General features: G+C 52.5%; 3 protein-coding genes across 8 annotated transcripts; 2 read left to right on the plus strand and 1 right to left on the minus strand.

The window, feature by feature from the left end:
- Window positions 1-4,614: 4,614 nt before the first annotated feature.
- FOXF1 (forkhead box F1) lies at window positions 4,615-8,702 on the plus strand. The gene is made up of 2 exons (XM_025860340.2): window positions 4,615-6,503; window positions 7,948-8,702. Exons 1-2 carry the CDS (start codon window positions 5,372-5,374, stop codon window positions 8,106-8,108), a joined length of 1,293 nt encoding a protein of 430 aa, XP_025716125.2. The 5' UTR covers window positions 4,615-5,371; the 3' UTR covers window positions 8,109-8,702.
- Window positions 8,703-20,314: 11,612 nt separating this feature from the next.
- Window positions 20,315-46,499, minus strand: MTHFSD (methenyltetrahydrofolate synthetase domain containing). 6 transcript variants are annotated; one of them, XR_012375214.1, is made up of 9 exons: window positions 46,435-46,499; window positions 42,787-42,890; window positions 41,302-41,415; window positions 37,896-38,009; window positions 35,081-35,171; window positions 31,987-32,099; window positions 31,605-31,730; window positions 21,036-22,367; window positions 20,315-20,453 (listed from the first exon to the last, which is right to left on the minus strand). XR_012375214.1 is itself a non-coding variant. In XM_025860335.2 (8 exons), the coding sequence occupies exons 1-8, from the start codon at window positions 46,448-46,450 to the stop codon at window positions 21,858-21,860; spliced, it is 1,188 nt and encodes a 395-aa protein (XP_025716120.1). In that variant the 5' UTR covers window positions 46,451-46,499; the 3' UTR covers window positions 20,881-21,857. The 6 variants fall into 6 exon arrangements, 5 of the variants coding, with proteins under 5 accessions (XP_025716120.1, XP_025716121.1, XP_025716122.1 ...); XM_025860335.2 differs by lacking the exon at window positions 20,315-20,453 and having other exon boundaries at window positions 20,881-22,367; XM_025860336.2 differs by lacking the exons at window positions 20,315-20,453; window positions 41,302-41,415 and adding an exon at window positions 41,448-41,561 and having other exon boundaries at window positions 20,881-22,367.
- An 11,841-nt stretch (window positions 46,500-58,340) lies between these two features.
- Window positions 58,341-61,144, plus strand: FOXC2 (forkhead box C2). Its single transcript, XM_025860348.2, has one exon. The coding sequence runs from the start codon at window positions 58,789-58,791 to the stop codon at window positions 60,295-60,297; it is 1,509 nt and encodes a 502-aa protein (XP_025716133.1). The 5' UTR covers window positions 58,341-58,788; the 3' UTR covers window positions 60,298-61,144.
- The last annotated feature ends 8,417 nt before the right edge of the window (window positions 61,145-69,561 follow it).

Consider the following 69,561-nt stretch of genomic DNA (forward strand, 5'->3'; position numbering starts at 1 on the left):
CCAGGCGCCCCCATGTCCTGCAGTGTCTGCCTCCCTGGGCCGATATTCTACTCATCGGCGTGCATATGTGCACACATCTGGCACCCGCAGAGAAACGTTCCACGTATTTTGTGCACAAATCATCCTATAACCCAGGGAAGGGGGGCTGCCCTGTCTCCTGACCCTGACTTCTCCACACAGTCTCCTGTCCCCAGGGCCACATTTTCACCCACAGATACCCCCCCACCACCCCACCACCCCGGGCCTCCCTACTGACCCTGCCAGGCCAGGCGGCTTCCCTAACTGCCCAGCGCCCACCTCAGGTCTGGGGCCCCGCCTGCCCTACCTTGTGACGCCTTGGGACATCGCTGGAAAGGGGTTGGAGGGAGCAGGGACAAGGGACGCTCAGGCCCCCGCGTTAATGCAGAGCAGGGATAGTGGGGGACAAGGCGTCTGCCCTCTCGGTGGGTGGTCGGCTGCTGCCTTCACCCCCGCCCCCTCCTGCTGGGCCGGCCGGCCGGGCACAATCCAAGCTGGATCTGGTTCCCTGCTCGGGTTACGGCGCACTCTCCGCCGGGGCGGCTTCACTTAAGTAATTAGCCAGTAAAAATACCTTGGGCTCGGGGAGTAGGAGACATGGCAGGCGTGTCTGTTTTTACACCCCCCCACCCCAATTTAGGATTCCTGGGGCTAAAGCTGGGGCGCAGATTTGATTTGGGATGGGAGGGGTGTCTTTATGGATCTCTTTAAGCTAGGAAGAAAAAGCTGCCCACATCCCTGTCTGTATTTTCTCCGCCTGCTCCATGAGCTGGGCCCCGGGGGGTTTTGTTTGTTTCTGTCTCTAGGATAGCCTAAGTCTTTCTCTGCACTCGCTTGCTCAATGCTCACAACGGCCCTGAGAATAAGTGCCGTTATCTGTCCCCTTTTTAGATGAAAAACCTAAGGTACACAGCATGATGACTACAGTTAATAATACCGTACCATACGCTTGAATGTTGCTAAGAAAGTAGATCTTAAATGCTCTCACACACAAAAGAAATGGTAACCGCGCGTCGTCGGGATAGAGGTGGCATGGAGGAGTGAGGAATGCGTGGTGGCGATCGTTTTGCAAAACATAAATGTATTCAATCAACACACTGTACATTTTAAATTTACACAATGTTATGTATCCATTATATCACAATAAAGCTGTTAAAAAAATCAACCAACAACCATCTCCCCTCACCAAAATAAACTAAGGCACTAATAGCTTATGTAACATCCCTACATGGTGAATGCTGGATTCAAATCTGGACCACGACAATTCCCAGCATGCAGGCAGAGGGTCTCTGCCTTTTCCACTGCAGACCCTCACTCCCCTGTGGCTTAACTCCTGGTTCTGTGGTCAGATCCGGATTTGCATCCTGGCTCTGCAGGAAGCCCCAGGGTACGAGAACTAGGGCTGGGGACCATCTGTAAAGGGAAGGATAATATCGACCTCCTCAAGGCTTCTGTGAAGATTAAACAAGTATCTTTGGGGCATTTAACCTGGGTCCTGGGTACATAGATGGGAGGTATGGGTTCATGGACAGGCTCCAGGTGTTTGGTGAGACCTTGAAAACCACTCTATGAATGTCGCGCGTATGCGCCTTCTGGGGGTGGGAGGGCGGAGAGGATCTAGTTTTCAGTGGTCTGTCAAAGGGATTCACACCCCATGGAAAGGTTAAGAACATCCAAGGGGTGTTGATAAGGCTGCGATCAGCACCTGGCGCAGCCAGCGGTTGAGCTTGAGAAGTCCTATTACTGGCACTGTGTCTGTGACAGCTATTACTATTTTATCACCTGCTCTCCCAAAGGTCTCTCTGCGCCTGTGTACCCGGGAAGCCAGGGGCTTGCAGGGAGGGCCGCAGAAGCTTCTCTAAACTCACTCTCTCCACCCTCCACCTGCACTGAAGCTTCTGGGGGAGGGTCTGTCCTTGGGGGTAGAGAAAAAAGATGGAGAGGTGTTCGCTGGGCAGCGCTGGCTGACCCAGGCCAGGTCCTGGGTGGGCCTCAGTTTCCCCACTTCAAAATGTAAGATCAAGTGAGACTTCTCTGGGCAACTTAAGAGCTGAGAGCCTCCTTTCGGGGCATACAGAAAAGCCCTCCTTGCTATGGATGTGGTTTTCCCTACAATTGGGGTGGGTGCCCTCCAAATTACAGAGCTGGGAGCTCGTCTCCCTTCCCCATCTTCTCACACTCCCACCTTTGCCTCCCTCCTGGGTGGACACAGGGCTTGGAAAGAGCTTCCATCTGCTTCATCGCTGAGAATCTGCGCCACTCGGCCCCCTGTCCCTGGGCAAGGTAACTGCTGCCCCTTCCCTGCAAAGTCTGGTTTGCTGTCAGAGCCTGAGGGGTAAGTGGAGGCCAGGTGGGGCCCCAACTCCACACTTCCTCCCCAGGAAGGCAGAAGCCCCCCCACCCCAAAACACACAGGAGCCCCCAGGGGAGCCAGTGAAAGACCACCATGTGCTGGAGGGAGGGAATGCTCTGGGGGTTTAGCCAAAGATGGCATCTGCAGCCCCCTCCCAAATGGAGAGGGCCCAAGAGGGAAAGGGCTATACTGGAAAAAAGGCCCCCCAATGCAAGTCCTATAGAGCCCCCTCACTCTGAAGGCACCCGGTCAGAGAAATGGAGGCATTTGTCCTCCCGATCTCTGGGAGCCGCAGGGCAGGGCTGCACCCTTAGCAGGCTGGGGAGTGGGGCAGCCTCCCCCACGGGCCTCTCTACGAAACACCAGATGTGCTCCCAGCAGTTGGCAGGAGCGACCCCTTCTCGGGAACTTCCCTCCCGGCACCGCCAGGGCCTCCTAGCCTGCAGCTGCCGTTTGGCCAAAAAAAAAAAAAAAAAAAAAAGTGATGGAGAGAATGTAAGAATGCGTGCGAGCATGGACATGTGTACGCGCGAATGGAGGGGCTGTGCGTGGGCGAACGCACAGTGCAGGAGTGTGTGCACTTCACCGAAAGCGCGTCCTCTGTGGCGGGCAGGCCTGTGCTTTGGAGCAAGGCTCCTAAGCTGTGTGAGGGGTGTTCACTGAGAAGATGTACTGGAGGCTGTGCGCGGTGCTCAGGGTCTCAGTGGTCGGTGGATGCGGCTGGGCTGTGTGAAATGGGGATGGGTCTGCGGGCGTGCGCCCACCTGTGCGAAGATACAGCCACACACAAACGTTCCACAAACCCTTCCCCTAGGCAGGGGAGCCCAGTGGAAGCGCAGGGCGGAGAAGGAGACTCTCTCGGCTCCCGCGAGCGCCACTCGGCCCGGGAAGGCAGCGACCGCTGGGCACCTTACGCCTTCAAGCCCCCCAGCTCCTAGCACAGACGTGCCAGGCGCCCCAAAGGCGACGAGGCGTCTACCGCCGTGGCTGAAGGCGTCTGAGCGAGGAGGGGCGACAGCAGGGGACAAGGAAGCCAGAAGAACCCGAGAGGACGGTGGGCTTTGAAAAGCGCGGCAGGACCGGCGCACTCCGAACCTCCCGGCACTCCTGGCATCTGTGTGTTGTCCAGGCTCCCGCCAGGGCAAGCCATCTAGGCTCCTCCCGACGGCCCTTGAAAACTTCCCTCTCCTCCCTACACTCGACCCAGGGCCGGGGCCAGAGAGGCTGGGCTCGGTGTCCTGCAGTCAGCGCGCGAACAGCACTCACCTGGGTCCCTGCTTGCTGTGTCGCGCCCAGCTCCTGCGCGGTCCCGCGCTCGGCGCCGCTGTCCTCCCACCCAGCCCTAGCCCGCACCCCGGTACTGCGAGGGAAGGCGTGCGTGCGAGCCCCCTGCTGCGGACAGCCTGGCGCGAGAGGGCCGCCGGGGCCTGTGCTCCCCGCCCGCGCAGACGGCTTTCCGGAACCTGGCCTGGCGCGCAGTGTCAGAGGCCCCGCGGCAGCGGCAGGCCGAGCCCACAGGGGCATTAGGCCAACTCCCCCCGCGCACGCGGAATTCTCTATTATTATTATTAAAGAATCCCCCAGAACGTGTTTACGTTGAGCCGTATAAACTTCCTGCCAGGGCCTTTACCATCTATGAGAAATCGGAACCTGTTCTTGGAAAGTGGGGACACCGGAGCTTCGGGGCCAAATGGGCGGATTTTCATTGTGTGCGTGTGTGTTGGGGGGGGGGGACCCTGGGCAGCATGTGGGTTCAGATCCGAACGTGGCTAGTGTACACGTGAATGAGAGTAGGTGAGGATGGAAGCTCCCGTGGGCCTATTGTGTGCAAGTGAGTGAGCGCATTACTTGGGGCATACGTGCCTGAGCGAGGTGTGTGCCTGAGTGGGAAGGCTCGCATGAGTGTGAGTCTGCACTTCTGACTCTTCGTAATTTACCGGGTTTGCACGTGCACCAATGCATGCATGCGTGTGCGTGAATGAGCGAATGAGCGGGGCCGCTTGTTCCAGGAGACTTGCATGATTTTGGGCCCCACAGGGCCAGCGGTTCTCACTTGCTCCCGGCCGGCCCGCGGAGCCCGAGACAAAGCGGCAGCGACCCGCCCTGAGCTTTCGTTTTCCGCCCGGGCTCGGCACCCGCGGCTACCCGCCTGTTCGCGCGCTTCTGGGCGAGTCCAAAAAGTCCCGGGCGCAGCGCAGTCCTTCCCGGGGCGGGGAGAGTGGGTAGGCGGTCCCTCACGGGAACGTACGCCCGCTGGCCGCGGGGACCCGTGGCCGAACCGGCTGTGCCCGCGGTGGCCACAGCCCGGTGTCCGCTGCCGCCGCTGCAGTTGCGATCCGCCACCGGGCTGTGCGCGTCGGAAAAGGCCCCGGGTGCCCGCGGCTCCGGGCGGGGAAGGAGGGGGGCCTGCGCAGAGCGGGGCTGAACCGCGGGCGGAGGGCGCATTAACACTTGCTCGCCAGGTTGGTGGAGGCGGGGCGGTTTTGCAGGCGGCCGCCGGGCGGCGAGGGTGGGGGCCCTTTAAAGCGCCCACCAACGCGGGGCCGGAGGGGGGCAGGGAGGGGAGGGAACTCCTGGAGGGTCTTAGGCCGGCCCGCGAGACTCCGCAGAGAGAAGATGCAGTGAGGACGGCCTGGCTGGAGTCGTGGAGCCGAACGCCACGGGTGGCGGGGGCCAAGTGCTGCTCCCCGCGGGGGCGCACGGCCGCAGGCCCCGGAGGTGGTGCCTTCCCCAAAAAACCGGCGAGGGGGGGGCTTCCTCGCGGCCTCTGCCGGGGCTGCAAAGAGGCTGCCCTCAGCCTCCGCTCGGCTCCTTCCCTAGTGGGAGGGCGAGGGGGAAAGAGGGAGGAGAGAGAGGTGGGGGAGGAGGGAGCTGGGGAGAGGGGGGCTCCGCGCCAACCGCCGGCGGATCCAGCAGCTCCTCGGGGAGGACAGGCGGGCGGGCGGGCGGGGGCGGGCGGGGGCGGGCGCGCCGAGGCCCGCTCCGGAGAAGTGGCCGCGGATGACGGCAGAGGTGCAGCCAGCCCCGCGCGCGCAGCCCCCTCCCCCTCGCCCTCCTGCCCCCCCTCCTCTTCCTCCTCCTCCTCCTCCTCCCGGCTCGTCGGCGGCGCAGAGCAGCGGCGGCAGCGGCGGCGGCAGCAGCCACCCGATGTCTTCGGCGCCCGAGAAGCAGCAGCCACCGCACGGCGGCGGCGGCGGCGGCGGCGGCGGCGGGGGAGGCGGCGCGGCCATGGACCCCGCGTCGTCCGGCCCGTCCAAGGCCAAGAAGACCAACGCCGGCATCCGGCGCCCCGAGAAGCCGCCCTACTCGTACATCGCGCTCATCGTCATGGCCATCCAGAGCTCGCCCACCAAGCGCCTGACGCTCAGCGAGATCTACCAGTTCCTGCAGAGCCGCTTCCCTTTCTTCCGCGGCTCCTACCAGGGCTGGAAGAACTCCGTGCGCCACAACCTCTCACTCAACGAGTGCTTCATCAAGCTGCCCAAGGGCCTCGGGCGGCCTGGCAAGGGCCACTACTGGACCATCGACCCGGCCAGCGAGTTCATGTTCGAGGAGGGCTCCTTTCGGCGGCGGCCGCGCGGCTTCCGAAGGAAATGCCAGGCGCTCAAGCCCATGTACAGCATGATGAACGGGCTCGGCTTCAACCACCTCCCGGACACCTACGGCTTCCAGAGCTCCGCCGGCGGCCTCTCGTGCCCGCCCAACAGCCTGGCGCTGGAGGGTGGCCTGGGCATGATGAACGGCCACTTGCCGGGCAACGTGGACGGCATGGCTTTGCCCAGTCACTCGGTGCCACACCTGCCCACCAACGGTGGCCACTCGTACATGGGCAGCTGTGGCGGTGCAGCGGCCGGTGAGTACCCGCACCACGACAGCTCGGTGCCTGCCTCCCCGCTGCTGCCTGCGGCCGCCAGTGGAGTCATGGAGCCGCACGCAGTCTACTCGGGCTCCACGGCCGCCTGGCCGCCCTCGGCCTCCGCAGCCCTCAACAGCGGCGCCTCCTACATCAAGCAGCAGCCCCTGTCCCCCTGCAACCCCGCGGCCAACCCCCTGTCTGGCAGTCTCTCCACACACTCCCTGGACCAGCCGTATCTACACCAGAACAGTCACAACGCCCCCGCTGAGTTGCAAGGTGAGTGGGGAGACCAGGGCTGCCCTGGTCCTGGGGGACTCCGACATCTGTCAGTGCGCTGAACCCAGCCCCCAAACCGCTGACCGCCCTGGGCGAGAGCTCGATGCCACTTCCGTGGGGTGCGAACCCCACTGCTGGGGGAGGCATCAGCTCTCCAGAGTCTCTCTCAGCCTTGTATGCCGCCCTTTGAAGGGTGAGTGCAGCTGTGGGGGGGGGGGCAATTTAGGCCAAGATAATTGTTGTTTCTCCTTTTTGGTTCCAACTCCCAGCTGCTGGTAGTCCCTAGCCTGGCCAAGTAGGCCCCTTCCTCACCAAAAAGACTCAAGAGCCCAATATTCTACATCTCTTGGGAGTCCTCAGCCCCCTCACACCTCACAGCAAGTTCCCAGGATGGAGCCCAAGCCCAGTCTTGGCCAGCTGGCTGGGCCTCCTCCGTAATGGGCACCGGAAAGCTGCCCGGGCAGAAAGGGAGAGTTAGGCCCAAAGCTGCCTGGGCTGGGGGCTCAGAGGCCCAGCACCCACACCTCCCAGGGAACCAGGCCTGGCTGTTGGGAAGGTCGAGTTGGGGGACATTTTGTGATGACAGAGGCAGAGAGGGGCTGTGGCCAGGCCCAGAGCAAGAGTTAGAGGTGCAGGCTCCACAGACTCTTTTGTTTCTGAGGATCCAGGCTTTCGGTTCCTCTCAGGTATACTCCCCCCTACCCCTCTGAGAAGGAGACGCAGAAGAGTCTCCCCTCCGGCACTCTCCTTTCCGCCCCCACCAGCCTCTCTGGGCCTGGTTCTGGAAAGGGCACGGAGGAGCTAAGCAGGGCCTATCAGGGCTCAGCTGTCAGCCACCCGAGGGAGGCAGGAGCCGGCCTGGAGTTTAGAGGGCCGCCTCTTCACGGGGATCTCCCTGCTTGGGCTGCTTCAAACTCCCAGCCTTTGCTGCCTCTCCACCCCTTGGGGGAGGGGGCTGTTCTCCAAGGGGCCCTTCCCCTGGAGAAGCCTCCAGCCACACCAGGGCCTCTGCAGGCTTTGGGGTTGGGAAGTGGGTGCCCCAGCACCAGGCACAGGCCTTGGGCTGGCCGTGGAGGTGGAGGCCAGACTCCCCTTGAGGTCTGCTGGTCCATGGCAGCCCCCTCACCCCTTCCCCTTCGGCCTCAGGAAGCCCCAGCCCAGAGCTCTGGTGTCCGAGGCGGGAGAGGCCCACACAGCGGGCATCCAGGGAGCAGGGGTCATTGCTGGGGTCCTGGGATCTTCTGCTGGAGCACAGAGCCTAGGGCCTGAAACCCGGGGCTGCCTGGACCCGCCTGAGGCCGGACCTCTGGGAGTCTGGCACCTCGGTGGGGCGTAGGGAGGCAGCAGGGCTGTGCGCTAGAGCCGGGTGGCGCGGCTTCTCCGCCTGGAGCCCTGGGCCCCGACCCTAACTGTGCTCCCTGCCCTCCTGTTGCCTCCTCTGCAGGCATCCCGAGGTATCACTCCCAGTCCCCCGGCATGTGTGACCGCAAGGAGTTCGTCTTCTCCTTCAACACCATGGCGTCCTCGTCCATGCACTCGGCCGGCAGTGGCTCCTACTACCACCAGCAGGTCACCTACCAAGATATCAAGCCCTGCGTGATGTGAGGCCGCCGCTGGCGGGACCCTCCAGGCACGGGCGGCCTGGCGCAGGGACCCGGAACCCATCGCAAGAAACTGCTTTATTCTTGAGGTATAACCGTAGGCAGAAGACAAGGGTTTGACCCCTACCCACCCGGATTATTTGGAAAGGAATCCCCAAGGCAAAGACCCAGCATGGTGGTCAGAATCTCCTCCCCCACTCCTTCAAAAAATTAACAAATGGTGGCTGTGGGGCCTGGTCTGACTGCAGCTGTTGGTAAATAAAGTATCTATTTTTGATCCAGTTGAAGCCCGCTGAGAAGGTGCTGTATTGGCGGAAACCTCAACATCTAAACAAGAATTCTGCTGAGGCCTCTCCCCACCTTCCCTCCAATGGCAAAAGTGGGGGAAGGTTTTCAGAAGAAAGGCAAACATGTGAGACCATCATTATCAAATACTTTTATTTTTTGGTTGAGTATTTATCTTTTAATTTTTAATTTTTTTTTTTTTTTGGAAAGAATGTCTTGGAATGCGCAAGTCTCCTCTTAGAGCCGTGTTTTGCAGGGAAGGGGGGGGCAAGAAATCACGTCTCCCTCCCCATCTCAGAAGCCCTCCAGCAACCACAGGTGGATCTTTGTGCGGACTTGCGTTTCTGAAGCCACTGTTCGTCTTACAAAAGGAAACCAGAAGGAGCCCAGAAGCAGGGGCTCCCGGGGCCTCTGCCCTCCCCTCAGCCCTCCTCTGCCTTCTCTACAGTCCTTTTGGTTTGTTTCCAGTTGCATTTTGACTTTTTTGGCGGGTGTTTTTCTCACAAGACCCGACTGTCTCCCGATCTCTACTGTAAAAAACGTGCTGGTGTGAGAGCAAGGGGGTCACAGCGCGGCGCGGGGACAGGGAAGGCCGGTGAGCGCGCGAATTCAGGATTGCGGCGACGCAGAAAGGTTAAGGCACTTTTTTAAACTATAGCAAGGCTCATCCTGTTATTTATTCTACTTTCTTTCCCTAATAATCGAAACACCGCATAGGCTCCTCCGTTTATCAGTATTAATGGTGTAACTTTGTTGGCAATATTTGCCGCGTAGAATTTTTTTTTAGAGATCCATTGTAAATTTGAAACAAAGTCCGATCTGTGTAAAAACAAATTTCCATATGTTTATATAAATATATATATAAAATGAAGGACTACCCCCTTTTTTTAGTATTTGGCTGCTGGGGTGCAGCGTTTGTGACACGTATTTTAAATTTCCTTCTGCACTGTATAAAATGACAATTTGAGGATGTTTTGCCTTTTGTGTATTTTTTCCTAAAAAAAGAACAAAAATAAAAATGTATAACATTTGTACATTGCCGTTAACATTGTATCAACTAGAAATAAAATCACATGAGTATTTTATTGGGATTGGGATTGCAGAATATCTTCCAAACCCCAAAATATACACAGAAGCCAGTTTGGGATCTCTCTAGATTTGTTTGTTATATATGTAAAATATGGGTGATTCTGAATACTTTCTTCTTTTTCTCTTCTCTCCCCTCCTCCTCCTTCACTTCCCACCGAAGTGAAATCTGGACATGAGTAACTATTTTTCTTGGCTTCTGTTTTTTAAGAAGAGCCCTCTGCCCCCCTAAGTGTCATTTCTTGTTTTAAAGATATAATCAGATGTTGAAAGAAAAACCGTGCTCCTCCTCTCCCCAGGGAAAACCATATAGATAGAAGTATATATGTGATTTTTTTTTAACTTTTAACTTTTTTTTTTTTTTTGCCACCAATCAGTTTTACTTGGAGTTTCACGCTTACTGTTACCATATCCTAGCTGTTATAAATTATGAAACAACTTAAATTTTTTTGTACAGTTTTGGTCTTTTTGTTTTTGGAGGGTTTTTTGTTTTTGGTGCTCTACACTTGGTTTTCCCCAACTGAGAAGTGAGTGAAATTTAAGCAAGAAAAGGACCATTGGTGGGAGAGCAAGGTGACAAAAACATTTCCATTCAGTAACATCTTCCCCAAAGTCATTGTGGGGGGAAAACACTGTTTAAAACCTGTGTCTCCAGCCCACCACCCTCTTTCTATTCCAATTCCCGCTTACCTAAGAAAACAAACAGATCACATTGTCCGTGCGGCCATTCAGGACCCACCGCAGTTTCTGCCCGTCGTGGGGTCGCAAGCCTCTGAACCTGGTTCTTCTCAAATTTGACATTTTGGACTTGAGAGTAATTTCTCCAGTGCTCTGTTACATCAAAATTATCAAACTCGCCCAAGCAATTAATGTCCCAAACTAACCGCTGTCTATAAAACTGAGATAAAGGGTACAGGAAAAGTCCGGGGACTCCATCCCCGGGGTCTCTGGTGGGCCGAAGCGGCGGGGCCGCGGTCTCCCGGCGCAGTCCGCTGTTGCCCGCATGCGCCTGGCCCTGCACTCCGGGAGCACGTCTGCAGCGAGCAGAGAAGGCACTGTCCTCCTGGGGTGGAGGCCACCACAGCATCCCATCGGTGCCCAGGAAAACAAGGCCAGAGAAAATTCCCCGGGGCCTCCAGAGCAGAAACTTAGCGCTGCGCTTGCATCCAGGCAAGGACTGCAGGCGAGAGTGGGCTTCGTCCTCCCTCCTGCACCACGGAGACTGAGCCCCAGTTAGGACCTAGGCTCCGGGAAGCGGGGTTGATTAGGAGAAACCCAATGCCAGCCCAACCAGCAAGCTCCCCAGTCTCCAGCAACCTCTCCAGCCTCTGCACCCACTCTTTTGCGCCACCCCCCCCCCCGCCCCCGCCAACCCCGTCCACCAGAGATCTAGTGCCTTCTGACTGTGCTTGGCTTCAGTGCTGCTGGACCAGAGTCTGGGGCGGAGGTGAGCCCCGGCTTCCTGCTCAATCTCCCCAGCGGCACCCTGCGTCTCAGCGGGCTCTCCCACTGCTCCCACATCCCGGCCAGCCTGCGTGGGAGGCACGCAGAGGGGCCTGTGCAGGAAAACTGGCCAGGGAGCTCCAGGCTGGGCCTGGCCTCTGTCTCCCGGTCTGACCCAGGGCCTGGGGATGAGAGAAAAGCCTTCCCTGCGAGGAAAGCTTGGCTCGGAAAGGGGCTGAATCCGGACCCATGTTTGAGATTGCAGGACGCTGCTGCAGCGGCTGCTGGCACCTCTCGGAAACCCGCTCGCTTGGGCTGTATCTTCCCCGGGGCCCGTTTCATCCCTAATGTGCACAGGGGCCACGACACTGCTAACAAGAGCTGGAATTTGGACTCAGACCCAAAGCCCATGTCCCTAAAGCACTGTGCTCCATGGCTCCTGGTCACCCACGGGCAAGCTCCGACCCCGGTGCGCTGCGACTACCGGCGCAGCCCCACAAAAGCGTGCTGTGCATATATACAAGTTGCAATCTTTGAAATGTAAAGGCATTTCTGAGTTTGGTGCAAAACCATGCGTGCTGTGTGCATAAATGGGTATCATTCTAGCACAGGGGCATCCTAGGTAGAATTAATTCAAAAACCTGTGAGCATACCTCAGTGGGGGGCTGTCTTAGAACAATGCAGTCAAGCTGCTCTAAGTGTATGAATCCCTCCAGTAATAAAACGCCTGGAAGGGGGAAGTGGCTAGGGCTATGCCATACAATTTGTGGATTACACATCCCAGGGACTCCAGGGTTCTAGTCAGGGGAGGGGGCTGACGTCCTGGGCGCACCCTAGCCTCTGACCCATCGCAGACCCAGCAGCAGAAGTGCCCTGGCATTCTCCTGGCTGCCTAGTCCCAGGCGGGAAGGAACTGAAGGCCCAGCCAGCCCTCACACCATGGAGCTCCCTCCCTCCCTCGCGCCCACCTCTCGTCCACATCTGGCTGGAAGGTACTCAGGGTATGTGTTTCTGATGGGAAGATGCCTGGCCCATCAAAGCCCATCTGTCCCAGTTTTCTTCTCCCTTTGGGGCTGGAGAGCTGGGGACAAGGAGAGGCATAGGGGTGCATGAAGGCCTGGCTCCCTGCCTTCCAAGCCCCCACTAGCCGGCAGCCATTCCAGAGGAAGTAGAGAGATGAAGCTACAGTCCCTGCTCTGTCACCACGAAGCCTGGGCAAGCCCTATCACCTGTGAGCCTCAGTTTCCTTATCCCTAACAATACTGTCCTCACAACCTATGAAGGGCAGTGGCTAATATCCTTAGGAGCTCTGTGGCACCCAGACAGGGGTGGCCACAAGACCCACGCATGTCTCGCCCTGCTTCCCTAGAGATCTGCCAGTCTGTCCGAGGGTGTGTGTGGTAGGAGGGTGGGTGCCATACAAGATGCAAGATTCTGTACTTTACAAGGTCCTAGACTCAGGGGTTTCCAATGAGCACTCAGTTTGGGAGCCACTGAGCTCCCCATCTTCTGGCATGCTGCACCTGAGCAGACTCTGCTCCCTTCCCAGGGAGGACCTCCTAACCTCCAGGCCAGAAGACCTCTGAGCCCAATGACTTCATTTCTGATGGTGATCCTCAGTGTCGAACTGCCCTCATCTGAAACAGTTGGGGTGTCTGTTGAAACTGCAGATTGGGGGAGGGTGGCCCTGAGAGCTACGTGATTCAACTCTCTGGAGGTGGGACCCAGGATTCCAGTCTTCACAGATTTCCAGGGGTCCTGGTGACTGCTTGAGTTTGAAGTCTCTCCCCCCAGAGTTCTCTGGGCTCCTGGGAAAAGCCCTGGTGAAGGAGGCTCAGCCTCTGCTGCCCCCTCCCGCCCCGCTGCTGCAACGGCTCCGAGTCCAGGCAAGCAGACACGCAGCGGACGTTCATGTTCACAAGGCATTGCTGCGCGCTGGCCATGGCAAGTCCTCTTCCCACACACCCCTTGGCCCTTCTTGGGATTCTCTTAGGGAGGTCCTAGGACTACCCCTGCCTTCCAGAGGCAGAAACCGAGCATGGACAGTCAGGGGGCTTGCTCCAGACACTGCTAATAAGAGCTGGAATTTGGACTCAGACCCAAAGCCCACGTCCCTAAAGCACTGTGCTCCATGGCTCCTGGTCACCCACTTTCCTCCAGCCACCAGGCCTAGTGAAAAGGGGCAACTGAAGTGTGGCCCACGAGACCACTTCTGCTGGGGTCTCTCAACACAGGGCCTCTCTCAGCACGTCTGCCTGGGAGCTGGCGGTGTGGTCACGCTGATGGCGTGGGGAGACTGGCCCAGCAGCCCGAGCTCACACCCCTGACATCCACGTCCTCTGGCACAATGGACTTAAGACTTCATGGGCTTCCACCCTGGCCCCCCGTGAAAGCCCCCTTCGCTTCCTTTGGCCCCCTTAGTCCAGAGGAGGGAAGCTCAAATGAAAGTTGAAACTCAAGGCAACAGAGGCCAACTAGGGTAGCACATGGGGCTGTGCTTCCCTGTTCTGCTTCTGGAATCTTCTGGGCATCATGTCAGAACCCTGGGCTGTTTCAAGAAGAGAGGCCTTTGCTGGGCATCTCCAGCAGACAAGCCATATCCACTCATGAGGGTACACAGATGGATTTTAGGACCGAGACAAATCACAGGCCTTTCTCAGTGTTGACGCATGTGCTCTGGGGATGGGCAGGGGACGTCTCTGAGTGAGAGAGAGGAATAATGGCCCATGGACACTGAGCACCTCCATGTGTCTGCCACTGCAAGGGGCTGGATTCAGTGGCACATATACCCTGGTGATCATGGGTTGACAGACCAGGGTACTATTTCCAGCACCAGGACCCCTGGGGTCGTGTTGACACGCTAAAGAGACATCACCAAGGCCAGGGCAACTCCGGGCCCCGAGCAGAGGCAGGAAGCCCCCAGCGTGAGCATGATCAGCGAGAGGCTCCCTCCAACTCTTACAGGGTAGGTTTTCCGAGGGTGGGGTGGGGCGGGAGATGCAGAAAAGGTGCAGGCCATACCCTGTGGCTTTGGAACAGTGGTCTGGGGAGAAGAAACGGTGACAAGCCTCTCCAAGCATCTTAACTCCCACACCATGGAGGGAGCACGGGCCATGCGTCCCACTGTGTCTAGGGTTAATGGCCCCAGGGAAGTGCACCAGGTCCTCAGACGTCCCCTGAAAAAGGGTAAACTGTTTCTGTATTTGGGAAATGCCCCCAGAGCCAGCCACAGATCGGCACACGTGTTTCTGGGTTCTACACCTTGGCGTGGCCACGGCTCACGTGACACAGGGAGCACTGCGCTGTCTGTGCAAATGGTCCGAGGCCTGGGCATGGTCAGCAGGCATGGGCAGTGGGTGCTAATCAACTCTCCAGGGGTCTGCACCAAGATGCCTTCCCTGGGGAGAGGGGCCTCCCACTGGCCCACATCTGGCTGGAAGGCACTCAGGATATGTGAGTGGAGAGAGAAGAGGAGAGGCAGCCCACGCATCTGACCCACCCCAGAAAGAGCACCCCTGTGGCTTCTCCATGAGGCGGCAGCGCCACCTGCTGTCCACCGCGCAGTTTCTGTTGGGACAACAGCCGACTTCCCAGGAAACCCAAGGAAAACAGGTTTCACCAGAACGTGGACAGATGTGCACGGATGAACCTAATTTTGATGATCCAGGCCTTCTGATCTTTGTTAAGGGGCACCTGGCTTTGGGGGGGCAGGGTAAAGACTAAATCAATTTGGTCTTTCCCTAATTACACAAGCGATACTGCTTATTTAAAATAAACCTTGGAAAAGTGAAAAGAGGAAAGCAAACATCACTTCAAACCCTGTCTCGATACAGCTGTGCTGGTCCCAAAAGATGTCCCTGTACACACAGACCCCAGGGCTCCTGAGAGGCAGAGAGCAAAGGTTCTAGTTGACAGAGCAGGAGTCAGAGGGCCTAATTTCCTTTGTAGGCTCACGCAGGTACTTCTCCTCCCTGTGCCTCGGCTTCCCCATCTGTGAAGTGGAGGTGATGGTAGGAGTCCATCTCTCAAAGCACTCTTGTGCAGCTTAAGTGAACCTGAAGCCTACAAAGGGCTTACCGGTGAAGAAACCAAGGCACAGAGAGGGAAAGCATTTTACTTGAGAACACACAGCGAGGACACACCAGAGCCGGATTCACGGCAAATCCTGGTGAGCACAGCTTCACCACCACATTCCTCAACCATTATGTCATCTCTTTGGTGTCCCCCACAAGCCACTGTGGCTTCCAGTTACCCCTGAGGCCCTGCCGGTTGCCAACAGACAGTCCACCAGCATTTCTCCAGTGGACAGGCTTCTCCCCTGTTCCATCTTCCTCACCTGGGGAAGAGGAGTGTAGTACATTCTTCTGAGGGGTGAATGAATTAATCCGCCCTCTGAGGTGGGGAGGGATGTTTGGTTTGCTCATAACTCAGCACTTCAGGGCCCCAGTTTATTGCTTCCAAACCAGCCAAAGTGCAAAACGTCCACTTTACATGGTCACATGTCAGCTCCCATTTTCATCTTCGTGATTTATGGATGTTGAAAATAAAGGGTTCCATTCACAGGACGGAATCCTGCCCTGTCAGAGGAACAGGAGTGTGAGCCTGCTTGAAAGATCGCCCAGGCAGTCTCTGGTGAGAACCCGGGATGATGACAAGGCCTGGCAAAGTGGTCGGGGCCCACTGGGGACGGGGGCGGGCGTCCAGAGGGCTGCGCCGCACACCGGGAGTAAGCCACCACGCCTCGCTGCCTCCGGTTCCTCACCTACGAATGCCGTGGGACACGGGCTACATCCAGCAACAGAGGCCACGCTGGCTCAGCACCCATCACACCACGGGCAGCTACTTAGTGACGCACACGTCAGAAGCGAGGGCATCAGGAAGAGACGGCACAGAGTGGGCAGCACCCAGGGGCCCGCAGCCAAGGTCCGTCCGCAGACTTCTGAAGTGAGCAGGCCTGAGCCCAAGCGCCACTGTGCCTCTGGTGTGCCGTGGGCCTTGGGAAAACCACACCTCCCCCATTTCTCTTCTAGAAAATGCCCCTGGTGTTGCCTGCCTCCCTCCACTTCAGGTGACAAGGTGAAGACAATCCACAGGCACAGAAGGCACACAGACGGCTCTGGCCTAGTCTGTGATCTGCGACAATCTGACTCAGCCTCAGTCCGCTGGGGGCTAAGGGCAAGTGGATTCCTCTCTCTGTACCTTGCTATCAGTTCTGTGAATACGGATGTCCCCCAAAAGGGATTGAGGATTAGGTGAAATTACGCATTTGCTTATCTATGTATATAATTTGTGTTTCTAGATTTTATCTTCATTAATACGTATAAATACACATCATTTATCTATATTACGATATAAACACAATTAGGCATCTGATTAATGAAAAACAACCGTCCAAATTTAAAGCAGCAAAAATCATCCATTTCACTCCTGACAACAGTCTGGGCAGGGCTCTGTGGAAAGAGCCCCTCTCTGCCCCAGGGGGCATCCTCTGAGATGGCCCAAGTGGGGCTAGAGGACCCACTTCCAAGGCGGCACAGCCACAAGGCTGGTGAGGCGCTGATGTCAGTCCCTCTCCGCCTGGGCCTGGGCAGCATGGGCTTCCTCATGCTGTGCTTGGCTGGGCTCCTCAAACCAGTGTCCTAAGAAGAGGCCGCAGTGGCCAGTGTCTTAGCTTCTTCCTATAAGCCACCAGTGCCACTTAACCCTAACCAGGCTGTCCCAGAGCCCAGAGTTGAGGGGGTGGGCACAGACTCCTCTCCACAGAAGGTGTGTCAAAAAAAACTTTCAGGCCACGTTTTCCAACTTCCACAGCATTTAAAACAGCTCAGTAGGGGGCACTGGACTCTCAACCTCAGGGTTGTGAATTCACGCCCCAAATTGGGGGCAGATTGCTTTTAAAAAATAAAAAAAAAAAACAACTCAATAAATCTGAGCTGTCATCAGGAGGAAAGTGTCAGCAGACAACACAAGCCAGTGTAGCTGAGGATGCTATCCCCTCCCTCAGCAGCTGGGGAGGGGTGGTCAGGCGGGCTGCACCCAGTAAAGAACAACGCTGGGAAGTGATTGTGAGTTCACCTACACAACAGCCTCTCCCTCCTGCTTTTATGCGTTAGGTTCTGCTTAAGATTTATTTTGAAGGCTCCCCTGGGACACACCCCCCCCCGCCCCACTTCAAAATTTGTTTCTGAGAATGACTAGAGTCCATGGTCCTTAAGTTTCAGGAACATTTGTCCTATTTGGAACACTGGTTGGATTCAACCTGGATAAAGGGGAAGTTTAGCAACCCCCATGTATTTCTGCAGGTGGCAGGATAGGGGATGTAGACCCAGAACTGCCATTTTGGAAACACAGACCTCTGCAAGCCAGGTGTTTCCGGGGGGCTATGGGGTAGGGCAGATGAGAATATGGGGCAATGCTCCCCAGGAAGATTAGAGGTGGTGAAGGGAATTATTTGCCCCTTCAGCAACAAGGCAGAAAGTTCCATCATCTCATGCACCGTAAGACCATCTGACCCTGGTTCCGCAAGTGCAATGGGAAAGCCTCCTGATGGCCGAGGTCCGCTGCGGGGCAGGAGCAGAGGGGGTGGCATGCAAGCCTCAGGTTTACAGCCCCAAGACCTGGTTGCTGCTTCTCTCTGCTACTCCGCCGACGCCTCGCCCTCTCCAGCATCCTATTGCCCAACACCAGCTTCTGCAGCTTCCACTGTGCTGGCTGTTCTCCGCATTCTTACCTGCGGTCCTGCGTTGGCACGAGTTTCCTTCCCCTTACGTGGTGTCGGGGGTGAAGCACAGGACCACTGAAAGAGAACTACTGAGAGGCTCGAGCGGGAGGGCCGACCCATGGTCCGGGGCAGCTGGGCCGGATTTTCATATAACCTAACGTTTAACAGGCTACTTGTTACATTTGGCAGCATTAAAAAAAATACTAATTACATAACTGCATAAAACGCACTGGTTACTCTTGCTAATCGGAATATTCTTCAGAGAGCTCCCTGTGGAGGTTCCTCGGGATTCCGTCCCAACCCAAATCTGACATTCCAAGGGGAAGCAAAGGAATAAATTCCTCCTTAAATTCAGGGTTGGTTTTTTTTTGTTTGTTTGTTTTTTATGATGCTATTCCCTATCCCGACACTATAGATGGGATAATACATTCTCTGGTATTATCCCCAAATTCTTTCATATTTCATGTTTACATATCCAACTGGCCTGAAATTTACTTTTATGTGCAATAGGATTTAGAAATCTGAGTTGCTGTAGGCACCTTTTGAAAGAGTAGACAGTAGGTCTCATTCCATCTTCCACAAATCCTTGCTTCCTCTGCAATTCCTCTTTTGTTCCAGATTTCCACCTGCTTCAGAACTTTCTGTTCTGCCTCACTGCTTCAAGGACTCACGGATACCAGGCTGCTTTAGATTCTGGCGTCCAAGGACAAAGCCCCTTCCCTCGCTCCTGACCATTTATCACTGCCCACCCACACGAGCCCCACGGAAGTACCTCTGTCAGGGATACAATGTCTAACTACAGGGAGAACTACTAGAATATTGAACTCCTCCAGCTAGAACACAACATGTCCTTTTATTCAGCTCTTTCCCCCATTTTTTTCAGCAAAGTTTTATAATTTTATCCATTCGAGTCCTGGACAGCTCATTCGGTGTATTCCCAAATACTTAATAGTTTTTGTTGCTACTGTGTTAAAAAGTTTTATAAGTCACTGACACTGTTGGGGAATGCCACGGATTTATATGCTTCCATTGGTTTGGACTTTTGAAGACTTTTTCATCACAAAGTCAAATTTTTTCTTTAGCTAAACAAAGTTTTAATTTGATTATTTCCTCTACGGTTTCATACCTCTCTTTCCCCTTTGCACTGATGTCAGGCAGAATCATGTACCTTCGCCTTCCAGCTCACTGTATGTGCATCTATTTTGTCTTCAGCTGGACTAAGTTTATGATGTGTTTCATTTCTAAAAACTGAGTGTTTTCCTTACCAGTTTATTCTCTTTTTAACAGATGAGATGGCCTTTGAATCACCTTCTGATTCCCATACTGGTATTTCAACAAGGGGTGGATACTGTTTCGAGATGCTGCCTGTCCTCAGATGACTGGGGACTCTGGCACGTGCTCCCGTCTGCAGAGGCGCCCCTCCTTGAGAGGGCACAACGCAGCTTACCGCAGACTGGGCTCCGAGCGGCCTCCTGCAGCAGGGACTCCTCGCGCGGTTGGCCAGGGCCTCACTTCTCGTTCTCTCGTCTTCTTGCTGGAGGACTTCCTTCTCTCTTCTCTACGTCATATCTTCTAGTACGAATTTCAATGTTATACCATGTATTTGTACATTTAAAAAATATCTTAACCTATCCCATTTGAGATCCGAGCAGAAAAGGACAAAAATTTACTCAACCTTTTCATAGAAACATGGAAACTGATTTCTGAAATTTTTCAGGAGTACAGAGCAGATGCAGCCTGGAACTTGCTTGTTTCACGAAATCTTTTTCATACATGCGTTTTCTTCACACCTCACGTATCAGGTCTCTCTATACTGAGACAGTCTTTCACAGGACCTATGTTGTTCTGCTTTCTGTTTACTCACCAGTATGTGGATTGTTTTCCAGAAACTGGCCGAATGGTTTCTCCTCAGGTTCTGCTTTCTCACTGTGTGGTCATAGACTTTCCGATCTCAAACAGGACAGACTGCTCCCAGCTCAACAATCTAGTCATCTGGGGACTGGGGAGGGGCCCAACCATGGGTTCTCAGGCCGGGGAACATAGGTTGTGCGTGCTTCCTCTGTCCCGGGAGAAGCCCATATGCCAGGGCCAGACCACACCACACCAGGGCTGCCCCGAGGCAGAAATGGTTCTTCTTCGGGCCTTTCTAGATGGTGTGCCCAACAGAAACCCCTCACAAACATGCTCTTCAGCAGGCTCAGTGCTGCTACCTCCCCTGCCCACTTCCACTGATCTCAGCATCTGTGACAATCCGTCACCTGGGAAGTGGCTCCAGGGCCATTGCCACCAACACTGATACCCAAAGTCTTGGGAACAAAAAGCTAGATCACCGAGCACCTGCCTTATACTGTGAGCACTCGTCCTGTGAGGCCCGGAGAGACTGTCACTCCCAGGCTGTCCGCGACAGGAGAAGGAGAAAAGGCGTGTAGGCTGGTACGTTTGGGATACTTACATTTCAGGCACTTGGATCTTGGGTTTTGCTTATACTAAACTATTTCCCACAAATATAAAAATGATGAATTCATTCAGATGATCTGTTTATCAACATATCTGGAAGGACAGCAAAGCCAAGCAAGCTGGCCCAACTGGGAGGGGATGACTCAATAGCCCCAGGCAGGCTGGTGTCGGGCACAGGACACGCTCCCAGTGCTGTGATCAGGCGCGCTCCTCCCTCTCTTGGCTCTGATGCATCCATCCACGTCTCCCGTTTTTCCTGGGCTGCTGTGTATCTGCCAGGTGCCCTTGCAGCTGGGGCGCAGGGCAGGGTGAACAAGACAGCCACAGACTCATTTCCTGATCTCCTGGAGTACTACTCTAATGATGAAAGATCAATGATAAAAAAGTCAACAACGACTAAACAAGAATATGTCAAATACAGGAAAATATTATGGAGAAAAAAAAGAAAACAACAAGTAAACAAGGCACTGTCCCCCCCCCCCCCCCGCCCCCGGAAAAAACCCCTAAAAATGTAAGGAGTTAGATGACCAGATTCGGCGCCAGGTGACAAAATGTAACCAGCCACGTGGATGGGGTAGATGGTTCAGGGGGAGAAGAGTGGGCCCAGAAGCCCAAAGGAGAGGAGCTGGACTGTTTTTCAGATATTTTTGCCCTTCGTTTTACTCATGACGCCTGGGGAAAGGAGCCTGCACTTAATGAGCAACCTAAGGGCAGACTGACTTTTTGACATACCCACAGTATTTTCATTATAAAACCAAGGATAAAATGCTTTTGCAAAGGGAGATAGTGCCTCAAGGTTTTATTCAAAGTACCTGCAAGGCGTACCCTCTTGAAGTACGATCGTGTGCTTAAAACATGCTCAGTAAGACCCTCTGGTGAAAAAATTAAAATTTTGAACACATATACGTTAAAAAAAATAGAATCTCCACTTGTGCTTACTTTGACTTTTTGCCCAGGATCAACTGCAAAAGCACTTCTGTTTAGAAAGCATAGTTCAGCCAAAATCCAGTTTTGTTTTTTAGGAACAGAGAAATGGAGGAAAAACCCAAGAAACATCAGGCATTGGGCAAATCCGTGTGAGCATCTCTGTCACTGTCTGATGTAGGCTGGGACCGCCTTCTCCACGACCAGTACCTCCTACAAGACAGCGAGGAGTGCAGGGTGTTCAGCCAGAGATGGGGAGAGGCTGGAAAGGCAAGGCAGGCACAGAAGTGAGACGCACACCGCCCGCACATCAGATTGGCCCTCCATCGCTGACACGAGCACGGAGCTGTGACAAGCAGTCTGCAGCCAGGGGACTTGGCTTCTGCGATGTGAACACAGCTCTCCCCCTGCAGTCACACCAGACCAAGGATCCAAGGACAGCAGGGTGTGCTTGGCATCTGACCCCTGCTAGGGCCTCCCCCCACTAATCTGCCCTCCTCCCAGTTCCAGAGCACAGGCGCGCTCCTAACCGCTGTCACCATTTACTCCCACTTGTTCATCACCCGCTCGGTTCCCCACAGCCTCTGGACTACCACAGAGAAACCAGCAGGGCTGTAGCGCCCAGCAGGCAGGCCGACGGACCCAGACAGAGCAGGGCCTGGATGTGCCAGCAGTGCACTAATGGCTAGCTTCCTACTCATCAGGAGGTCCCAGGCAGTGACAGAGGCTGGGACATCCTGGAAAGGACTGGACCCAAAGCAGCTCATGCAGCAACACTCCGCTGAGTCCCGAGTACAGGCCCCTTAAGTTCCACAGGGACCAGAGCAGCACACATCATCACAGGTCTGAGACAGCCGAGTGACAGTCAGGGTACGGCTCGTCTGCACGGCTGCCTGTCTCGTCGCCGGCCTTCTGCTGCCTGGCCAGTGCCACCTTCAAGGTGGCAGCACCCAGGCGCAAGCCCTGCAAGCAGGAGACAGCCTGCTGGGCTGAGGTGGGGGCCTTGTAGTGAAGGAAGGCCCTGCGCTTTGGCCCCTGCCACGTGAGCCTCTGAGGGACTGCACCCAGTTCTCGGAGGGCTTTCTTCAGCTCACTCACTCGGGCGTCCCGGGGAAGGTTGCCAATGTAAACAGTGTTAGAAGGCCCATCCTCCCCCTGCCCCGAACAGGATTCGGGCTGGTGTGGGTCTTGGGGTCTTCTGACAGTGCTCAGGGGAGGTGGCTGCTGGCTGCCGGTTCCCAGAAGGTGCCGGGGCTCATCCTGAAGGGAGACATCTTTCCCAGCCTGCCTCTCTCGGTAACGAAGACTTCTGAGTATTGGGATTTTCCCCATCACCTCACAGCTGATCTGAAAAAGCAAAGCAGTTCCAGCTATTCTCCAGGTGTCCAAACTTGGTCAGAAGGGAAGAGAAATCAGAGTCGCACAGGGGCCTCTGCCTCTACTCAGGTAAGTAGTCTCTCTGCCGAGCTGCACCAGTGGTCCAACCTAAGCCCTTTGAGAAGGAGGACCCCTCTGCCTTAATCAGTTACTCTGACCCAGCCCCCATGCTGCCCCAGCTTAAATGAATATGGGATCCCCAGAGCCACTCTGGACTGTCACCTCTGGACTGTGCCTGACATGCCATGGCAGCGGGCAGGAAGGGAACGGTTTTCTCTACGCTCCTAGAGGCCCAGGAAGCAGAAAACCAAAGGCCTCCTATGCAGAAAGGACAGTAGTAAGTACGGTTACTGGAAGGAGGGTTACATGGTCACAAGTGGCAATGCCCCTGGTGACCTCCAGAATAATTGGGTTTTCTGCCTCTATGCCTGCCCCCGTCTCCCGACTTATGCCTTTGGGTGGGATGGGATCTTTAACAGGGCCACCTGGGCCGCCTCCTTCTCCCCATCTTCACTGGAGGTGCATTTCTCAGGGACCAAATCTTTCAAGGTGTCACTGAAAATGCAGAAACAAGGCAAATCTGAAAGAGCACTACTTTTGAAAAACAATTTCTAGCAACAGGTCACCAAGCTACAAGGTAACACTATTTATAACGTTAAGTCTCAATGAACAGGATTCCTATACAAAGGACATGTTTGGCTTTTTGGGAACCGGCACAACAAAGGAGGCGGTAGAAGAACCCCAATACATGACGTGGTTTCTGGTCCTCAAGAACTGGGACTGACAAGCGGGGCCTGCATGCATGCACAGGAGCTGCCTCGATCCAGCTTGCAGCGTGTGGAGGCTGATGGTCCCGGCCCGGTGTGGCCGCTGCACACGGTGCAGCCCTGTGGGTTAGGCTGGACCTGGACAGCGCAGCCCAGGGCAGAACCGGTCTTCTGTCACTTGAGGAATCACACGGCAGAAAAGATACAGAAACACACTGTTTAAGTCCTTCTTAGCGATCCTCATTCTTTAGAGATGCTTTCCGTCCTTCTTTAGGGCACAAAGCCTGAAACTGGTCAATTACCAAAAGGCAGGCAATGGTCCAAACATGGGACTTCCCACAAACATGGGTAAATCAGAATAAAGATCAGCATAGGAGTTAGGTAAAACTTCCCTATAAAAATAAATAGCTCAACTAGTAACAATGTTCTCGTTGTATTCAGAATCCTATGTAACTAAAGTAATGGTTCTTATCCTTGCCAGGGTGTCAGAGACCTTTGAGAAAAGCTGGGTTTCCTTCCCAAGACGAGTCCCCAGCAATTTTGTGTGCAATTTCCCAAACTCTATTCACAGATCTCCAAACCACGAGAGGTACACAGGCCCCAGGTTACGGATCAGTGATTCAGAGGAAGATTCAAAGAAACTCAAACACCTAAGAACGGTCGATTTGAGTACCTTCTCACAAACTTTAAGGCTCCTGATTCTCATTAATTTGAAGATTTTTTTTTTTTTTTTTTTGACAGAGAGAGAGACATAGCGAGAGAGGGAACACAAGCAGGGGCAGAGGGAGAAGCAGGCTTCCCGCCGAGCAAGGAGCCCGATGCGGGGCTCGATCCCAGGACCCTAGGATCATGACCTGAGTGGAAGGCAGATGCTTAATAACTGAGCCACCCAGGCACTCCCCCCTCATTAATTTAGTAGCTGGTTCTCTCTCCTAGCACTAAGTGGACAATACTCTCCACCTTGGCACAGCCTTTCCACTGGGTCAGAGCCCTCTCCAAATGGACAGTACCCTTGCTCCCAGGCACAGCCACATCAGAAGCCTCTGCAGGTGGCACTTGTCTACTGGGGTCTTCAGAGTAGCACACAAATGCCTGGCTGCCATAGACTTCTTAAAGAAAGACCTGCTCCTTCTAATGTTTCCCATTATTGAGACGCAGAGAAACAAACAAAAACCATGTCTGTGCCCTGGAGATATGTAGGAGATGTAGCTACTCTTCTAATCAAAAGGAAGTTTTCTTCCACTTGACCCTCTGCAGTTCTTCCGAACTGATTCATCCAAAGATGACTAAGCTCATGGGCCAGTACCCTAAGAGGCTCTGGTCCCAAAGAATCCTGAAGATGATCTAAGAAGCCAACCAACTCCTTCCCACACCCCCATTCCACCTTCTCAAAGAGTTCAGATTCTTGTGTCCTTCCAGAGTATTTCAAAACAGATTTAAACTGGTCATAATTAGATTATTTTTGTTTTAAGTAGGCTCCATGCCCAGCGTGGAGCCCAACTCGGGGCTCAAACTCACAACCCTGAGATCACAACCTGCACGGAGACCAAGAGTGGGATGCTTAACTAAGCCACCCAGGTGCCCCTAAAACGGTCATAATTAGACTCTTAAGGATATCTTAAATTACTACATCTAGTACTTAGAAAGGACGATCAGATTTAAAATTGTAATTACAATCAGAGGAACCATGTGACTACATTCTTTTATCGAAGAACTGAATGTCATCCCCTTGTGACACCAGTAGACAGGAGCAGTGAGGACAAACTCCCTGGTAAACACATCACACTTTCTCCAGCTCCCGCTCGGAGCTGTCCTGGCTGAGGGACCACCCCAAGTACTAAAACTCCCATGTGCTTCCGCCTGGTAGAACCACAGGGTGTCCTCAGGCCAAAGCAAGTGTTCTCAGGAAACCCAGTCCACAGGGCAAGGCTCCACACTTTAAAATCCATTTAAAACATGTCATGTGAAGCAAAAATACATCCTTCTCTGCACATCACAGGGAGCTACTTTATCCGGAGCTGGCACATGGACAAACTATAATCAGTTGAATAACAAGAATGTTTTAACCATGTACAGATTATGAACCAAGTCTACAGCACCATCACACTGACTGACACACACATATACACACACACACGGATCTTTAGAAATGGAAATGGCCAAATGCGTCACTTTTACATAAAATTGCTCATCTCAAGAGCAGGATGTTTTTTTGGGTAAGGAAAGACAAAGCTTAATGTCATCTCATGCTTCTGCACCCTCAAGTTCTGAATGGAAAAACCTCCCTGTCTACACTTTCTCAGCTGTTTGCCATTTCTGTGCTCCTTGCGGAGTGGCTTGGGCTGATGGCGGTCCCACAGCCACACAGAGGCCTCTGTGCACCAGCTGGACGGGCTGGCTTCACACTCAGGACAGTTCGCGGCAGGGCTATGCTGTTTTTCCTGGCTAGCAATTAGGAACATTTGTTATGTCTGTAAGAGTGCCATGTGAAATGAAAGATTTTGCCCGTTAATCAAACATAAAAAAATATTTCTGCTTTTCTCTAGCCATTCCATTAAATAGTATAGAGCAAATTTGATTTTCTTTTATGCGCTACAACCACTCTTCTCTGATGTTTACAGATGTCACTTATAAATATACATTCTCTGTAAAGATTAAATGAAAAATCCTATCCCCTAGAAATACATGCTAAACCCAATACAGATCAGAAATCTCACTCTCAAGGCACCTGTGGCCAACCCAGGAAGAGACCCCAGTTCTAATCTTGCCTCCACTACGCACCGGCTTCGTTGCTTTTCCTGGCTCTCACTTTACCTGCCCGGAAGAAACAGAGACTGGGAGGGATGGTCTTTAGAATCCCCCTCATTCTACAATGCCAGGACACGTTTGGGCAGCCGCTGACAATCAAACAGGAACACCGTCAGTATTTCTAACGTGAAACACCACTTCCACAGAAATTACCAGTTGTCTTGCATGAGACGAATGTATATCATTCACTGATCGAAAATACTTTTAGATACGGCACTTTCCAATGACCAAGGCGAAATCATTCGATCGAGTAAGCATGCAAGGATACAGGAGAGTCAGTGAATGCACGGTCTTCCAGATGTCATTCATGTATTGCAGGATTTGTTTGCTTTCCAATTAGTGTCTCTTAAGGATAAGAGGGCTCATTTAAGACATCTTCTTGCACAGAGCTGATCAAAAGTGTCACTTACTAATACAAAAGCCCCCATAGCGTTAGTCCTTTACAATTATGCTTTTACTGTGGGTGCTGAAGGACCAGCAGGGCAACGACCACACACCATCACTGCTTCAGACCACGCCAACAGTCAAGCAGATGGTGCTATTTGGGAGTGGCCATGTAAGTCACTAAGAAAAACTATTTATTTTCTGGTATACATGATCATCTTAAAACCTTTGCCACAACAAGATGCCAGCTTCCATCTGCAAACCACAGCTCCTGCCTATCCTATGCTCTTCAGGGGGAGGGGGGGGGGCAGCGTAACAGACAGGCCCACAAGAGCAGTGAGGTCCCCTCCTGCTGGGCCAGTTCAGAGCTGAGTGTGGGACGAGTTCATGCCCGGCAGCTCTAGGCTCAGTTCCACACCCAAGTGTCTGCCACATGGGGACGAGTGGCCCATGCGGCCCGCCTCACATACAGACATATGCTTTGCACAAGCAACTTGGACAGTCCAGTGTCACTGCCATGCACAAGCACATGACTTCTAAGAACTGGCACACATTTAACTATCTTGCATCTTGGATTCTCGTTTTTACCACTTAGGAGTGTGCAGAGAATGGAGGCTCCTTGTGGAACTGGAGACAAACACACCTGGGCAGAAGGCTGCCCTTGGAAAATGGTTTCAAATGTCCTGTTTTCTCTACTGAAGAGTGTTGACTATAAAAGTGTATATTTTCTGTGGGAAATTTAGAAAACAATGAAAAGAAATCTGAATTCCCAGCTTGCAGAGATAACGAATGTTATACCTACGGGTCCGCTCCCCCGTTTTTTTTGGGGGGGGGGAGGGGGTAGAAAGAGAAGGAGACAGAGAATCCCAAGCAGGCTCCACCCCCAGCATAGAGCCCAAAGGGAGGGTCGATCCCACGACCCTGCAGTCATGACCTGAGCCCAAAGAAGGAGGCGATGCTTAACCGACTGAGCCACCCAGGCACCCCTCCATCTTTTTTCTATGCACGTTTCAGCATAATGAATACAAAATGATATACCAAACATGTATAAATTTATACTGTTTTTTTCCACTTAATATTGATTACACCATAAACATTTTCTCATGCCATTAAATACTCTTTAAAAAGGCTGTATGCACTTAAATTACAGGGTTGCAACACTTTAAGGCACTACATTATACTGGATACACATGCATCTCTATCTAAATTTGTAAGTATTTTTCTAGGACAGATTCCTAGAAGTTCAAGTATTGGGTCAAATATAGTGAATCTCTATGGAAGTTATCAGCCTTTCTAACTTGCTGGCCCAGTTGTGGGTAGGTGTCAGATCACATTTGGCTGTCACTTCCAGACAACGCTGATATATGGGGTTGGAAAGCGAGTGTCAACGTCCCAGAATGGCTGTTTCTCACAGAAGTCCTTTTCCCAAACCCTTTTTCTCAGGGCATCTGTCATTCTCAGCAAGTAAATCAACAGGGCATGGTGACCATCTGGGGACAACCTTCCCAAACAGCTGTGGACGCTACAAACTTGCTTCTTTGAGTCTATATACAAAGAATAACCCGGGCAGGATCCCATCCCTTAGCAAGGAGAAGATAATTCAGACAGGCAGACATCCAGATTTGGGTCAATGGTGTCACACTGCTCTCCTCTGTAATCAGTGATGGCACCTTTCCCACAGTTACTATGGGGAGCAAGGGGGTCAGGAAGCAGACCTTTGATGTGTGGCTCTGGTGGCAAGGAGCAGTCTCATGGGTGCCCTGGGTCTCTCTGGGGCTGCAGCCACACCCCGCTGCCTGACCATGTCTCCAGGGCATTCTTAAAATAAGTATTTCATCTTCCCTCGGCCTCATTCTAGCTCAGCAGAAAGTAATAAAAGAGGTATGGGTCTCGGCTGTCCAGAGGCTCAGCCCAGTGGGGCTGTGTGTGTTTGGCAAAGCCCGGCACCTTCGCCTTCCCCGAGCAGAGGGCTCCATTCTGCTGCTGCTTTCCAGGCGCTCACGTGGGTCCAGCAGGCAGCCAGGCTCCCAAGAGGATGCTTCACTGCCCTGTCGTGACTCACCCGACACCTTGCAGCCCTGGGAACTGACTGCGCTGTAGGGGAGCTGCCGAAAGCTAGCTCCTGGGGACTTCGGCCACCATCAATGTACTCCTGCCAGAGCTAAGGGATGCAGGCAAATGGCTCCTGAGCCACTGCAGATCACCTTACACACAGATGTCCACAGGCAGGGACATCTGGATTACTGTCCCAGAGACTGAACGACCACCTGAGCTGAAAGCGCAGCCCAGAGGTTTAGGACACGCCTCAGTGGCCAGGTCTCTTACACCACGCACCAGCCAGGCAGAGATCCTGGGGAAAGCACGTCCTTTCACCAAGAGGGTAGACCTGCTGGATTAGGGGGGGCTCTGGGAGTTCTAGGTTCTCAGGGGAGGCAGCTTGTGGATGAAGTGGGGCAGTCACGGCACCTTGTAGCTCAGACATGGCCAAGTCCCCCAGAGTTCTACAGGTCATCAGATGCACACCAGGTGAGAGGCTGCCCTGAGGGAAAGGAGGACCCCATGTGAACACAGCAGACGCACCTTCTGGAAGGAATGTCTCTTTCTCTTCCACTGAGAGGCAGTAAAGGGCACACGGTGATAACAATGCCACAGAGAGACAGAGACAAGGCCCCGTCTTGGCTCAGCAAACCACTCAGAGGATAACTGTAAGGATTCTGCCCGAAGCGACGGCGTCCAGGTACATTTCTCACAATTACTGACTTGCGTTTCACACCTGTGACAGCCACAACGGTGACAATGGCCAAGTTCAGCAGACACTTCGCGTGTACTGCCTGTGAGGTCAGCACTGACAGCACCCCACTTTACAGATAAACAAACGGGGGGCTTGCAGAGGGTGCACCAAGGTCACAGATAGAGCGACTGAGACGTGCTGCTGCAGCTTCTAAGCTCATTCTAAATCACTGCCCCGGGGCTCTGGGGTGGCTCAGTCGTTGAGCGTCTGCCTTTGGCTCAGGTCATGGTCCCAGGGTCCTGGGATTGAGCCCCGCACCGGGCTCCCTGCTCTGCAGGAAGCCTGCTTCTCCCTCTCCCACTCCCCCTGCTTGTGTTCCCTCTCTCACTGTGTCTGTCTCTGTCAGATGAATAATTAAAATCTTTAAAAATAAATAAATAAACCACTGCCCCATCTGGTCTCCTGTCTTTAAAACCACAAGGCACAGGCAGAGAAAAGCAGGGGGGCTGAGGAAGTAGCTATAGGTGGACAGCTGAGTCTGTAGCAGCCTGGTCCCCTGGCGGGGACACCACGCACATCTCTGAGAAGGTGGGACAAAGGCCAGGGAGTCAAATGCTGCACAATCTTTGTGCGGTAAGAACGAGTTAATACATTCTGTATGTATTTCATAACCTTCATCTGAGAGGTCTACAGTGTTTAGAAGGAACTGTGATTCCATATGTTCCAACAAAATACACATGAGGCAAATTCTGGGATTCTACTACCTACACGATAATAAGTCTGTGGGTAGAAAATCACAGGATATGCCAACGTGTATCAAGGAGTCCATGTGAAATAATACCATACCCTAGCACTGAATGTCCCCCACCCCTCCCCAAATATTCAGTGGAAGTCAGGGACGGTTTCCCCAATGCGGACGAAAATTCACTCTGGTTGCATAAGTAGCGAGGCCAGAACAAAAGCCCCAGGGGCTGGAGAAAGTCGCTGCTTTCAAATGATTCATGCAAAGGGAGGCCCAGATGTGGAAGAACAAAGAACACAGGGCCCCAAGATAAGAAATGGCATTTTCAAAGTCTGTGATTCTTGCCCAGGCCTCACTAGCGATGGGATGTTCCAGGAAGAGGGCGAGTCGGTTGGGATGTCAACGAACAGCACTGGCCCCGACGGGCTGCACACGGTATGGCCAGCCGTGTTGCTGGCGACTCTGGCTGCTGTGGCTTCCTTCCACATAGAGGGAGTCTCTTCACCTCACATGACCAATAACATCATCTGTTGCTATTTTTGTATTTTTATTAAAATTAGCGGGAGGTAACTGACTACTCCCCAAAGCCACACCCTTTCTCCCTCTTCCTGGAGAGACCACCTGGAATCTTCCTAAGGTGGGCTGCAGTCGGCCCTTGGCTATGAAGTGCTGGCCTCCGGAGGACCTGAGGCCTCACTGTGACCAGCCCCTTGGGCAGCCTCCCCAGGCCCATCGCCTCAGCTGTGAGCAAATGCCACCTCGCTCCTGTGACCCACGTAGCAGCACTCACTTAAGGAGAAGCTGTGGACCCGACTTCCAAGGTAAACCCAAGCTCTTACGAAAGACACCAAGGGACATTTGAATATTCAAAAAGGATGCCAATGCCTTCCCCATGGCACTGGGCCTGCACCGGAGAGACCCATCCGCTTGCTTCTGGGTCATGCGTGCCCCTCCTCTCTGCTTTTCCCGGGACTAACCTAGGAGGAGCACAGGCCCCAGGGGGCCCAAACCGCCTGGCTGTGGTGTTTGTGGGAAAGGCCCACTGTGCCGCAGTGTTCCATTTTGGTGTCAACCTTGGAGTTGGATGTTATTGGTTTTCCAGGCCCAAGGGAAGGCTGCTATCCAACTCTGATGATTCACGTTTAAGGAACGGAAGACATGGAACAACAACGGCTTCAATCCAAACGAAGCACAACTCTCCCTGTTTCCTCAGTAACTCTGGCTGCTTGCCAGCAGGCAGGATCATAACCTATAGGTTGGCCTCTGGGATCGAACTCCTTCTGCAGACTATTGTAATGTGTGCCCCTGACTATTCTGCAGATAGAGGTCACAAAGGCATCAGCTAATGAAAGCTGTGGGTACTGCTTGGAGACCCAGGTCACAGCAAGACAAGCTGGACTTAGAAGAGAAAAGCTGATGAGACAGTACGTTGTTGTGGCCAGGATGGTGGGACACAGCTCTCAGAGGTGAAACCCGCTGGCAAACAGGGTGTCAAGGCATTGGCCCTCTGAGTGGACTGTTCCTTCTGCCATCTAGAACTGGTGTCTTGCAGCAGCAGATCTTGAACCTGGTTGCTTATCAGAATCCCACAGGTTTGCAAAGGAGATTCTTGGGCCCATGGCTGGAGACCGTGATGCAGGAGCTGAATTTTCAAAAGCTTACAGATGATTCTAATGCACAAACATGCTGGGCCTAGGGAGAGCTGCCATGCCAAAGAATACCACACAAGAGAAGATGCCTCTGAACTACAGGCCATTGCTGGCCACAGGACCCACCTTGCACCACAAGATTCCCGTTGGTTTTGGGCGCTCGCACCCCGTGGCAATGACTCTCGTCGGAGTGAGAATGTAGTCCACTGTTAGGTCGTGGTCTTCAAGCAGCGCTTCAGGTATGTCGATGACCTGGTCAAACAGAAGTGGGTGAGGGGGCTGACAGGGAATGCGGCTCCTGTGCTCAAAGCACTGCACAGTAGAAGCAAAGGGCTCACCAGACCCATGGGGATAAGGCCTCACTGCCACACAGATCCAGCTCTGGCTGATCACCACTCACAGCAGACGTGGAATGAAGGCAGAGACCAGTTTGTCTCCTTCCCTCCCCGCCCACTCTCTCAGGGGGGGTGTGGCAGTAGCCTCTGCTTGGCCTGTTCACGGGCAGCACCTGGCAGTCATGGACGATGGTGACCACGGGCGTCCCCTGGCTGACCGCTCCCATTGACACCATCATGGCATATTCCAGATCAGCGTAACCTTCTCCCTTCCCAATTCTCCAGCCTAAGAGACACGCAGAGCATCAGTATCTCAGAAGGAAATGTTTCATTAGGTCACAGCGGAAGCAGAAACTTGGACTCAATATCCCTGGCACCTCCTCAGAAACTTCCACAGTGAGCCCACAGGCAGCCCTCAACAGTGGGGTTCAGGGGCATGCTGACGGCTGCCTACATACAGGGGTCAGCACACGCTGTGTGAAGCCTGAGCCTCTCAGATGTGTTACAAAAAGAAACAGAACCTGTGTTTATGTAAGCAGAACTCACATTTAAAAGCAATGAAAGAGTAGTTTTCAAAAACACTAAGAAAAAATTCCTACTAAAACCAAAATCTTTTTAATCAATTTCTCTTGGAGGGGAAATAAAAATTAAAATCGGAATACGTGATTTAAGATGACATCGCCTTGTCTTCTGAGAAGTCCAGCAGTCCCTGGAAGAGGGCTGGGTCTGGCAGAGCTAGTCCCATACTGTGTACTCCTAGGTGGGACCCGCGGAAGTTGTAGCTGAAGCTGCATGAGAAGCTACAGAGCACATAAGAATGCAGCAAAACGGAAAACATGACAATGCCTCTGGCTCCCACAAGAACCAATGTATTCCGCCATCAGGAAGGCCGTGACGCTGCAGAAATTCTAACTTCTGCTTAACATCAGCATCGGCATCCTCACCAAGGGCATCACTGCCCATGCACCCTTCTGAGATTCTCATCTGTCATGCTCCTTTTACAATTACCAACCTCCAACCATGTGAGCAAATAAACGTGAGAAAGACAGTGCAGAGGAGAAATGGCAAAGGACAGAACAGTTCACAGACAGAGGCAGGCAGGTGAGCGGCAAACGTGAGCAATGACCGCCTTCCCTCCCCATTAAAGGCCAATCAGATGGCACATGAACCACCACTGTTCAATACTGGATTGGTAAACATGGAAGTCTGATGATTCTAGTTATTGACGAGGGAATAGGGAGAGACGTGAGGTGTACGGTACTGGGGATGTGAGGTAGGCAACCTTTCTAGTGGGTTATTTGGCAACAGCCACCAGGATTTCAAGTCCACCCTTCGGTTCAACAATTCCTCTGCTGGAGTTATCCCACGGATGGCCCTCGAAGGCACAAAGAAACTCTACCACAAGACTACACCTCACTTTAGTGTGATCTGTAAGGGAAAAGCCCAAACCAAACCCTGGTGACCTCTTAAGTGCCCACCAGTCTGCAAGGATGGGCAAAGACCCTGGCCAGACACCATCTAGCAGGACACAAAGTGGTGTATGCGCTGCTGCCCCTTCTGGGAAAACAACGAGGACAAACGTAACCTGCACAGAGAATGCAAGGCATGGGCGGACATGGGCGGACTCATGGGCCATTGCTGTGTGTCAACACAAGGAACCGCCAACGGTGGGCATCTGGGAAGAGCACAGGTGGTGTTTTCTGTGCTATTCCAATTTTCTACACATGTGCATGATGACTTCTGTTGTGTTAATTGGGGGTTATCTGAATGATGACATTTATAGAATACTGTTTTCTTCTTCATATACCCTCAACTAAGAAAGAAAACTCCTGATCTTTTCAAAAGAAGACCTCTTTGTTAACTTCCCACTGCCAAAAGAGTATAACCCCAATCCCGTCCTCTGGCCTCCTGGTCTCTGGAAAGCCAACCCCAACCTACTGAAGGACCATCCTACGTGAACACATTGCCACTTCTGTCCGAAAGTCCTCTCCTGCTCCACCTCTCTCCAAAACACCTAAGCCTGAGGTCACTTCTGAGACGCTGCCCTGCTCAGGGCCTGAGGGCGGCTCTTGGGACCCCACCACCGTTGGTTCTGACGTGTGTGGAGCAGCAAGCACACCGTGCCGGAGTACAGCTGCTGTCTGCTCTTCCAGCTCACTGGGGGCCCAAGGCAGTGACCACCCAGGGCTGGCCGGACACCTGGCGCACAGCAGGCACCCAGGAAACATGTGCTCATGGGAACCCCTCCCTGATAACACAGATAAAGCGCTGTAACTGGGAATACAGAGAAAGCAAAGAACGAAGCACTCCAGCGTCTCCTGTACTAGCGCAAAGAGCTGGCAAACACCGTGTACTCCAGCTGAAGATATGAAGGTCAGCATTTAAAAACACGATGCTCGGGGTTTGGAATGAATGACTTAAGAGCATCTCTCACCAACCATTTGTTGGAAACCAGAAACCTCTCTTGAAGGAAGATCTTGGCTTTGGCTGGTTAATTTCCAAAGGGACAGTTTTAAGGATAGGCATCTTAGAACAGTCTTTTTCCTCTTGGCGGGGAAGGAGGAGAGAGAATGCTTTCCTAGCAGGGGGCCCAAACCACACTGTGCAGGTGCCAGTCTGCGACAGGCTGGCCTCTCGGGGAACCCACCGAGCCTGTGGCAGTACAAGCAGCAGTATAACCAGATCGTCTCCGAAGAGTCAAGCCAGGCCTGGAATAGAGCAGCGGAGGGGCAAGAGGTCCCAGGGGAACCACAGGGGCCCAAGTCCTGCAGGCGGCTTGGCAGAGAGCAGAGAGCAGCGTGGGACACCCTCCCCCCTCACCTGCCTGAACGGCACAGCACCAGGCCTCCCCAGGCAGGCTCAGGACACCCTGTGTTGCCCAGAGGCTGCTGCTGCCTACCAGAAACAAGCTTTAGAACCTAACGTTTTTCCATTCCCTGGAGATTCTCCAAAACCAACTATTTACTGACATACTACAAATAAATCCAGCTCCAGTTCCAGGTAGTTTAAGAATAGAGGAAATATCTTTCACCACCTGAAGAGAGATGATCTCACTTTATTTTTCCTAAGAAAAATGAAAATACTATGAAGGTATTGAGTGTGAGGGACTGTGTTCATTCTTCAAAATGAATGAGAGATAGAGTGGTTTCAGAGGACAGACGTGTGTCCGGAAAACTGAGATTACTTACCTTCAGTGTTTAAAAGATGAACAGGCCGAGGAAGGTCAACCTGCAGGTCACATCCAGGAATTTCTGATTTTAATCTTACCTTTTTCAGAAACAGCAACGGACCCCACCACAACTAAGTCCACAAGAACCCTGGAATCCAAGCCCACAGGAGTGCTGTAGTTCCTCACGCCCTGTGAACACAGACGTGTGCCTGAATGCTTCTTGGGCAGCGAGCGGCGGCCACACCTCACAGACCCCAGGCGAGCAGCACTCAGGGTCTGAATCAACCTCCTGCATGAGGCAAACCCATGCCCTACCACGAACACGCAGCATTGTGGAAATGGCATTTTAGGAAAACCATGGCTCAGAAACCATCTTAGGATAATTTCCCACAGTTTCTTCCCCAGGGAAGATGCCCCTTGGAACTGACAGCACAAATGAGTAAGATGTTAAGTTCACAATACTGAGCAAATCATTTCTTCCCATGAGGCAGAAGAGCACGGTGGTTAAACCACAGGCTCAGGAGTCACACAGAACCAGGTCCAGATCCCTCTTAGCCCTGTGACCTCAAGAGGAGGAAAGCTGACCTTCAGTTTCTTCCCCTCTAAGACAGAGGTGCCACCCACTGCCTTGGCGGACTGGTGCTGGAAGGGAAGATCATGGAGGTAGTGCATTTAGCACATTAAGACGTGGTCAGGAAAAGTGTGGGACAGATAATGTATAAAACACTGGGGCTGTTACCTTCACGTGTAGCATCTTCACTTCTGAAAAATTACTTGTTCAACCAAAATGCACTGAAAGTACACACGTTTACACTAACTGAGGCTTGTATTTACAGAGTACGGAGGCTGATATGGTCATGAGTCTCAGATAACAAGGGCTACAGGTCAATCTAAGAGCCAAATTAGGACACTGTACAGACCAGTGCCCGGCACTGGAGGGTCACAGCATGTGGTATCATGCCTCGTCTACAAGTACATGACAAGTCACTTACGGCATCGGTACAGGGGGTTGGTTTGGGGGCTCTCAGCAGTCAGACCACAGTCACAGGCCCACTGTGCCCCATGGTGGGAAGGCCTGTTTTGCTTAATCTCACAATGGCCATGGCAGCTGGCATCTCACACCCACGGCCCACATCCTCAGCCCTGTTTTAATGGGCTTGGTGCCTGGCAGCCTCGGTGAGCAGACACCTGTGTTGAAACTCGATCCATCAGACTTCCGCCTCCCTCCCTCGGTCAGCTTCACCTGCTCTGTTGGCCAGACAGAGTGTGAGCAACCAGGAGTCTCCCTGATTCTCCAAGGTCCTGTTTGATTCAACAAAACCTCAGGTGACAAACATTTCTGTGTGCCCACAGAGGTGGTTACTGGAAGACTCCTGAGTTAGAGAAAAAAAAGACACCGAGATCACACAGGTGGCTGGGACGTACTGGTGGCAGAGGTGTTAAGGGACAAATTCAGAAACTTCTCTGCCAAAAAGCAAGGCCACATCTGAGTCTCCTAGAGTTGACCCACATGGGGGCAGTATCTCTGCCACTAAGCTCTGGCAGCGTAAATAATGACTGCACCATGACCGGCATCTGCACACAGAGGCCCTAAAAGCCTCTCTCCCCTGTGCCATCAAGAAAACGGAAACGTCCTTTTCAGGTTCCGGTGTCTCGTGTGCTGACAGAGCCCGAACTCTGCTGCTCAATCTCTAGTGAAGTTCAGTCACGAGAGCTGGTCCGGCTCTACCCTGGGCCCAGCCACACTTTCAGGGGCACGTGTAAGGGACCAGCCAGTGCCGGCGCATCACAGGGAACTTTTGCCAACACACAACGTGGCAGTCACCTTTCAGAGGGGAGGGGATGCCGTTAAGGGCGACACAGACCACTGCAACCACCACAGGCCCCTGTGATGGACCCTCAGATACATTTGACCTGGACCTCAACCCCAGAAAGAGAACTGCTGGTACCGTCCCAAACCCACAACTCCAGAACCGCTGATCACACTCCCTGCCGGCTCTGGGAAATGTGAGCTCCTGTCTGCAGCCCGCGTCTGCCAACTGCAGACGGTCACACAGTTTGCGTTTTTGAACACCGACCAGAACCATGAATGTCTCTTATTTTTCTAATTTTCCCTTTGCAGTTTTTTCTACATATATTTTGTTTTACTTTATTACATGTACTTTTGAAAGCTATACCAAATTCTATTTTTGGAAGAAGACTATCAATAAGTAACAATAAAAATTCAATTTTTCAGTATCAGACTTAAGTGGAAAATCTTTTTTAAAAAGATTAATGCCCTATCTTGATGCCCTATTTTTTATTCCCAATAGATTAGGAATCAAATGACCTACGATCTATTCTAGGACTCTGAAAAAAATCACCAAATTCTATTTCTTTATCTGCAAAATACAAGACAAATGCCACCACAGGGCACCACGATGTAGTATTTATAAACTTAAGTTTTACTACATTGTAAACACTCAAGAAAACCACATCACTGAATTACTAAAACCATCATTCAGAACTGGTGAGGCAATTTCCAATCCAAGTATTTTGGAAATTCCTGAGTTCCCAGTTGGCTCTGGTGGCACTTAAAAAAATGCTATGGGCCACCAGACTATGGCACACGTTAACAGCAATCAGGTGCCAGACCACCCGATAACTCATTTTTTCTTCATTTTGAATAGGGAATTTACAATCTGCCAAGTTGGTGCAAAATAGAAACCAGGTGACTCAAATGGAATACATGCATCCATGGTTTTTCTACTTGGCTCCTTTACTAATAGGACTGAATACTTTGCCATCTCCACTCATTTGGCTTTGTGAAAAATGAATTTCAATTTTGTGGTGTATTGTACGCATTCTGACTCACCAGAAGTATCGGCTGAGAACAGCGCTCTCCTTGTGGGTGATGCGGCCTCCTGCACTTACCTGAGAGGTAGCACATTTCCTCAAGATGTCTTTAGTTGCCCCAGGAGGTGGTGTGATCTTATTAAATAACCCCGTTCTCAGTCGTGGTGTTGGGACCAACAATGTTTTTTTGCTCTTTTAAAAAAACACAATCAATAAATTACAAAATTAAACATAGAAAACTTCTTGTGTATATTAGCATTTCAGGGGCAGAAGCAAGTGACTATTATTGGCATCTTTTGGTGTGCGCCAAGGAAATGACTTCTTTGCAAACCCAATTACACAACGCACGGTGGTCAATCTTACTTGGGGCCACTACTCCACCCCACTTAGGATGAAGAGGCAGTGAGTTGTCAAACTCCTAAATTCTATTTTACTTGCCACTCAAAATCACTACAGATACAAAATGACAATGTAAATCCAAATGAAGGTCTGTTCTCATTAGAATTCCAACCAGAACTTTCCTGTGTCCTCCCCTCCCAGCATCACATACTACAGTTACAACGCTTCCTTTTTTTAAGATTTTTTTTTTATTTATTTGAAGGAGAGCAGGAACAGGGGGAGGGACTGAGGGAGAGGGAGGAGAAGACTGCCCACTGGGCAAGGAGCCCGACGCGGGGCTCGATCCCAGGACCCCGGGATCATGACTCGAGCCAAAGGCAGACGCTCAACTGACTGAGCCACCCAGGCGCCCAAAATGCTTTCGTTTGAAACCTGCATTGCATCATCTCAAGCCTTCATAACCAGTTTGCTATTCAATAAGTTCCAGTCTCAGAGATTAATACTCATTATAATCGCTCTTTTGTATTGACCTGAGTCCACAGGCCCCTTTTCCTCTATTTAGTTCCCAAACACCTTGTTGTGAGTCCCAGAGCCCGGATTCGCAAAGTGCACACCCCTGGCCAGCAGGTGCAGCCCCTGGACACCTGTGAGAAATGACCAGAAGCTTGGGGGCAGGCACAGCAATCTGCTTTCACAAGCCTGCCAGGTGATTCTGATGCCCAGGAAAGTTCCAGAACCACTGCTACAGGCATCTCTGCAGACTATGCCGGGGCAGGCCATGAGGCAATTGTAAAATTTTAAAATTTTCGGTGTAAAAAGAGTATATTTTAGTTTTTGTGCAGGAGATGACAGCCTGAGACCAATATAAGACCTGTAAAATCACAGGTTGGCTTACTTAAAGCCACGAGAGAAATATTTCAACACAAGTCATGACCATGTGCTCTTTTCCTTTGGAGTGTGAAAGAGGTTTGGGTTCATTCACAGTCTGAAGATTCCGGTGTACTGCACATTATGATGGTTACTCCCTCTTTTCTGGAAGCTGCTTGTACTTTAGATCACCTGGGCAGTGGGTGTGCAGACCCACTCAGAGCATCTGATTCAGAACCTGACACCAGCAAGAGATAATTTTCAAAGTTCCCTGGGTGGTGCTAACATGCAGCCAGGGTTGCCAAATGCTGGCCTGGCCAGTGGTTCTTAAAGGAACCATCAGGGGTGTTTATTAAAAAGACTCTAGGGGCGCCTGGGTGGCTCAGTTGATTAAACCTCTGCCTTAGGCTCAGGTCATGATGCCGGGATCAAGCCCTGCATCAGGATTCCTGCTCAGCAGGGAATCTGCTTCTCCCTCTTCCTCCTGCCCCCCACTCACAACTTCTGTGTGCTCTCAAAAAAAAAAAAAAGCAAAAAAACAAAAACCCCCAATAAAATCTTTAAAAAAAAAAAAAAAAAAACAGACTCTAGAAACCTACTGAAGGTCTGGGGTTGAGCCTGGGAAACTGTGTATCCCTAAGCACAGGCCACTGTGTCCCCAGGCATGGACCGTGGCCATGTACATCGGGTTCCCTGCCTATACTTAGGTGTGCCGTGGAGCATGCAGGTTTACCTGCTTCCCAAGTGATTCTTAAACCACTAAAGTTTCCATTTCCAGAAACATAGAGGATTCTGTAGCCCTACAGCCCAAGGACCATACACGTCTTTATGTCTTTTTCACCACTATATCCCTGTGCCCAGCAGAAAGCCTGGAATACAACAGATTCTCAAAGTTTGGCTTTCTTTCCCCTGAATAAACAGACAGTGAGGACCCTATTCCATCCTGCTACCTGGCTGCACTCCTCCTACAGGATGTCTTGACTAATCTCCAACACACTCAAGGCTTTGATTTGTGCTCTGATGGGCTGACAGGTAAGAACCTCATACATGCAGAGAACTGACTCTGGAGTCACAGTGTGGGTCGGAATCCCAGCTCCACCATTACCAAATGGGGGACTTGGGCAAGTCATTTAACCTCTCCGTGTCTAGCTTATTCCATGTCATATGGCAAAAGAGATCACTCCTACAGGGTTGTTGGCTAAATTAAATGAGGTAATATAGTGCAGTGTTTTGACAGAGCTTTGTCCTCACACAAGGCAACCACTCACTTCGGGCTCTTCTCTGCTATTATTTCCTCTAGTTCATTAAAGTGAATTACTGACTGGGAAAATATGGCTGGCAAAAAGAATGCTTCCAGAAGGGCCTGACTGGGAGGCTCCTATTGGGGCTGAACAGCAATCAGCAAACAATCGGCAAACAAAATCCCCTACGTGCAATCCTTGAAAGAACCAGAGGAGGATCCCTACACCCTCCTCGTTCCCTATAAAATCACTTTCTGGCATTCCCTTCTCCACACAGGCTGCAAGGTGCACTGCGTGACCAAGGCCTCCCATGAGCTGTGGGAGAGTGGAGCGGCCACACAAGGAGTGGTTGGTCGCCTAAGGAGGAACTCTGAAGATCTGGATTCGTATTATCAACAGTAACTTGTCTCAACAAAGCAGCAGCAGCTGTTAGGTTAAATCAGTGCTGATATATGGATGTTCCTGCTTGTACAGTTTTGTTTGTATTTAACTTACAGATTTATTGTGGTTTTACAGCTGCATAAGAGCTATGAACATTTAAATTTATACCAAGTTTTCTGTTTATACTTATTAAACTTAGTGAATTTAAAGCAACCCTCGGGGAGCTTTTTTTTTTTTTTTCCTTGAACAGGGGCCTAAGTATGTAAGTTAAGAAACACTGTTCTGATTTATAGATTTTGGGGACTCCATCAGATTTCTCACTCATGGGTTATCAAGTATCAAAGAATTATAATATAAAAGTAGCAGAAGGAAATAAACATAACCTTTCCCTTCTGATGAAGCACATTAGATTAAAGAGTGCCTCAAGGTCATCATTGTGAATGTCCTTTATCTTTGAATTCAGGAAGATTCATGACTTCTGACAAATTAAAGACTTCTGGACTCTTCCTGGAAAAAACAACTTCGAGGGTATATTCTGTGTGGGAGGGAGTCAGAAGCACCATCCTTCTAAATATATGAATTGAACACATTTGCCAGCCACCTGGAGGATGCATTTTATCAGTGGCCCGGGCTCTGGCCCAGGAAAATGGGATTACCTGCAGCGCCAGCAGCCGAACACCTTCCAGTGGTTTATCGGGGTCCACTTTAACTTCCTGCATTCTGGCAAAAACTTCTAGATCTCTGATGTTTTGGCAAGCCAGATAAGAGCCCTAGTTAGGCAAACAGACAGAGTTGCACTTACGTCGAGGACGAAGAAGCGAGCATTTGTCTGGGGAGCATCAGGGTTGACTTTAATGGTTCTGGCCATTCTGAACGCCTGCAAACGTGGGAAATGCTCAGCAGCATGGGAAGCACCCTGTTTTCGAATGCAATTGCACATTACTGACAGGACAGCATGATTCTGGGCCTACTGCATGCAGGAGCAGATTGGTCTAGCATCTCATTCAGACAGGTGGGGTGCACTAAGTCTGAGACAAGATCTAGGAGTTGCCCAAAGAAGTCTGGGAAAGCAGTCAGGGTAGAAAGGGGCTGAGAAAGCAAGCACCGATTTAATTTTAACCAAAATAAAACATATTCCAAAAAGGTGTAGAAAGTGTATAGTTCGATGAATTTTCACAAAACAAACATACCTGTGTAATAACTGCCTAAAACAGGAGTATATTACCACTAACCCGGAATTCCCATCCCTCTCCAAGTTGGTTCCTTTTTAAACATTTTTTACTGATTTTGTGCATCTTTCTCTTTTTCCTGTACTTCATGTATATTTCTCTCCCTGGGATAACAAGCACTAAAGCAAAACAAAGTAGCAACAAAAACGTACAAAAATAACAGTTTTTCAAAGGTCCAGGATGGCCTCAGACCCAGCTCAGCTGAGGACCAGAGAAGGGTGGGAGCTTGTTTCCAAGAAGCCATGAATGGGAAGATAAAGTCCAGCCCAAATGGGGGGTGATGGCAAGTAAATAAGCCACACACCCTTTGGGCCGGATAGAGCAACCAGTGTAATTTCAAAAAGCACTTTTGTTTTCCTTGTGGAAAACATGCATGCTGAAATTATGAGCTGTGTATGTTCGCTTGTTCAAGCAAACTTGTTTCCTATGAACAGTGTCATAAACAGACATCTTTGATTATCTTCTATTCTGAACAGTGGGGAGACTGAGGCCTGGAGTCATCCATCAGGGACCAGCGAGGCCTTCCTCTGTCCAAAGATGCTGGCCCGGGCCTCCTCTCAGAGGGCATCACTCCTTGCTGTTCTTAAGGGAGCCAATTTTGAGAAAAGGGACCACGACAATAACATGCTTCCAGCCAGGACAAATATCTTACTCCATGTCAAGTGGCAAAACATGACCAACCCACCAACCCTGCACAGAAAGGCAAGAGGCTGTAATGAAGGTTAAGGAACACAAATGAGGGACATCTCAAAATACAAAGGACATGCGGGCCAGTGGTGTGGATTTTGCACTACTACTCACTGTTCACCCAGCTTGGATCCACCGTGAAGCAGGACAGTTAACTGCATTACTAACTCTCTCGTTTAGGAATAGCCTGTTTTCCTTTTGAACGCTCCAGGAATGCTTCAGTACCTTGAAGTTGGGAATCCTGTGATGAACAGGCCGGGGAAAATCAGCTAAATTTTGTGATTCCATGTAGTCCCAAATCTGTTCACGAATGTCCTGTTTGGAAACACCTATGGCAACAAAGAGTGGGACTAGTTAACGTGGCAGAAAGGAGTCCTGCCACATGTGCAGGCCAGGCGCTGCTGGGTGCCTGCTCGAGCTGCACCCTCAGCACTCCGTCACGCCAGACCAATCCAGGGCGTCTCAGCTCTATGGCGAAAAATCAGGGTTAGTGATAAACTCACAACAATTGCTAAAGTCCAAAAACAGAGTAAATTCAAGACAACCCAGGTGTTTAACCCAGCTCTACTGAGCTATAGGAGCAGCAGAACAAAATGCAAAGCGAGCCAGGTACCCAAGCTTTCCTCGGGTCCTTGCTTGGAAACGCACACTCTGATCAGTCAACGCACTGCAATCCTTGGTCTAATTAGTTTTGACATAGTTATGATTAGTGCATGCAGACTGTAAACCCAGAAAGCCTGCCTTAAACCTAAGCACTTTGTAAACCACCTATTATTTTGGATTACCCATTATAATCCCCTTTATTAGTATAGCAATTTCTTATTCTATACCCAACTTCGGAAGTGCATTTTTTGTCAACAAATATTCTTTAATTTGATTGGAGCAGTTTTAATAAAATTTGCATTAATCATGTGTTCCTCTTGGAGTGGAGAACTATAAAAAGCAGTTTCCAGTTAGGTGGAAAAACATAAAACCAGCAACTTCACAAAGACACATTTTTAAAATATTCACTGAATTTTCATTTCTGTTGGTTCTAAAGGATATCCTCGTACTTGTACAGAAGTCTGTTTCAAATCACTTTACCTACTTGAGCTGTTTTCATAACAATTTGTCATGCGGCCAGCACTGAGAATCATGAGGCAAGGAACTCCTCATGAGGTCATCTCATTGACTGGTAAATTCTCAACACCAACGTGCCCTAACCGCTGGTGAAGAGGAGTGCTACCTACCCTGCACCATCTGGAAGTCCCCGTAGGACACACACGCACAGGGCTTAGGGAATGTGCATCTCCGAAGCTGGTGGTGAAAGACCACCTCTTCAGAGAACCCAATGTGCACTACGGCAAGATGTGAGGTTCTGCATGTACTCTGTGTGACTGGGGCACCTCTCATCACCTGAGTAGGAAGGAGGGGCAGGTACAACCCCACAGGTCCTCAGTCTCCCTTCAATGAGTGCAGGATATTGAAAAGCGACCCACAGGAGCAGCCCAGGGCCAGAGACTGCTGGGAATCACCTGGATGGCTGGTGCAGTTGGGCTGGCAGCTGGCTTCTCTCTTCTGAAATGGTGGCTTTGAATCATGTGAATCAATTATATTCTAAAATTTTATTTTTCATAAATGGACTTCGAAAACATGCAGAGGGAACTATACTGACAAGCCTCTCTCCTCGCTGCCTGCTGGGTACCAGCTCTCTTCCCCCAGGGCAATCAGTGCGCCCTTTTTTCCTCATGAATTTTCCCCCAGGTACCTCTGGCCCACACAGAAGACACTCCCTGTCATGTCCTTTCGCTAATGTGGCACACTACACAGCACACAATGCCCTGCACATTGGTACTCTTGCCAAATATCTTGCAGATCAGGCCACATGGTATACAAGAGTACCTCCGTTCTTTTGTGAGGTTGCACGGTATTCCATTGTAGGGACAGGCCAAAATTTACTCAGGAAGTCCCCTTCTGAAGGACAACAGGTGGTTTCCAATCTTGTCACCAAGGTACACTTTGCCGCCCGCCCATTTTACCTCAATTTGTTAACCCTCCACGTGTAGTCTAAGGCATAAGGGCCAAGAGCTGAAGGCTTCCACTGCCTACGCCCTCTGGCTAGGCCTAGATTTCCTCAGCATAGCATGCAGCCCAGTCCCAGAGCCTCTTGGAGCCCACTACAAACGCTTTTTGGGCCTCCTGCCCCTAGCTGTGCTTTAAAGCCATTCCAGATATCAAAACTGCAGATTTGGGTGTGCTTAGGGAACACACATCTGTATGACACGGCCTGAGTAGGCTGACACAGGCAGTTTCCAGCACTTGGCTTGTTCTTTCCTCCTGGGAGCTGTGCACTGAAGGTGTCTGCTGCCAAATCTGCTCAGCTCTCTGTCCCTTCGATAAACCCTCACTCTTCAAGGCTCGGCTTCAGCACCACCTCCAGGAACTACCCCCCCCCGTTTCTGCTCCACTGCCTGGGGATCCCTCTGTCACAGGGTCACAGGGAGCTCTAGCCTACAATGCCCTGCTGCCTACTTCAGCCTCACCTCCATCACTCCTCGCTGTGGATTTAAAATGTGGCTCAAGCATAACTGGTCCCTGCTCCCACACACCTGCCCATCTCTTTGTGCCTTTCACACCTTGGTACCTGCTCTCCCTTCAGGTCTGCCTGACACACCACATCCCCCTGGAGGTATTCAGAGAGCTCAGTTACAGGCAGCTATCCCTCCTTTAGGAACCCAGAGCGCCCTGTTTTTTCCAAACACAATTATGTTGATACAACTATAAGGTTAACATATTTATCACTTTCACTAACAACCCATGGGTGCTACAATATTCCCAACGCCTTGCAGTATACTGTGTAGGGACACAAGAAACATAAGAAATTGTGACCCTTGCTCTGGGGAATCAATTAATCACAAACATCTGAGTGACTCCCACTTAGAAAGCAATAACGGTGATTGGGAGGAGCAGCTAGAGTGAAAGGGCAGGTCCCTGCCCTTGGACGAGTTACAAAAACATGGGGAATGATTAGGATAATAAAAGGCGACATATATTTGGCTGAAATGCCTGAGCCCTGTTGTGTAATTGCCTACTTGCTTCCCTCAACAGGCTGTGGCTCTGTCGGGTCAACTAGGGTCTCATCCTTCCACCTCTCACTCGGAGTTCAGTCCTGGCATTTGGCAGGCATCTGAATTAGCAGAATCTCTGTACCGAGCTGTTTACATGCTGCACACTTGGTAAGGGCAGTTTATTTATTCCCAGGTGTGGAACCTGGCTTTAACAGGCTCTGGCTCGCCGTGGGCTTCAGCACTGGGGGCTGTCTTTGCCAAGCAATCCCGCAACAATCACCAAAGCTCTTCTCCACAGACGGTGACCTCCTAAAGCCCAGGGGCAACGAAGCAAGTGTTCCCAGCGCCCGGGCAGAGCCTGGCACAGCGAGGCCTCGGAAAGCATTTCAGAGGACAGTGATTAAGCGGCCCGGCGGCTAAGCTAGGTTGGTTTCCAGTCCTGCTCTGCCACCAGCTGTGAGCCGTGGTCCCCTCGCCGCACCGTGGGTATGCTACTGCGGATCTCACAGCTGGTGGTTACGATCGATCGGCACGGGGCCACGGACACCACCATGCGCACGGCAAGGGGTCCTCTCTCTCTTCTCCCCGTTATCGTCACTCCACCGACAGGGTCGGGCATCAGGGTCCGAGACCGGCGCCGGTTGGACCCCCGAGCCCCGCTCAGCGCCCTCCGCGTCCCCTCCCGCCTGTCCGGTGGTCCCGCCCGTCGGATCCCGGCGGCCCCTCCCCCGCCGCCCCCCGCCTGCCCCTCAGGTGGGTCCCTCGCGGCCCCTCCCCCGCCTAGTCCTCAGGTAGGCCCCCACCCGCCTCTCCCGCGGGTCCTTACCCGTCTTCAGCTCCATGACGACGCAGTCAGTACGCGACGCCTCCAGAAGCCGAATCCGGCGCGGAGTGACGTCACCCGCTCGCGCGCTCTCCCCGCGCCTGCGCGCTGACAGCGAGGGGGGGCGGTGGCGTCGCCGTCGAGGCCTGGAGGGAACCGCCCCGGGCGGGCTTGCGCGTGCGTCTCCGCGGGCTGGGTGGAGGGACGTGCGGGGGAGGCCGGCGTGGTTCCTGGGCTGTCATTTGTTCGCGGAGCAACTGTGTTGAGCGCCTGTTCCCAGGGGCGTTTGTGCGGCGCTGGGGCTACCGAGGCGAAGAAGCCCCTGGCCTTTCTGAGCCCACCGCAAATTCCACCATACCCCATCTCCTTTTCTGTTTCCCCAGAGGCCCCCTCCTCCTGGAAGCCAGCCTTGATTGCTCCTCCAGGATGTGATTCCAATTCTCTGAGAAAGACACCCAAGTGCTCACACCTGGGTGTGCGTCTGCCTCAGCTGTGGACACTTTAAAATGTCAGGTTGTAGGGGCGCCTGGGTGGCTCGGTTCGTTCAGCCTCGGACTCTTGTTTTCAGTTCAGGTCATGAGCTGATGGTCGTCGGATGGAGCCCCGCGTCGGGCTCTGCACTCAGCATGGAGTCTGCTTCAGAGTCTCCCTCTCCCTCCTGCCCTCTCTCAAATAAATAAATAGAATCTTTTAAATAAAAAAAGTAAAATAAGATGTCCGGTTGCTGGAGTGGGGTTCACTGCAGGTGGGATGGTGACCGGCCTGGGTGCTGGGTGAGTTGAGAAACACCTCTTGATTTTTCCGTGGCCTCTGTATCTCCTAGGGACTGGAAGAACGTGGCAGCCTGCCTTTGTTGGCTTGTACCATTCCTTCAAGGCGTAGGGTGTGTCAATCTAAGGGCCAGGAGGTGGCTCGGGAGATGGGGCTGAACAGCCCAGCCCAGCTGGAGTCCTCTCTGGGCTCCACTCCCGCGGGAGAGAGAAGGAGGTGCATTCACGCTTTAGGAAGATGACCCCTCCTCCCAAAATGAGGCCGTGGCAAACCCAAGTCACCAGTAACCACCTCCTAATGAGTAATGCACACCCTTAGCAGTGTACCTCGTGCATCGTAAGCATGCAAGAAGTGGCAGCTACTGTTCAAAATTATATATCCAATACTTGATAAGGTCCCCGCAACAAACTTGTGAAACAGACGCAGCATTTTAGTACCAGCTTCAAGACAAAGGTGGGGAAACAAGGTTCTGGGTGTTGCAGCGACTTATCGAAGCTCCCTTCAGAACTAATGCTATACCCTTTGTCTTTATCAGATAGAACATTATCAGTGCAGTAAGAAATGCTGCTACAACTGTGCCAGGCACCAGGCTAAGGGCCTTAGAAATCATACCTAAATATAGTCCTCACAACAGCCGTGAGCAGCAGATGTGACTGGCATTCTACAGGGGAGGGAACAGAGGCTCGGGATATTAGCGAGCCTTGCCCAGAGCAGCCCGACTGGGAAAGGGCAGCGCCTGTGCTTAATTATAAATCTCATGGCTCCCGGTCTCAGCTCTACATTCCTGGGTGGTATTCATGGCGTTAATACATAAAGACATTAACAGGCCTTCATTCCACAAGAGGGGGGCCATGTCTCTTACAGGCTGGCAAAAAGGAGTGCAAAGCTTTGCTTTGGGCAACAGAAGGTTATCAAATAAAATCTCTCAGGGAGGTTGGTGTCCTTTCCCACTTTTGGGAAAACACAGTGGATCTGTGGAGAATATTTTATGCAAACGGACCTGGCCGCAGCAGCAGAAATGTGTGCGGGACTCACTGTTAGCCAGCTGTGCTCAGAGCAGCGCCCAGGGTGCTAACCAACCCAAGTCCCTCAGGCAGACAGGCTGGTGCGTCCCCCAGAGAGTAACAAAGCCACCCACTGGGGACAAACTCCCTTCCTGGCAAACGTCAGAAAGCAGAGGGCACTCCCCAGGACATTCCCTTGGGCCCTTTCATTCCCTGTTGCCAAATTAGAAGTGCTCCCAAAGCCCAGGCACTTAAAAGAATAATTATGAAAGAGAGACCCCTTAAGAAGAAATGAGTTGGCTCTCCCGCAAAAAGATGTTCTAGAACTTTGACCCAAATGCTTCAAACTCAATCCTATATGTAAATTTGCCCTTGGGTCACTTAAGAGTTTTTTTCAAAGAGTTTTAATAGAGCCATTTTAGGTTCACAGCACAATTGAGCCAAAGGTACACAGAGTTCCCATACACCGCCACTAGCCCCCCCTACCTGGCACAGCTTCCCCCAGGATCAGCATCCCACACCACAGCAGTACCTTTGTCACCATCACCTCTGACACATCATTATCACCATGGACTGAATGTTGGTGTCCCCCACCCCCTTCATATGTTGAAGCCTAATGCCCAATGTGGTGGCTTTAGTAGGTGGAGTCTTTGGGAGGTGACAGGTCATGAGGGCAGAGCCTCCACAGTGCGAATCTTGCCCTTACAGAGGGGACTCCAGAGAGCTCCCTCACCCTGCCCCTTCCACCATGGGAGGACATTAAAAAGGAGACAGGCATCCATGAACCAGGACACGGGTTCTCACCGGAGACAAAATCTGCTACCACCCTTGACCTTGGACTTGCCAGCCTCCAGAGCTGTGAGAAAGAAATGCTTGTTTAAGTTGCCCGATATACAGTATTTTGTCATAGCAGCCTGACCTGACTAAGGACACCAAAGTGGACACCCCACGTCCAGAGTTTACAGTAGGGGGCGCTCTTGGTGGTGGACATTCTATGGGTTTGGACAGAATGGTCTCACTGCCCTAAACGTCCTCTGCTTCGCCTATTCACCACCCCCCCTTAGTCCCTGGAAACCACTGATATTTTACTATCTCCATATTTCTGTCTTTTCCAGGATGTCATAGAGTTGGAGTTGCACAGGATGGAGCCTTTCAGATCGCCTTATTTCACTTAGTGATATGCCTCTTCCATATCTTTTCAGGGCTTGGTAGCTCTTTTCTTTTTAGTGCTGAATAACAGTCCATTGTCTGGATGGACCACAGTTTATCCATCACCTATGGAAGGACACCTTGGTGGCCCCCAGCATCTGGCGATGACGAACAAGCTGCTGGGACACCATGTTTAGGTTCACTTGAGGGTTTCACAGCTTGTCACAACATTGCCTTGTGAGTTCTCACAACCCCTTTGAGCCCAGCCAGAGGGAACACATCGTGAAAAAGGCAAGAGCATGAAGAGCTTGGCCATGGATCTCCAAGCCGTGTGACATTGGGTAATTAACCCCAACTCTCTGGGCTTCTGTTCCCTTTTCTGTACAAAGTGGGGAAGTGATTCGTCCATTAGCATCGGTGAGAGGACAGGGCGGGCTGGTCCACGGGGAGTCTGAGCACACCCAGCCCGCAGCAAGCATGCTGTCATCGTCCCATCGCCATCCTGTTAGACAGACGAGAAGGTGTTGAGAGATGAGGTCCAGTGATTCACCCGAGGTGCTGGGGTGCTGACAGCCAGGCCTCGCCCCGCGTGTGCTTCTGAAACGCCAACGCTTCCAGCCCTTAAACTGCAGGTACAGACTTAACATAGTAAATGCCACCTTCTGCTCTCTGCTCCCCGACTCCCCCTGCATCATATATACACACACACACAGACAACACACACACACAACTCCTAGAGTGCTAAAAAGAAAAACACACACACAAATAATTTTTACAACAACCAAGACTGGTTCCTGAGGAGCTAGAAGGTTCCCTCCTCCCTTCAGGCTTTCCTCTGTCATCTGGCTTTGCTCTTGAGTTATGTGCCTTCACCCATCCTGGGATCAGGTGAGGCCCTCCGTCAGCACCTGGCACGTCATTGGAGATTCTACTCTAGCAAGAGGAGGATGCCCCGAGTGTCACCGTGTCGGCTCCCTCTTCCTGCTGACACCACCCAGGCCAAGGGTGTGTCACCATGCTTGGGGCAGCAACCGTCTCCTGTCTGCTGAGCAGGGAGCCCGATGCGGGGCCCGATCCCAGGACCCCGAGATCATGACCTGAGCCGAAGGCAGACGCTTAACCGACTGAGCCACCCAGGCGCCCCATCCTGTCTCCCAGTTCTGTCCGCTCCCAGGCACCGCCTCCTCCCACCCTCCTCCTCTGCTTGCCCTCTGCCCACCTGCATTCCCCCTGCATATCTTCCCGCTGTGACCTCCCGGCTCCCCATGGCCTCCCACCTCGTAGAGCACACACTTCCCGCCTTTCGGGGCCACCAACTCGCACACTCAGCCCCCTCTCTCAGCCAAACCTTGTCTCTATCAGTTCGACTTTGCCCTTCTCTCTCCTGCTTTTGTTGGTGTTTTTCCCATCCCAGAAAGGCCCTCCCGCACCCCAAATTGGCCTGGTGGCGAGCAGCAGGGAAGGGTGGGGGGCCAAGAAACTACTCTAACAAAGCGGGGATGGACTTGAAGAGGCATTACTTGGAGGCACAAAGAGGACCTGCGCTGGGTCCAAACACACCTCCTCCGGGAGCTGGAGGGAGGCGGAGGGAGGGCGGAGTAGTGCCGCACAGAGCTCTGGCATCCTCGGGTGAACCCAAATGCTAATTTAAAATATACACAGTGTACTGCAGTTATGCAACAGGGACAACCGGGCGCCATTTGGGTCACGTTTTAAAACATCCCCTTGCACACGGGAACCAGCCGGTTTCTTCTAAGGAAACGTATGGCCATCTTTAAACACAGAGCAGGCAGGCAGAGGATCAGTCATCCTCGCCAAGGAGAAATAGCAGCAAAGCCTGTTGTATTGAGATATGTTGGGTAGCGAGATATGTAGAAGCAGTGGGAGGGGTTCACGGTCTCTGTGAGTGTGGGGGGAGGGTGTCGAGAAGATGCTCCTTTGGTTTTAAAGTCTTCTGTGCTCTTGGGATTTTTAACCATGTAGTGTATGGCGCTCATTCTTTTAAAAAAAATCAGTATAACTTCTTTCATATTTTGAGCCACGAGCAATCCATTGACACCTCTCCCATCTGTCACAGAGCCAAGTAAAGACCTTCTCCTGTTATGCTCCCTTGAACTGTGAACTTTAAAGATATCTAGTTATTTGGAGCCGCATCTAATACTTAATAGATGTGGAATTGTTTAATAAGCTAATAAAGAAAAAGGTCTGTATGTGTTTTGCCAGAATAAAAGTTTCAGCCTGTGAGCCCTTCCAGGACAGCCCTGGAGCATTTGACAATGCTTCCCCATTCCCTGGGCAGCCTCTGCCTAAAATAAGTACCAGTAAATGTCTGAACTGAATCCTGGGTTTCAACCACTGAGTCAGGGATGAGGCCTGTGGTTATGGAGGGACAGGGTGTTTCTGAAGCCCCAGGTGACATCCATTCTTTGAGTTTGGAGCATGGAGTCTGTGCCAAGCAGAGCAGTGGGGTGTGGTGTGCAGTGGCTAAACAAGGCAGACCAGGTCCTGCCTGCTTTCCTGCTACTTCTATCCTGGGGGGCGAGGCAGACCACAGACTAACAGGATCATCTCAGAGAGAGTGATAATGAATCAGGATGGGGGTGGGGTGAAGGACAGGAGGAAGCAGATGGGAGGCGAGGTCTCGGAGGCGGTGGCAAGGCGGCAAGGAATTGAGGACCAGGGACCTAGGCAAAAGGAACAGCGCATGCAAAGGCCCTGTGGAGGGTCCAGGCTGGTCTAGCGTTAGAAGCCCCCAGTGTGCGCACTCATGTGCAAAGGCTGGGGTCCAGCAGGGGAACGGTCTTTGCTTTCATGGGATTCCGAAAGGGTGAAGAGCATCCAGTGCCCACCATGGTCCGACTCCTTTGGGGGAGCTGCTCTGCACTCCTAACTCCCTTCAGCCCTTTGGAGGTCCCCCTGGGGCCTCCCTAGATTACTGCCACTGTGAGACCCTGCCGTCACTTAGAGGCACTGCTCAAACCTGCCCCTGGACTGTGATTCCAAGTCTGGCTTATTCCCTGGGGCTCAGAACACCCATCCCACACCTCCTCCCCTCTTTCTCTCCCTGCCCTTGTCCACACAATCAGAGCCCTGTCTGCACCTCCCAGGGAATAGTCTGCTTTTCACTGGCTCCGATAATGAGTCTATTTACCCCACAGGGTTAATTACAGGGTTTCCAGTTGGTGATATAGAAAGCTAAAATTTCACAGACATTGAGTCATGTGTGTTCAGAAGTCATGCCTGTGTGCATACACTATTCACTGTGTATATATAGTTATAAAATTATATATCTATATGTTTCCATTTAGACTATTTTTATATGTATATAGAAGTTTCTATTTTAACTTTTTAAGTCTCCTCTAATTTCCAAGGTCCTGACCCTAATTCCAAAGTGATGGGTTAAGAGACCCAGTTCGGTCACGTGACAGCTGCAAGACGTGGGTCAGTTATTTAAGGCCTCCAGACGGGGCTTAAACCCCACCTGTATAGTGGTGATATTAACAGTACCTACCCCAAAAGAGGATGAAAGGAGCTGTCAGGGGCAGATCATCTAGCACAGCACTTGGCACGTAGTACGCACACATTACACTTTCTCTTATACATCAGGGAGAAAAGTCTTGGAAAAGTCATACATTCATTCAACATTCTTGGGCACCTATTATGTGCCAAGGTATCACGCAAGCACTGGGACTGCAGAGAGAAATAAGGCAGTCATTACGTGCTTAGAAAGGAAGAAGTGGGTGAGTGAGTGGTTGCTGCTAACAGATGTTGGCTCACCCATCTGCCTGGGCACAGGGCGGACAGAACGACCTGCTCCCTGGGCGTGTTGGGGCCATGTGACTGGCTCTGGCCAATGAGTGTTGAATGAGAGTGAAACATGGCACTAGAAGGCGGGACCACTTACTTCCCAGGGCAGGATCTCCTTCTCTTGTCCCTGCCAACATGGCAGGAGAGATAGCCCTTGAAAACTCAGGCTCCTGAGTGACTTGGAGGAGCAGAACCCCTGCCGAGCTGGGACTGGCTCAGCAGGAAGTCATGGAGACTTGTGGTGTCTCTCACTTTGGGGTACACCAGCCTCAATGGCCCGATACACTGAGTAGACAAATCACTTCCACAGCCATCTGGCTGAGGGCAACTCATGTAACCAACTCTCTTTAAGAAGAAACGTATACCTATCTTTAACATTCTGTTTGGAAAACATCTACACCACTCTACCGGATTTCTTGTGTCTTTGTATTAATTATGGCAATATTTGAGTTACAAGACAGAAAAGCTCCTTAGAGAATCAGCTTTTTTTTTTTTTTTTTTTACTTTAACAACCACAAGTTAATATGATAAAGCGCCTAGCTGTTGATGATTATTTTTCAGGAACGTCCAGAACACAAGCAGAAGGGATGCCAGGGCCAAGTTGGCCCTCGCATTAGGTCTTGCAACTCCTTCCATGGAAGGATGTTTGCTTTGTGTCACATCCCTTTTTAAATTTTTCAGAGTAACAGAGGTGTTTTTCTCCCATCTTTTTTTTAATTTTGAAAAATTTCAAGGGGCGCCTGGGTGGGTCAGCCAGTTAAGTGTCTGCCTTCGGCTCAGGTCCTGATCCCGGGGTCCTGGGATCGAGCCCTGCATCGGGCTCCCTGCTCAGTGGGGAACCTGCTTCTCCCTCTGCCTGCTGCTCCCCCTGCTTATGCTCTCTCTCTCTCTTTTGGACAAATAAATAAATAACATCTTTAAAATAAATAAAGTCTTTAAAAAAAATTCAAGCTTACAGGAAAGTTGCAAGAACGGTGCACAGCGAATGTCCACACACCTCAGGCTCAGCGATTTGTTCTCATTTGACATTTCAGACATGTCACTCCTTCTCCCTTTTCCCCCACCCCCACCTGCAGTGGAATCTTTTTAGAAGTTGCAGGGCTAATACCAGCCCTAAACATGGTGACGTGTACCTTCCTGAAACAAGGACGTGTTCTTGCTTGACCACATAGAGTGATTACACTCAGGAATTTTAACCCCGATACAAGATTATTATCTAATATGCACTCCAGATTCAAATGTTCCCAGGTACTCTCAAAACTGTCCTTTATTCGCCTTTTAAATTTCCCCCACTCAGGATCAAGTATTGCATTTAGTTATTATGTTCCTTTCGTCTTTCGAGCAAGGACAGTCCTCTCCCCCTGTTATTAGGTCATTTCTGGCATTGCCATCTGTGAACAGTGCCGAATCAGCTTTAACTCCTGGGGAAGGCCATGCTTGGTACGGGGGGCTCAGACAGTTCTCATCAGGGACACGCTTGTTGTCCTGGATAAAGATCATTGCTAGGAGCCAGGTTGCGATGGATTTTTGCACAGCAGCATTGATTCTGTTCATCCCAAGGGTTCATCGATACCCAGTAGATTTTGGAAGCCTGGGACTGCTCTTCTCCCCGGTCCCTTTCCCTAAAACCCAAGGCATCTTCTGAGCCCAGAAGGAGATGCTGAAAGGGCCTTGGGACAAATGTCTTGGAAACAGTGAGAGAAGACACAGTCTCCTTTTGCTTGTGGTCTCTTTGAATTCTCTGTTGTGCCTCAAAAGCAGAAGGGGCTGCAGACTTGTTTAAAACTCTCACTCTCGTTCAAACTGATGCCATACACACACATCCCGTGCAAACGTTTTTCTGATGAATCTCCTGAGACCCACACCACACCTTGGGCAGAAGGACGGCAGGCGTGGGAAGACACAGAGGGATAAGCAATCTGTTCACCGCAGGGGTGAAGTTGGGGGGGGGGTAGGGATGCCTAGATTTCTAGCCACCTAAGAGGCAGAGATTTTATTTGCTCAGCACCTCAGCGAATCTCCCTAGAGAGGATTCCTTGCCCCCGAGAAGTTTCAAAGACATTTCTGTTGTCCAACAGATCATGGTCTTGACACACTACATAGCTATGGAAAATGTTTTGCTTTTTCTTAATCGACGCGCTGCACTCAGTTTATTTAGCTTCTCTGGCTTAGAGGTTTTCCAAGGCGGTATTCCTGCCGTGCAATGCCAAAGTGCCTCCATGCGGTGTCAGCACCTTCCTTGCGACAAGAACGGCCGGGTTCCTTTTTTTTTTTTTTTTTCCTTTTTTGGAGCAGTTCCCCGGTTGGCCTTCAGATGGCGCCAACACCACAGGCCCGCCCGAGCCGCGTCCAGGTGCAGGAGCCCGCGGCGCCGGGGCCAGGAGGCTGCGCGGTGGGGGTGTGGAGGGACCGCGGCGGGGGGAGTGCCTCTAATTTCTCCTGCCTTCATCATCGCTCATGATTCCAGTAACACACAGGACCCTCTGGGGCCCGATTCCGCTCTCGGCTCCGTGACCACAAGATCAGGAGGGGAAGAAATCATTAATGAATTAGAAGCCCCCCGTCCAAAATACCCTGTCAGGTTAAAGAAAAGATCGGAAATACGGTTTGTGCAAAGTCCAGGTGTGCGGAAGGTGTTGTTATAATAACCTGTGCAAACATCTCTCCCGGAGTGCCACTGAGTGGAGAAGAAACCTAATTCCAGGGGCAAAGGAAAATGTCTCTCTCACCTTTTCTATCTAGATTATAAGGATTTCTTTCCTCCCAACACCGCTGTTTTTTTTTTGGGGGGGTAATAATTTTGGCCACTCAACCTAGTGCTTTTCAGATGACATTATTTTAAACCTGGACACCTTTGTAAATACAAACTCAGACGGACACTGCCATTTTGGAATGCATTTTCCATGGTCCTCAGTATTTTTGGGTTTTGCCCTGTGCTGTGATAAAACTTTTTTTTTAAGCACCTCATAAAAGCAGAGTGAATAATATTTCTCCAGGAAGCCTACAGACCTAGGAGTGTTTCTTGATCAATAGTTTGCATTTCCAGTAAAATCGTAAGAACTCAAGGTGCCTGTCACGCAGTCCAGGAGGAAGGCATTAAAAAAAAAAAAGATGGATCTGAACATATTAAAAAATAATAAAGTCGTAGTGGGGTGGAGGAACACTCAGACCGTTCATCTGTGAGCTGAGGACTGGGAAGCTTGATTTTATTTCGTTGCAAAAAAAAAAAAATCAAGTTAGAGAAAGACTCAGAGCACCCATAAAAAAATAGCGTTTCAAAAGCAGAATATTCAAGGTACTAGGAACAGGGTTTGTATTCGCACTCTGATTTAGAATTTGCCGGGAGATAATACCATTCATAGATAATGCACGTGCATATTTATTTCTTTTGTTCCTTTATTGAAAATGAATGAGATGTCTCCAATGCCTTCTCTTCACCTCCCAAAGTTGAGTGCGGGTGGATTGTCTCACACCCTTTTCCTGGGAATCAAGTGAGCAACTGATGGAAGAGGGGAGAGGTGGGGGTAGGTAAATACAAGACTTTTATCTTTGGCCTTCCCTACCCAACCGAGGGACAACTTCCAGAAGAATTCTGACCAGTCTTCAGCCCTTCTTATGAGTGTCCTTCCCCCTTCAAGGGGAAGCGGGAAAGGGTGAGCGGAGTGTTCGAGGTTTGGAAGGAATACTCAGTCCACAAATAAACTAACTTTCCGGGGTACCCGGAGGAGAGGGGAGAGCTTTGAAGGGCGAAGACTTCGAGTCACTCCAGGTCAATATCCCGACTGCATAACCTCTGGAGGTGTCTTAACCGTTTGCGATCACTTACCCCGTCCTCCCACGGAGCCCTGGTGCCCAAATCACCTTATCAAACACCAACCAAACAAAAAGGACGACGGACTGAAAGTCAACTTGGAGAGTCCCTAGGGGCTTTGCCGGGAGCGGGAGGTGGGGACTGCGCCCCGAGGTTGGCGATCCAGCGGACGGGGCTGGGGGCAGCTTCCTCGCCCGGAGCCCGCCCTGTGCCGGCGCCACGGACGCGCGTCTTGGGGCGCAGCCCCCGCGGAAAGCAGGCTTGGGTTTCTCCTCGCGGGCAGAGGAGCCCCAGCTCTGCCTGGGCCGGGTGGCTGGCTGCATTGTTCCCGTCTTTGGGGAGCGCGGGAGTCAGTTTGTCAAAGGGGATTTATCTCTGGGAAAAGGGAAAGGCACTGCAAAGCTGGAGAAGGTGGGCTGCAAGCATCTACGCGGGAGGGGAATGGGAGAAATTAGCGGAACTATTCCACTCTCTTTCTCCAAACCCTACAAAACTGCTCACGGTGACGCGGACGATTTACCGAATCTACAGCGCACTTGAGGATTAAATTCTAAAGATACTGCTGCTTTCCTCACTCCGCCTTTCCCCTATAGACGCCACGGCCTGCCTCCCCCTGTGGAGGTGAGGGACATTCATTCAGTTTTTATAATTTGCCTCTAAAAGCTTTTAGGTTATTCTTGACGGCCCTGAACCTGGAAACCCTCTGTTGAAAATTAATGATTTTTTTTTTTTTTGCTTAAATGATGACAACATCCAGGGGAGGCCCCTTCCATACCAATCCAGCACACTTGCTTTGAATCCATTACACCTTGGCCCCGATAATTAGGAAATCTAATTATTCGCCTCATCACTCATTAATAAGAAAAATAGTCCCAGGGTCTTTGCTACTCACAGGGTCTTTGGGGAGATATCGACTACATTAATCAATTCGATTTTATATTTCAAACTAACTTTTATCTGCAAAGGAGCATGGGGTTTTGGTTTTGTTGGGTTTTTGTTTTGTTTTGTTTTGTTTTGTTTTGTTTTGTTTTGTTTGCTCTGGGCATGTGGGTCCATGAACCAAAATGTGATAATAGAATAAATCTTAATAAGATATCAATCTTTTTTAAAAATCTTTTCAAGTTAAGACAAACTGCAGAAAAGTCTGGTTCTGAGCAGCGGGGTCTTAGAGCCGACGGATTCCGGCGCTCCTCGCCCTGATTGGTGCCAACTCCCCACAGCTGCCGGGTTATTGGTCCGAAGTTCCCGGAGGGGGCGTGGCCGGAGGAAAGTAAAAACTTGCTTTCAGCAAGAAGACTTTTGGAAACTTTTCCCAATCCCTAAAAGGGACTTTGCCTCTTTTTCCGGGCTCGGCAGGGCAGCCACTCTGGACCCCGGCTCGCTGACCCTCAGGGCTGCCTCTTTGCTGGGGGGCTAGGAGAACCGCCTTCCTCCTCCCGGCGCGGACAGAGCGGCCGGCCTCGGTCCACTGCGCGCGTGGCGTCTCCACTGCGTCCCCGGCCGCCAGCTCCGGCTGCCACCGGCCGGTCCCGAGAGCAAGCGATCGAGCAGGGGCCGGCGCTGCGCTCGCCGGGGCGCGCCCTCCAGGATGCCGATCCGCCCGGTCCGCTGACAACGAGCGTCCCTTCTCCGCGCTCAGGCGCGCGCCGAGTGCCGGAGCCTCCCCCACCTCGCCCCCAAGGCTTCCCGGCGCCTGGGGCTCCCCCCGCCGGCTCCCTTCCTCTCGCTCTCTCGCTCCCTCGCTCTCTCCCGCTCTCGCAGGGCCTTCCTCACGGTGCGTGCGCGCAGGCGGCGGCGAGCCGTCTCGGACGCAGCATGCAGGCGCGCTACTCGGTGTCCGACCCCAACGCCTTGGGAGTGGTGCCCTACTTGAGCGAGCAAAATTACTACCGGGCGGCGGGCAGCTACGGCGGCATGGCCAGCCCCATGGGCGTCTACTCCGGCCACCCGGAGCAGTACGGCGCGAGCATGGGCCGCTCCTACGCGCCCTACCACCACCACCAGCCCGCGGCGCCCAAGGACCTCGTAAAGCCGCCCTACAGCTACATCGCGCTCATAACCATGGCGATCCAGAACGCGCCCGAGAAGAAGATCACCCTGAACGGCATCTACCAGTTCATCATGGACCGTTTCCCCTTCTACCGGGAGAACAAGCAGGGCTGGCAGAACAGCATCCGCCACAACCTCTCGCTCAACGAATGCTTTGTCAAGGTGCCCCGCGACGACAAGAAACCAGGCAAGGGCAGCTACTGGACGCTGGACCCGGACTCCTACAACATGTTCGAGAACGGCAGCTTCCTGCGGCGCCGCCGGCGCTTCAAGAAAAAGGACGTGCCCAAGGAGAAGGAGGAGCGGGCCCACCTCAAGGAGCCGCCCCCGGCGGCGGGCAAGGGCGCCCCGGCCGGGCCCCCTCTAGCGGACGCCCCCAAGGAGGTCGAGAAGAAGGTGGTGATCAAGAGCGAGGCGGCGTCGCCGGCGCTGCCGGTCATCACCAAGGTGGAGACGCTGAGCCCCGAAAGCGCGCTGCAGGGCAGCCCGCGCAGCCCGGCCTCCACGCCCGCCGGTTCCCCCGACGGCTCGCTACCCGAGCACCACGCTGGCGCGCCCAACGGGCTGCCCGGCTTCAGCGTGGAGAACATCATGACGCTGCGAACGTCGCCGCCGGGAGGCGAGCTGAGCCCCGCGTCGGGGCGCGCGGGCCTGGTGGTGCCGCCACTGGCGCTGTCCTACGCCACCGCGCCGCCCGCCGCCTACGGCCAGCCGTGCACGCAGGGCCTGGAGGCCGGGGGCGCCGGGGGCTACCAGTGCAGCATGCGCGCCATGAGCCTGTACACCGGTGCCGAGCGGCCCGCGCACATGTGCGTCCCGCCCGCGCTGGACGAGGCCCTCTCGGACCACCCGAGCGGCCCCACGTCGCCCCTGAGCGCCCTCAACCTCGCCGCCGGCCAGGAGGGCGCGCTCGCCGCCGCGGGCCACCACCACCACCAGCATCACGGCCACCACCACCCGCAGGCGCCGCCGCCCCCGCCGGCTCCCCAGCCCCAGCCGGCGCCACAGCCCGGGGCCGCCGCGGCTCAGGCGGCCTCCTGGTATCTCAACCACAGCGGGGACCTGAACCACCTCCCGGGCCACACGTTCGCGGCCCAGCAGCAGACTTTCCCCAACGTCCGGGAGATGTTCAATTCCCACCGGCTGGGGATGGAGAACTCGACCCTCGGGGAACCGCAGGTGAGCACCAACGCGAGCTGTCAGCTGCCCTACAGATCCACGCCGTCTCTCTACCGCCACGCCGCCCCCTATTCCTATGACTGCACGAAATACTGACCTGCCTGGCCCGCTCCGGCTTCGCCTCCCACACCCGGACCTCTCAGACCGTTCAGGCTGCAGAGACGCAAAAAGAACCAAAACATGCCCACCAGCTTTTTCTCAGACCCAGGAGCAGAGAGAGCGCGCGCCAGCCTCAGCCCTCTGTGAAGCTGCAGGTAACTTTAATTCGCTGCCCGGTTTCCGAGATCCTAAGAAGCCCCGGTAAAGGGACGCAGCCCAGCGAAATGAATATTGATTTTAAACCCCCCTCCCCTACCAGGATGGTTGTGCTCACTGCTCCAGCTGGGGTTTCAAAAATTAAGTTACGGACCAAATCCCATAGAGACCCAGTAATGACTCTCTGTAGAGACCTCCATAGGTCTATGGGGGCCTCTATAGATTCCGTTTGTGCTGTGTGTAATTTTAAATTTCTCTAACCGTGCTGTACAAATGTGTGGATTTGTAATCAGGCTATTTTGTTGTTGTTCAGAGCCATTAATATAATATTTAAAGTTGAGTTCACTGGATAATTTTTTTCATCTTGCCCAACCATTTCTAACTGCCAAAATGAAAATTCAAGAAACCTATGTGGGGTTTTTACCCCCTGTACACTTACGAGATATAATTTTTTTCCCCCGGTGGTAGGTCTTTTACAAAACAAGGAAATAATTTATTTTTTTGTTGTTGGCGGATAAAGAAGTCAAGTATCTGATACTTTTTATTTACAAAGTGTGATGGTTTTGTATAGTAGATTCCTCCCCGAGCATTCCTAAAAGAAAAAAAAAACTTTAAAAATTTAACTTCACCTGTGTTTGTCTTATGTGGTCTTAATTGTTGTACTTACCTTAAAATAAACCCATGTTGTTTCTCTGCCCAAAGTCCGGACAGTGTGTTTGTGTTCTCGCCTTTTTAAAAAACAAGGTGCGTTTGCAAATCCACCTGTTTTGATTATTTTTGTTACACAGGTGGGTAAACTCATAGAGGTATACAGAGGATCACAGAGGAATGGGGGCACTCCCCTATTGTCTTGTTAGTGATGAAAAAGACTTTCTATTAATTTAGAGCCCACCCTGGCCTAGGCAGTGGAGAAACAGCCCTGGTTGGATGTGGCTGCCTGAAGGACTGGGTGCAGTCCCGTCATTTGCTGTGACTGCTTTTTGCTAAATGCAACAAAACATGCCGATTGTCAAAACAAAGAGTACCATTACACCTCATTGTCCAGACATCCCCAAAAGAGGAGGCAAAGGAGGAGAAAGATAAGTGTGTTCCATTAGCTAACTCCTAAGAACCAGGGAGTCCTGCTTTCCCTCCATTTCCTAAAATGCGGACTTCCTTCCCCATCGTAATGGTTTTCCAGAAAAGAATCTGAAGTGGGCAGGAGAAGGTCCAAAGAAGATTGATTCTGGAGCATTTAATGACCATTCCTGGCAGTGGCTAGATCAGAGTTGGATTTCAGAACCTCTTTACTTCTTGATTTGATTTCTTAATCCTTACCCTATTGCAGTGAAAAATTGTAAAGGCTCATTGGCCTTCAAGAATAATTGGTAGTGCTTTTAGAGTTCTAAATTTATCAACTCTCAGGACTTTAAGTAATACGGAGATTATTTGCCTTTCCAATTTTGAGATCTTGTCTTTAAAAAATTTTTAATAGCGATGAAACCATTGTGAGGTATGCCTGGGGCAGGGGGATGGTTTTATTATCTGTTTCACTGGCCCAAACGCACAACTCCCCTGCTGGTCTCTGCGTGTGAACTTTGAGGCCAGAGCTCCAAGTTGGGAATGAGTTTCCCACCCAAGTAGGTGAGCTGTACTTTGCTAAGAGTGAAGCTCCTTGTGAACTTAACATTTCAGGTGACGATGAGTTTTCCAAAAAGTGATTTTCCTTGATGCAGTGGCACTGAACATAACCTGGGTTTGGGTTGTTGTTTTAACCATGGCAGTTTGTCTGTAAGTCAGGCTGATATGGAACTGGGGGACGTGTGAGTATAATACATTTCCCCATATGTGCAACACAGATTCTTTTCGATCTGTAGCCCCAGAGGTGGCTGGCGGGTAAGACATAAATGCAGCATTTTATTCCTTTTCCTAGTGCTCAGGATCGGGGAGCCCCTGTGCTTGCTGCTTGACCTCCAGCAGGCCCCCAGGCCCCCTTGCTTTGGTTGAGTGAGCTGGACCAGCCAGCTAGGAAAGAGAGGGAGACAGAGAGTCCCCTATCCCGCGGCAGAAGAGGTCAACCCTCCTTGCCCAGCTCGGTACTCTGGTTCTATTTTGCTCCTGTTCTTAAGATGATGTTTGCCGCGGGATTAGAGGAGAGTAGTCTGGCTGGCTTTCTCCTTCCCCAGATTTTTCCTAAGAGTCCGCCCTGAAAGCTTGCCCTCATCTCAAGATTCGGAATTCAGATGAGGTCTGAGAGACACACGGGAAATAAAGGAGAGAAGTGGGAAAGAATTGGGTTAGAGATCCAGGCTGCCGCTGAAGCCACACTGGGATCTTCTATCTTTGGGGTGGCTTCTGAAAGAAATCCCTGTATGCGGGCCAGTCACCCAAGTGAGTAGCTCAAGAAGGGCCCCCCTCCCACCCATAGAGGCCATGGCCAGGGGTCCTTCCATTTCCCTAGGAACGTGGGCAGCTCGAGGGATGGCGTTTGGGCTTTATCCAGGCCTCTGGAGGCGGCAGAGGGGAGGGGTGTGTAAGGCCTGGGCGCGCTGGGACGCCCCTGCCCCGAAAGCTTCCTGAGTCTGAGGCCCCGGGGGCCAGGGTAGGGGCCGGTAAGCTCCGCCAGAAGGCCGGCCCTGTGTGCTAGGCGCTGCGCTCAGAGCTCCCTGGGCTCAGCACCCCCACAGTCATTCGGACTTCAGGCCTAGGGACTGAGCGGCCTCAGGGCGTCGGTTGCTTCCCCCGCGGGGTTGGGGCGTCCAGCAGCGCCAAGCTGAGCATCGCGGGGCGGAGGCGATCCGGGCCGCGTTGCGGGTGGCCGCCGCCCCTGCGTGTCTGTTGCCCCGCGCGCGCAAAGACTGCGCTCAGGGCGTAGACTGTCCTTGCTCCACGTATTCGCTCGTCTCCCGTCGCTTGGGCCGCTCGACTCTCGGGAGGCCCAGGGCCGATTAGGAAAAGGGGAAAGGAGGTCGGGGATGGAAGGGCCAGAGTGTTGGTCGCAGGCGGCCAGGGCTCCTGGCCGAGCTGCTCTGCGGTCCAGTCGGCCAGGCGCAATTTGCACGAAGGCACGTCCGATAATCGCGTTCCTTCCTGATCCAGTAACACGGAGCTAGCTCGGCAGGTCTCAAAGATACTGCAAATAAAATGCAAGCAACCCCAACACCGCGGGAGAGACCACTGCCGGTAGAGTTAACCCTGCCTGCCCTCTAATGGCCTTGGCTGCGACTGTTTCTAACCAGGGTCCTGTTTGGACAGACATGGGCCGCTGGGAAAGACTCCGTGGTTTCTGAGAATCCCGCACGTTCCCAGCCCCACGGAGCCTGCTTCTTGTAAGACTCCAAGACATGCCCCAAGCTCACAGCTTTCCTGGAGAGGGACTGTTGTATGTGGGCCCAGCCCAGGCCTCTCTCCCCAGACCGGACTTGAGTCTGCGGCCAGGTGGTCTTCATCCCCTGGCTCAATGGCCTGTCCCCACCCACACCAAAATCAGTGGTGACCCGTGTCCTCTAACTGCTGGCGCACCGGGCTAGGAACTGGAAGACCAGGTGATACTGTGAGAACAAACAACTTCCCTCCCTGGACTCAGTCTTCTCATCTGTAAAATGACCAGGTGCGTGTAAGGGCATTTGGGGCAGCCCAGCACTTTCCTTTTTGGCAGAGCCACGCTCTCATGGTGGGCCCTCACTTATCCCCACTCCCCTACCTGGCTGGCAAGAAATGAAGGTCAGAAGTGGGAGGGAGGAGCAAACGTGGGGTCCTGGGAACTTTGGTGCTTGGCTCATTAATCTTTCGGGGTCCATCTCCTCTCCTTTACCCCAAGAGTGCGTGGGGTTGCCTTTGGGCCTGGGAGAGGCTTGTGAGCTGCATCCAAAGCAGAGAGAGCAGAGTTCCCAGATCCCCCGTGGAAACTAGCCCTGGTACCCGAGCACTTGCCTTGTCACTCCTCACCCCTACCCCAAATCCAAAACGCTGAACAGGGTGTTGGCCAGTGTTGGTGTGATTGGAATTCATTGATAACCATAAACCTGAGGTGGGCGGAGACAGCCGAACCGAGAAGAGACCCGTTAATTAACGGGCAGAACCAAGTTTCTCAAAATGTGTTTGGGTCTTGGAACCTGTGCCTGGTGCCTCAGGGTGGCATGGGTACCTGTGTCGTCCCCGTGGGGACACTCCTGACTCTCAGGGTGTGGTGGACATGGAGAGAGACCTTAGGTCTCACCTTGGGTGCAGCTAGGCCAGGGATGGCTGGGGGGTTCGACTCTAGGTGAGCGGGACCCACAGGGCCAGGGCCACCAGAGAGGGCCTTTTGGCACCACATACTCGAAATGCTTTCCCAAACTCTGAGCATTCCCTGCTGCCTCGTTTTTGCATGGCCTCGGCTCGCCAAGGCATTTGAAATGTTTGCTTTTTGACAGAGGCATGTAGGGAAGGGGGTGGGATGTTTCGGCGAGTTTGCAGTGAGGACAGCCACTGGGTCCGAATGGACGTCCCTGTCTTGATTTGTGCCAGCCTGTTCCGGGCTTTGGTGACATCCCTGCTTCACGGCGAACACAGAAGGACATAGCCCGTGTAGAGTGTGATTCTCAAATGTGTAGCTCTGGCGCTGAGGTGGTTGTGCTAGTGGTAGACTGGTGGGCGTGCGCGTGACTGTGTGCATGCGTGTGTGCGTGTGTGGGTGCGCGTGTGCATGTGTGTGCATGTGTTTGTGTGTGAAAAGCTGGCGTGAAGCAACGGGGGTGGGCTGGCAGATGGACTAGCTCCCTGGCCACACAGGCCCCTTTAAGGAGATGGGGTTGGGGAGCTTGGGGAAGGCTGCCCCAGCCTGGGGGACAGCTTTGTGCTCAGTCTGTCTGCCCACCCAGGCTGGAGGTCACAGAGGCCAGAGAGGCCCCTTTGACCCCTGGCTTAGTGGCCCTGGGCCCTGGGTCTTACCTTTCCCAATGGCCCCATGGGGGCTCTCTCTCTGCCTGCCTGTTGTTTTTACAGGCCGCCCCTTCAACCGAGCTTCTAAGCCGAATCCACATGCACCAACTCAGGGCCTCCTCACAGGCCAATGGAGGGTTTGCATGACCTCGGCCATGCTCCCTCAAGCTCCCTGGGCCCATTTCTCAACTGAGAAGTGATGGGATCATCAAATGTATGTATGAACCCAACACATGTCAGGGAAGTCCTTTGCTAGTGCCCTGGCCACAGGGAGGACTCCCTGTGAGCTGTCGGGATTCACCCCAACACCAGGAGAACCCTGATTCTTTGGTCTCAGGTGACTGTGTGTGTCAGGCTGCTTGCTGATATGCCCTAACCACCCCTGTTTTAGACTTTTAAAATTACTGCTGGAACAAGATGAGCTCTCAAGAAATCTGTAATTTGGAGAATCCTGCCCTGCTCTCCGGGCTTCAGCCGACTGGCTGAGTGTTACATTCATGGCTCACTTCCCCCAAGAGAAGCAGCAGAAGACCGTGCTCCAGACACACCTCCCGGAGCCTCTGCGGACACCTGAGGATGTCAGACCTCAGAGAATCCACCTTTGCAGGAAACCTTGTGTGTTCCGACACCCTGTTCGGCTACTTATGGCCTCCACCGTCTGGGGTGTTCACTGCCCATTCCAAATCTCATTTGTAAAATGGGCGAATGCATCACCACTGTCTTTCATAGATGTTGTGAGGGTTCTTGAGAGAGAGCTTCCACGGGGCCCCTGGCATCCACACACAGTAGTCCTATTATAATGGGATGGTTCTCTTGTTTTTGCAACACTTCCTCGTGTTAACTTCCTGGCCTTGGTGTCCTGGTCCACAGAATGGGAATGATGAAGACTCCTGTTTCTTAGAGCTAAGAGGAGAAGTGACTTAATCCAAGGGACATCTTAGGAGGGTACCAGCACATAGGAGCGTTCAAGACATCTTAGTTATTGCTATTGTCCTGGTCATCACCATCTCCAATGTGTTTACGGTGTCAGTAAGGTGAACCGGCTGAGTGGGTCCTGTAACTTCCCACTGTCTCCTCACACCCACTGCAAGCATGGGAGATCGTTCCTTCGTGTATATATACCTTGTCAACTGTCTTCGCTCGGAGAAAAGTGATGCCAATATTTGGGAGGTGACACAGATCATCCTTAACTTGAGTATTTGCTTTTCAGTTGACTTGAGGAGCAGAGGAAGGGTAGATACCTCCGGGCGGGGGGGGGAGGGGGTATAGGAAGACCTCCTGTCTCTCCCCTGCCCTCAGCCTTTTTCTCTGAGGCCTCTCTCTTGGTCCTGCCGGGTGCCTGGCCTCTGCTCAGCCCGCCCAAGGAGCAGGCTTTCTCCCTGGGGGCTGGGAACTGTACTCTCTGCCCTCATCCCACGCTAACCCCAGAGTAGGAACCCCTCGCGGTCCTTGCAGGAGCATCCGGGCAGGCTGGAAATCTCAGGGCTTTGCTGTGGGCTGGGAGATGTGCGGGCACTGACTGCAGAGAAGAATGCATGTTTGGGGCGATGGGAAGACTACGAGCCTAGGGAGAACTTTCAGTGTCCCCATCTGGCTCTCTCGGATACCCAGTTGTCCTGGCTGTCTCCCAGGCTCTTGGGCGCCCCCTCACCCCCAGCCGGCCTCAGATAGGGCCTCAACACACCGAGCTTCCGCACGAGGGCGCATCCGCACTCGGCCGCCAGAGGCTTGTGCCATCCACTCCCCGGAAATATGCCCCTGCGCGGGGCTCCTCCCTACAGCGGGCTCCTCCTAGGCTCAAGTTACAAACTCCTAGCCTGGGAGCCCAGGATTCGACCCCACGCAGGAGCCGGGTTGGGGCGCCACGCAGTTCTACTGCTGGAAGGAGCCTCCCGGAGATGCTGCAAATCTGCAAACGCGAGGGGCTGGACTTGCCTCTCCAGACCGCGACTAGAAGCTGGGTTTTTTTTTTTTTTTTCCCCTTTCTTTCTGTCTTTACTATCAGTGCCCCGCCCACCAGCCTCCCGGTCTCCGCCTGCGTCCGGCCCATGCCCAAATTGGGCGGTGTTTATTATTGTATGAATTCAAGCTCGGATTTGCCTTGGAGTTTAGAAGTAGTGCAGCGGAGGCGCGCCTTTCGGGAGAGGCAGGGATGCGCCTGCTGGACTTCGGGTGCCGGGCAAGCTCCAGGGAGGGCTCCGGGTGCGGAGGGGTTGGTGCGTAGTGACACCCATTTGTCTCCTCCTCTGGGTCTGTTAGAGCGGGAGCTGAGGTTGGACATCGAACTCGATCCAAGTTTGAACTTGCCGGGGGCGCGCTGGTCTGGAGAGGTTGGGTGACCCCGGGGACTAGGGAACTGCGGGTTGCATCCGCTCGGGCACTGAGGTGTCCCCCCCCACCCCAGGGTTGAAAGGGGTGCTCTGGTGAGATCTAGAGATCCAGAGAGAGGACAGCGCCCCGCCCCCTCCTGGCTAGAGGGCCATCCTCAACACCTAGGCCAGAGCCAGGCTGGGCTGGTCGGTTGGCCTAAGTTAGAAAAGCAGCACCTGGGAGGGAGGCCCAGAGGTGCCCCAGCGCCTGGCCTGGCGCTCCCTCAAGCTACACCTGCACCCAAACTGGTTTTTCCACCCTGATTTTGACTTCCTATGGCCTGTGTCAAACTTACCCACTTCCCTGCTATCTGGAACCCCTGAACATAGGGGTTACTCTATGGATTCCCCATTTTGGAGTGGGATTGTCCTGGCTTTCCCTTGTCCAGGGGTGACCTGGCCTTTAGCAAGCAGATGTCCTCTCGCTGCTGACATGCCCCGCCCCATGCACCATAGTGCCTCTCGTTCCCTTCCCTGCGGAGCAGGGCCCTGGGCCATTCCTATGCCCACCTGCCGCCCTCACCCCTCCCTCTCTTCTTTGGCATCCCCACACGGTTTACTCAATGAAACGCTAATTCAATTAACCCAAGTGTGTTTTTTTTTTCTTTTAAAAAATATTCAGCAGAGATCATAAACAGGAACTAGTGGTGCATTAGCCCCCCCCGCCCCCACACCCACTGCCTCGGTGGGACAGAAGCCCGCTCCTTCTCAATCGGCATCATTCAGGGTTTTGATTCAAAGCATGACGTAGCTGAATGTAAAATGAGACAGGGTGGGGGTGCTTACACCCCAGGGTGAGTGGGTGGGGGGGTGGGTGGAGAGCAAGCAGGCTTCCCAAATGCTTAATGTAATCACGGGCCAGCTGCGTGCACTTGTAAAGTTGTTATAACCCCCCTCCTTGTTATAAACAGGAAAGCGTAGAATATAAAGCAAGAGACCCGCATTCACAAATACCAGCTCTCCGGCGACAGCTGCCAAATTCCCCTTTTATGGTGTTCCTTGCTTGCAACCTCAGTCCCATCAGAAAGACCTCAGCTTCTCCCCCCTGACCTCTCCAAATGGGTTTATTTTGGAACTACCCTCAACCAAGCCGTGGCCCAGGTACCCCCGCCCTCTCTAGCTCCCCAGTACCCTGTGCCTTGGCTTCCGGAGAAGCTGGGCTCCTGGAGGCCTCTTCTGGGTCCCCAGGGAGCCCCTGGAGGTAGAGGCTGGCCCACTCCGGGATACCAGGCCCCGCGGGTGAGCGCCTCTAGTTCCTGCAGGGCATCCCGATAGTTTCTCCAAGGAGGGCTGCCACCTCTTCTCCCAAGACTCCCAGACCTCTTAAATAGACACGCCGCTCCCCCCACCCAAATATCTAAATGCTTTCAAAGACCTCAGGAGGCATTCTATGAGACGGTTCCATCTCCACATCTATGAAGGCTGAGAGAAGAAAAGACCTTTTGTGGGAGGCTCAGGATAACTGGGCTCCCCCAGGCCAGCAGTGAAACTCCCCCCTGCGCCCCCACCCCATCCCCACCTCTCCTTCCTGGCCCGGCAGACCCCGCTCCCAGCCACCGTGGTCCACATCCTGCCTCACTGACTGTGTGTGCTTACAGCGTCAAGGGGTGGACGTGATATTTCAAACATCAGATCAGTGCGTTTATATATTGGGTGCCCGGAAATTTTTCCAAATAAACACAGCTTGATTCAACTTGGGTGGGCGGACTTATCAACAGACTAATTCTATAAACAAATGAAGGAATAGCCCTGAAACCGATTGGCTGGTATCAAAAAGACACGTGGAGGGAAAAGCTTGGAGTTTTTCAGCAATGAAATTTTAATTAATGTGGGT

This window comes from Callorhinus ursinus, unplaced genomic scaffold, assembly GCF_003265705.2.
Source record: "Callorhinus ursinus isolate GAN/ISIS: 27379988/994484 unplaced genomic scaffold, GSC_fseal_2.0 scaffold46, whole genome shotgun sequence".
Taxonomy (NCBI): Eukaryota; Metazoa; Chordata; class Mammalia; order Carnivora; family Otariidae; genus Callorhinus; species Callorhinus ursinus.

Bases quoted from the DNA above. Each gene is read 5' to 3' on its own strand.
- FOXF1 (XM_025860340.2), top strand. From the start codon at position 5,372: ATGACGGCAGAGGTGCAGCCAGCCCCGCGCGCGCAGCCCCCTCCCCCT. The intron at 6,504-7,947 runs GTGAGTGGGGAG...CCTCCTCTGCAG, and splicing joins CGCCCCCGCTGAGTTGCAAG to GCATCCCGAGGTATCACTCC.
- MTHFSD (XM_025860335.2), bottom strand. The intron at 31,731-31,986 runs GTGCTGCCCGTG...CTGTTTGACCAG, and splicing joins CCATCGTCCATGACTGCCAG to GTCATCGACATACCTGAAGC. The intron at 22,368-31,604 runs GTGGGTCCTGTG...TTGCTTTTTCAG, and splicing joins CGGGAATCTTGTGGTGCAAG to ATCAGCTGTGAGGTGATGGG.
- FOXC2 (XM_025860348.2), top strand. From the start codon at position 58,789: ATGCAGGCGCGCTACTCGGTGTCCGACCCCAACGCCTTGGGAGTGGTG.